The sequence below is a fragment of the Emydura macquarii genome, unplaced genomic scaffold (genome assembly GCF_026122565.2).
Source record: "Emydura macquarii macquarii isolate MOO-44397 ecotype Brisbane River unplaced genomic scaffold, CSIRO-AGI_Emac_v2 contig_2107, whole genome shotgun sequence".
Lineage (NCBI taxonomy): Eukaryota > Metazoa > Chordata > Testudines > Chelidae > Emydura > Emydura macquarii.
In genome coordinates, this window is record NW_027132244.1 from 193033 (window position 1) to 245426 (window position 52394).

Below are 52394 nucleotides of genomic sequence, written 5' to 3' on the forward strand. Positions count from 1 at the left end.
CTGGGTGAGCAGCCAGCAGCTAACAACAGAGTCTCAGCTCTTGCCCCGGCTTGGCGCGATTGAGGTGGGAGCTGCAGCGTGACCAAGACTTTCCTTCCCGTGAGAAACTGACCCATTGATCTTTCTCAACTGCCTCCTTTCCCGCAGTGTGGGTGTGAGCTGGGGAGGGGAGGGACAGGGGTCCGGGAAACCAGATATCCCCATCTGGGACAGCACTGCTTCCCACCCTGGATTGGTGATGAGGGGCAGAAATAGTTAATCTGATTCTCAATCCCCCGGAGCCAGCCAGTCTTATACAGAAGCCAGCACCACCTAGAGGGGAAAGGCTCCGTATCCTGTTCCCCATCCCCTGAGCCAGCCAATCTTGTATAGGAGCCGGCACAGCCTAGAGGGGAAAGGCTCCGTATCCCATTCCCCATCTCCTGAGTCAGCCAGTCTTGTATGGGAGTTGGCACCGCCTAGAGGGGAAAGGCTCCATATCCCATTCCCCATCCACCTCACGTGGAGGGCAGCTGGTAGTGAGAGGCTGAATCCCTGCAAAGCTGTTCCCATTGCACTGGGCAGGGGGCTGCATGGACTCTGTCATGTCCTTGTTCCTTGCCATACGTACTGGGGGGACCACTGCATGTTCGGCAATTGTGAGCATCTGGCCACATCCCCCCCGCTGGGAGATGCAGGGTGCTGAGTTTCCATGGGATTGTGCCCTGGCAGTGTACAGGATGAGCTGGGAATTTTAAAGGGGGTCAGGGTGTTAAGGGCCCAGCTCACACTGAAAGTTGGGATTTTGACATCTCCCTCCTGCAGGTGGCTTTGAACATCCCAGCCCAGGTGTCTGCAATAGCGGTAGCTGCAAAGGCTCCGGGGGCAATGAAACCCCCACGATGGCTGAATGTCGCTAAACTCTGTTGACACCGGCAGACAGAGGACAGAGGGTGACAGTAACAAGCCGACACGGCGGAGGTGAATGCGCCAATGGACCTGACATCCTGAAGCTGGGTAATGCTGTCGGGACATGGCTGGTTAGAGGCGATGTGGGGAGGGAGGGATAGATCGAAAGATGGAGGATTCTTAAGTAGCGAGGGAGGATGTGGGTGAGGGAGGCATAGAAATGGGATGTAATTTAGTAGTGCAGAGTGCAAACTGTGCATTTAGGGACTAACAAGAAAGAATTGTTGCTGTAAGCTGAGGACGCATCAGCTGGAAGTGACAGAGGAGGAGAAGGACCTGGGCGTATTGGCTGATCGCAGGACGACTATTTGCTGCCAACGTGATGTGGCCATGAAAAAAGCTAACGCTGTCCTAGGATGCATCAGAGGAGGTGTTTCCAGTAGAGATAAGGAGGTGTTAGTACTGTTATACAAGGGGCTGGTGAGAGCTCAGCTGGAATATTCTGTGCCGTTCTGGTCTCCCATGTTTAAGAAAGATGAATTCAAACAGGGTCAGAGAAGGGCTCTTAGGATGATCCAAGGAATGGAAAACCTGCCTTATGAGAGGAGACTCAAAGAGCTTGGCTTGTTTAACCTAACCACAGGAAGGCCAGTTGCAAATATCTCCAGGCTTGGTGCTGGGGACACGAGATGGGGAAGCCTCCGGATTACAACAGAGAATTCTTTCCCTTGTGTCTGGCTGCTGGGTCTTGCCCACATGCTCAGGGTCTAACTGATGGCCAGATTTGGGGTCGGGAAGGAATTTTCCTCCTAGATTGGGGGAAAATTGGCAGAAACCCTGGCAGGATTTTGCCTTCCTCTTAGCATGGGGCAGGGGTCACTTGCAGGGTTAAACTAGGGTCAGTGGAGGATTCTGTGTAACTTGCCATCTTTACTCCATGCTTTGAAGACACCAGTAACTCGGCCAGAGGGCAGGGGACTGTTGCAGGAGTGGGCGGCTGAGGTTTTGTAGCCTGCAAGGTGCAGGAGATCAGAGACAATGACTGAAATATCCCCGTCTGACCTTAGAGGCTATGAGTCTATGAGCAGGTCCCGGGGGAAGAGTCAAGACACACCCAGGTGTGTCCTATATAACCCAGAGGCTGTCAGAGCATCTCACTTCTTGAAGATCCTTGCTAGAAAGGACAGCTCCATCCACCCCAGGGGAAGAGACTCGGATGGGACAGCAACATCAAACTCCGTTCCTAACAGTGAGTGCCTGGGGGAGCAGCAGAAACATCCCAGCTGGGCTAGCAGGGGGCTGCGGGTCGGGAGTGAGATGCACCGGCAGAGCTGTGGGAGCTGGGAGGGGGAGCCCAGGGCTGGGATACAGGGGCTGTGGGTCAGGATGGACGGAATTTGTGCGTCTGTTGCTGTGTAATTGTGTGCAGCTTTGGTTGGCTTGTGAGTCGTATTCACAGAGCCCGCCCTCACCCCAACTTTCTTCTCTATCCCCATTTCTTTATCTCTATGCAGGACGGCACCTCCTGCTCATTGACAGGCAAAGGAGACATGGCCGGGACAGAGCACAGCAGAGCGGTAAGTGGGGCCCGTGGGAGGTAGAATCATCCCAGGGCAGGACCCTTGACTTTTTGTCCCCTCCCTCCTTCAGGACAATCCCAGCCCTGGAGTTACGGCTGCAGGCCCAGGGAACATCCAGGAGACATCACAGCGCCCACCTCCTGGGACTGGGGGTCCCAAAGCACCAGCAATTCATACATGATCAGCTCAGCTAGTGCGAATGGGCCATAGCTCCACTAGAAACAGAGAAGAGGAGCCACTCTGGATTTATTCCTGATGTCACTGCAGAGTTCATCCTCTGATAAAAACAGGATGATCCCCATCTGGGGCCCTTCGTAGTCCCCATGGGGATATGAGCATCTCCAAGTGCCTGGATCCCTTAGCCAGCTCCTCCCCTCCCTTCTCCCCTTTTGTGGCCTCCCCCAGGACTGGACACCTGCTGATGGATCCCTGGTCCCTCACACGGGTGCTCCAGGCACCGACGTCTTCCAAAATGAGCAGGGATTCTTCATCGTCCGCTCCGACCTGGGCTGCTACCTGCGCACAAAGAATATAAACAGTGGGAGTGGCATAGAGATCCGGAGACTGAACCCCACATGCCAGGGCAGGGATTATTACCTGGGGGCCTTAGCAACCTTCAGCTAAGTCATCAGGGGCAACTCTTACCGGCTGGTAAAGGACTTGAGCACAGACGCCAAGGCCAGGGCCGTGAGCTGCATCCCCACTGCCGCGGCGGGGACCACTACATGCTCAGTGTGTTTGGGTTCTGCATCATCTTCCTAGGGCAGGCTGTCATGCACCAGCTTTATGACATGAGCATGGATAAAAAGGGAAAGGACGTTTCACTGCATCCTGAACACTGCAAGGGTCTCTACCACTTCGGCTACTTTCTCTTCCCAGCCCTGATTGAGGTGGACGAGAAATGGGGAGTTCAGTGCTCCTTGTATCACAGCATCAGTCTCAACCACTGCAGCATCTTCTCCATCCACCCCAACGTGCTGAACTTCTTCCATGGCGGGCTGACCCTCACCAAGGGCACCTCCACCGGCGGCTGGGAGTGTGTCAAGACCCTGCACAATGACTATGACTCCCCTGTCGCCTGGTCTGACAAGGTCACCTGCAAGGTTGGTTATGCCAAGCAGCTAATGTCCAGTGTGGAGCACAACTGGAGCATCTCCGCTGAGATGTCCCTCGGGGCCGGAGAACTCACCAAACTCATCACCCAGTCCCAGTTCTCCCTCAAGGTGCAGTATGGCTGGACAAGCGTCTGCACGGAGCAGGAGGACTGGAATGAATTCCGAGGAGCCATGGGAAGCAGACCTATCCTTGCTTACAGACAGCCCCCCAACCTGAAGCAAATACTCACCAGCAACTGTACACCATACAACAAGAACACTAACCAAGGAACCTATCTCTGCAATAAACCCTGTTGCCAGCTCTGCCCACACATCGACTCTAGTGACACCATTACTGGTCCTAACCACATCAGCCACACCATCAAGAGCTCATTCACCTGCACATCTACTAATGTCATATATGCCATCATGTGCCAGCAACGCCCCTCTGCCATGTACATTGTCCAAACCGGACTGTCACTACGCAAAGGAATAAATGGACACAAATCAGACATAAAAAATGGTAACATCCATAAACCAGTCGGAGAGCACTTCAATCTCCCAGGACACTCTGTCGCTGAGTTGAAATTTACCGTACTTCAACAAAAAAACTTAAAAAACAGACTTCAAAGAGAAACTGCAGAGCTGGAACTCATCTGCAAACTTGATACAATCAGACTGGGTCTGAATAGAGACTTGGAATGGTTATCTCATTACGAGAAGTAATTGTCACTGTTCACACATTCTCAGCTTCTAATCAATGGTTGTGAATAGGCCTCATCTATTCTAACAGAATGGACTTTGCTTATAGCTACCTGCCCCATTGCTGTTCCTTACCCTTGGATGTATATCTATACCTCCTATTGGATTTCTATTCCTTACATCTGACAAAGTGGATTACAGGCCACGAAAGCTTATGCCTGCAGAAATTAAATTTGTTAGTTTTTGAAGTGCTACAGGACTCTCGGTTTTTTTGTTTTAATTTTTGCTGTTGTTCTCTGCCTATAGGACAGCACGGTGCTAGGGTCACAGGTTAGACCCCATGATGGGCCATGGGAGCTAAGCGGGAAGATGGGAAACAGACGGTCTGGGGGGTCAAAAGCCCAGGGCATTGTGGCATAGCATTGGTGGACTAGCCAAACATAAGCCTGGCAAGAAAGCTTCAGTCACGTCCTCTCTGCAAAGATGTCAGGCTGGGTCCTGCCCTCTAGTAGGATGTGGGCTCTGATAAACCAGTGTGGTGAGGCAACCAGCTGGTGTGTGGGGTGGAGAGGGGTTGGAGTATGTCAGGGGGCTTTGTGGGTGGACGGTTTGGGCTCAAACATGCGTCAGGTCCTGGGCGCACACTGCAGGGTAGACACACCCTGTATGAGCTTGCACAAGCCACCTCCCATCTCTGAGCTTCAGTCGCATCCTCTTCTAAGCGGGGTTAAGAGAATACTGCCCTTGTCGCTGTAGGGCCTGATCTGCAGCCAGGGGAAAGAGGCCAGTTGGTTTCAGAGGGGTCGTGAAGGGGTCCTGGGCTTGCCAAGGCAGGTAGTGCGGGCTACAGCAAAGGGAAGTTGGCTGGGATCCCGCTTTCACTGAACCCACAGGGATATGATCTTTTGCAGAGAAACCCTCGGTGTCACCCGTTTGCTCTGCAGTGTTTGCATAAATGCTGCTTGACCTCACCACGCTCCGAACTTCTGTCTCTGGATTTGCCCAGGGATAAATTCCTACCCTGAGCCCCTTAGAAGAGGATGAGCCGAGCAGAGAAAGACATGCCCAGGAGGCCAGCAGAGCAAACCCAGGAGCCGTGTCCTGGCCCAGAGAATAAAACTCTCTCATCTCTGAACCTGAATCTCAGGATCCGAATTGAGGGGTACTGGCAGAAGGGTTTAAAAGTTTCCACCTTTGTGAGCAAATCTGTGCCGAGCAGAGTGGGACAATGATCTCCCGTGTCTTACATATGCCGCTCCTGTTAATACACCCCTGAATGTTATTAGTGTATTTTGCACTTACAGCACATTGTTGACTTATATTCAAGGTGAGATCCATGCTAACCCCCAGCTCCGTTTTAACAGTACGACCGCCTAGCCAGTTAGTCCTCACTTGCGTGTTGTGCATATGATTTTTCCTTCCTATGTGAAGTACTTTGCACTTGTCTCATTGAATGTTGCCTGGTTCATTGCAGACTAGTTCTCTAATTTGTCAAGGGTTCTTTTGAATTCGAATCCGGTCTTCCAAAGGGCTTACAGCCCCTCTCAGCTTGCTGTGATCTGCAAATTTTATACTCCACTCCACTTTCCAAGTCTTTCATGAAAACACTGAATGGTAGCAGACCCAGGACTGACCCCTGCGGGATCCCATTAGGTACGCCCTCCTGGTTTGACAGTGAACCATTGAGAACTACTCTTTGAGTACAGTCCTTAGACCAGTTCTTCACTCCCCTTAATTTCATCCAGACTTCTTTTGCCTACTTTGTTTATGCCATGAATGGCTGGTTCAAAAGCCTTCCTGAAATCAAGATACATCACGTCTTTTCTCTAGTCTTTTGATCTGTTCTTATTCATCTGTTCTTTCCTTTCCTACTAGATTTTCCCACAAAATCACTGTCTTTAAGAACAGGAAAAGGGCAGGGATGTGTTGAACAGCCCGTTGCCTCATTAGTTTTTCCACCAATTAGGCCAAATTCCAGACACACCAATTGCAGCTCATCTGTTTTTAACAAATATGATTTCAGCACAGGCTCTTAGATGGTTTCAGTGATGATAGATCAAAAAGGCTGAATATACTGCAGCTGTCTGTTCACCAATGCGCCAGCGCGTGCGGAGGTGTGAGAGAGAGAGTTTGAGTCAAATAAGACTGAGGCGACATGCAAGGCATATGAAATAATGGAAAATCAGGGCGACTGATCCTACTACACCCCGGAAAAAAAAACAAGCTCACATCAGGAACTGCACATTCGGTGATAACTGGCTAAACCATACAGGTGACAAAGACCGGATGGCACAACATGCTGATAAAACGAACGCCCGTTAGCTGTCAGTGATGTTGTCAATCTTATCTGTGTGCGTTATCTCTCGAGATACTATCAGTGGCTGTTGAAGGGGGAGTCACGGAGTTGCCTTGCAGTTGGGGGTTGGGACAGCAGTACGTTTGCCTCGTGGAGGGTGACCAGTTTTGGGGGTTTCTTTGCATTTCAAAGGCCTAGGGCACAGCCTCTCCTTGCCGCTGGGCTCCCATGTGTGAATGTACCTGGAACCTGGAACCTTGATGGACCATCTTTGGCAAAGGCGCAGTGCTTGGGGGTCTCGACTAGGACCAAAATCCCTAAGGTGACAGCGCGGGGTGTACCTCTACTGAACCTCCATCCTGTACTCCTCCCCAGCCCCCATCACCCCTGCACTCATAGCTTCTTGCCAGTAACTTCCTGTTGCTAAGTGTTGAAGTGTCTTTGCTTCAGTAGCTCTGTTCCGGCTGCCCAGTGCATCTGTCCTCAGAGCTCCGGTGCTATCAGCACTAACAGCAGATGAGGCAGCTGCTCACTCAGCTGACTTCAGTGGTGGAGGTTTTGTTTGCTTCTTTGTTTGTTTACATGGGTCTAAGGATTTCATTCTCATCACAGTGACATCACCCAAGTTCCCGTGTATGAGCCCTTCTCTTCCACCTGGAGACTATGAACGTGAATGGAGGCTCTCCGCTTACCCTCCAAACCAATAAAAGTCACCAGCCAACTACTATATCCGCATGGCAGAGTAAGACTATCCTCCGTTCGTGCTGTAATATGAGGTTCCACTCTTTGACATATGGTATCTAAGGCGCGGGTGCCAGGGTTGTTTGTAATGGGGGAGTCAGCGTTAGGAATTAAAGTAAGGGCCATGTCTTCATTACGATTCATGACATCAACAAAATTCCAACGTCCGCCGTCTCCCAGAACTGTAGAATTACAGAATCGTAGAAGACGAGGGTTGGAAGGGATCTCAGGAGGTCATTTAGTCCAACCTCCTGCTCAAAGCAGGACTAACCTCAGCTAAATCATCCCAGCCAGAACTTTGTCAAATCGGGCTTAAAAATCTCTAAGGATGGAGATTCTACCACATCCCTAAATAACCCTTTCCAGTGCTTCACCACCCTCCTTGTGAAAAAGATTTTACTAATATCCAACTAGACCTCCCCCACTGCGACTTGAGACCATTGCTCCTTGTTCTGTCACCTACTAGCACTGAGAACAACCTAGCTCCATCCCCCCTCATTCTTCTCTTCTGCAAACTAAACAAGCCTAGTTTCCTCACCCTTTCCTCCTAAGTCATGTGCTCTAGTCTCTAGTTGTTTTTGTTGCACTTCTCTGGACTCTCTCCAATTTATTCACATCCATCCTGTAGTGGGGGGCCCAAAACTGGACACAATACTCCAAATGAGGCCTCACCAGTGCCGAATAGAGGGAAATAATAATTTTCCTTGATCTGCTGGCAGTGCTCCTACTAATGCAGCCCAATATGCTGTTAGCCTTTTTGGCAATTATGGCACACCATTGACTCACATCCAGCTTCTTCTCCACAGTTACCCACAAGTCCTTTTCTGCTGAATTGCTGCCTAGCCAGTCAGTCCCCAGTCTATACCAGCACATGGGATTCTTCTGGCCTAAGTGTGAGACTCTGCCCTTGTCTGTGAGGTTATTTGAGATTTCTACCCAAAACCATGGGACCACCAGATTTATTGGTTGACTATCAGCCGGTCCCTCTGCACATTGGATCGCTGCTCCACACTCAGCAGTCCTTGCATGCAAACTAGCTTCATAAACTTCTTGCTCTTTTTTTAGCCAACATAAATATATGTATCTTTTAAACCTTCTTTCATTCATCTACATCGGAAATGGCATCATTGATTAGACTCTCCAGCTGCCCATAACCCATAACTGCTTTTGCTTCTCTGAATGACACCCACATTGACAAGATCTATGGAAACATCGTATGCACACCTGGCTGGCCAGCAAATTTGAACTAAACTAAACACTGATCCTCTAAAAACGCAATGGGAGGAGGAACTAGGACAATTATTTTCTGCCAACTAAGTGGAACTAGGTGCTAACGAAGATTTGGGCGGAACTGAAGTGAAGAGGTCATTATTTCCCTATCAAATAAAATTAAACAGGTAATTTTCAAGCAAAAGGGTGTTAATTGGAAGTGGAATAGAACTGAAAGACTTTGGCTAAGCAGAGCACTAATAATGGTGAAAGGACTAGTAGTACAAAAACAGAAATGCAAAAAGCGACCAAAGAATCAAAGAAGATTAGAGCATGAACCTCCTAAGATTGGGAAGAAATGGGGACCACTACAGAGACACCCCAAAAAGCTGTCAAAGATATGGGATACTTTTCTGGAAGTATCTGAATGGTCTGATCAAATGCATGGGCCCCCTTCACCTCCCCCTCCTCTCTACCTACTTCATTCCTCTCCCGTCTTTATCTCCCGCCTCTGAATTTTGCTTCTAGTCTTTATCTGACTTCAATAATTTTTCTTTTGTTGGATTTTTATAAACAAATTTGGTTACTAAATTATGTAATATAATAAGGGATTGATATTCTAACAATTCATAGCAAATACTTAATATCTTAAGGGAAGTTTATATAGTAATAAAAGTTTATGTATACTTTGTTCTGTTTGTTTTCTCACTCTCTCCAGATATCTTTTTTAAAAAAATAATAAACCGTGAACAGGAAAACAAATTCCTTTTGGGGTTTTCAGGGAAAAGTCAAAATTTCCTGTGGAAAAACTTTTCAGAGCAACTCAGAAAGAGTCTCAACCCAGGTGGATGAAACTAAAACTCAACATTTGGTGTAAAGACAGCAGGGTGGAGGGGAGACAAGGGCAATGGAAGAACTAGTGATGCTGAAGGAAGGGCTGGCACACAACCGAATGGGGATAAACTGGGCATGGATGGATGGAGGTGGAAATGAGAAGGTCTCTGTCCATCAGAAGGATGTAGAACTTAGGAAATGTCAGGCTGCACGTTCGGCTTTAACCCCACACAATCCCCATCTGCAGGCACTCATAGGAGTTGAACATGGGGTCTGTGGGGCTAGCTGGCCCCTGGGAACCTTTTGACACTATAGGCGCGGTTGAAATCAATATCAGGGCAGCCACATTCAGAGCTGAACCAGTCGAATGACAGATGTGGTTTAAAATCAGTTTTGTTAAACCTGTGTAAGTCAATGAATTGCTCAGACCTGAACGTTTGCAAAGACGACTCATGGATGTTGGTGTGACTTCCAAATCAATGAGGGAGGGTGGAAAATCTGATGCCATTATTTGTATATGGTCCCCTGTTGTGCCAGACATAGCACAGACCCCAACCAAGATCAGGACTCCCCTTTGGGCTGGTTGCAGCACCAGCCCTTCCCTAAAGAGCTTCAGTTTAAAACAACAGCACAGACAAAGAAGGAAGAAGCTAGAACCCAGGAGTCTGGACTCCCAGCCCCTCCATCGCTCTAACCATTAGACCACACTCCCCTCCCAGAGCCAGGCACAGAATCCAGGCATCTTTGCTCCCAGCCCCCCTGCTCTAAGCACTATACCGCACTCCCCTCCCAGAGCTGGGGATAAAACTCAGGAGTCCTGACTCCAGGTCCCAACTTAACATCCCCTCTGTCTCTCTCCTGTTCTTAGTCTCTCTCTCTGTCTCGCAGGGGCTTTATTTCAGTACCAGCTCCGCCTGTACTCCCTCACGGGAACAGGGCCATGTGTTTTCGATAGCCAACCCGTCACCATGAAGCATGGCTAGTTGAATTAAACAGCCCCTGACAAATGCAAATCAAAATGATTGTGTGAAAAATATTAAAATTTTGTATATTTTCTTTCGAGCATTTTGATCTGGGCCCAACTGTTTTTTGTTTTCAGGGTTTTCTTTTCTTTTTTCCTCTTCCCACCCCACAAGTATTTAATTATTTTTTTTTTATGTTGTTGATACTGACTGGAGATTGGAAAAATCCCAATCACGGGAATCTGGAAAGCGTCACTGAGCTACAGTGGGACAAAACGAAGGATGTGTATTTCCCAATATTTATAAAATATCGAAATCAGACACTTGTTTGAAAAACAAATGTCTCTCAAGGGGAATAAAAAATATGTGTTGTTTGAACAATTCGCTCTGCCTTTTCTATCACTGTGTTAATTCCCCGCAGCCACCTCCCAGCTTCCCGTTCCCAGGGCCCAGCCTAGCACATTACGAACCAGCCCAGCCTTTCTCTGTGGAGCCGATTCCCCCTGCGCCCAGCGGATGCAGCGGCTGCACTGGATTCACAGCTCGGGTCGGTCGCTCATTCCCGGAATCTCTTTTTTTTTTTTTTAACTTCATTTTTATTCAGTGCTGGCTCCAAAGCAGCGAGTGAGATGAACCAGGCCACACAGCAGCGCGGGGAAAAGGAGGCAGGACAGAGGAGATCAGCACCATTGACTGATCTGCCCTCAGTGCAGCCTTGGCGGAGTTCCCTTCCCACGAGCGAACGCCCGCTGGCCTGGCCGTTGCTGGGACAGGGCGTTTGTAGCGGGAGGGGCCACCCTCGGGTGTCTAACCTGTGGGACAGGCCTGGTGAGGATGGGGTTTTCACACGAGTTAGCAGGGCAGGGATGGATGAGGATCTCCCATGAACAGCCCCTCGACCGGCTGACAGAGAGGAGAGCTACAAACCCCCGCATCTTCCCCACTGCTGGGCTCGTGTCCATCATCCTGGGGAAAATAAAATAGCTGTTTTCCTAGCGAGGAGACAGGCAGAGGGTTGGGATTTCCAGGGGAGCTGATGGGAGCCAGCCTTGAACCAGACTCCTGACTTCCCTGGGCTCCCTGCCTTGAGGCTCACGGGTTGGGCACTGCCTCAGCCAAGCGATAGCTGGGGGGACTCAGCCTGGGGGGCTCAGCCCCTTTGCAAAGAAGGCTCCAGGGTTGGGACTTGCTAAAGGCCAGAGGCAGTGCAGCTACGGGCCCTGCAGCGATTCCCGGCGGGGCTCAGGGATGCAGCTTCTTCATCTCCTCCCAGATCCAGGGGATGAAGGTGGAGATTCTTGTGTACACCCTGGGAGGGCAGCAGGGCTCAAAGGATACGATGCCCTGTGGTTTTCCCTTGCATACCAGGGGACCCCCAGAGTCGCCCTGCAAAATGGAACAAGCTCAGTGAGAAGCCCAGTTGCAGCTGGTCTCAGTGTCATTCCCCCAATGTCCCCCCAACTCAGCTTGAGACCCCCCACAGGGCAGCTGATCTCTGTGCCCCAGTCCCCATCCACCCCCAGAGATGGTGTCTGCCTTCCCCTGGGAAGAGAACAGTTATTTTCCCATTCATTTGTACAGCACCTAACGCAGTGGGACTGAGCCCCCAATCGCCACTCGTAGGCACGACTGCAACACCCGGAACCTCACTGATAATCATGATTTATCGAGGGCCCTTTAAACCAGGGGGAGATTCACCTGTGCAGAGTCTTTGGATCCCCAGCACACAGCATCGTGGAGGGATTATAGTGAGCATATGGTCCGTCGGGATCCTTATGACACGCCCCACCATCCAGCACCTCCACGTCCACCTCCTGCAGCGTGTCCATGGTCGATGTGCACCCTGTCTGGTCCCAGCCGGCGATGCTGCACTTGGCCCCTGGCTTTACTGTCTTGTGGGCGCGGGGCAGGCGGATGGTGTTCACCCATTTATTCAGCTTCACTTTCCTGTCCAGCTGCAACACGGGCACGATGAACAAAATGAGAGTCATGTTCAAGGACCAAACACAAACAGAGAAAAGCAGAGCCATGATATCACTGGGGGCGGAGGGATGGGTTGGGACAGTGCCTGCAACAGTGTGAGGTCACTGGGGGTGGGGTGAGGGGACGGGGGCAGGGCCTGCAGCAGTGTGAGATCACTGGGGGTGGGGAGATGGGATGGGGTGGTACCTGCAGCAGCATGATGTCGTTGTTAAGAGTTTCTTCGTCATATTGTGGGTGGGGGATCTTGGCGCGCGCTGGGATCACCTGTTGGCTCTCTTCCCGTTTGCTAATGTTGTGGGCTCCCAGATGCACCGTGATCTCGCTGTGAGAGCCAAGAGCAACGTGTGGGGCATTAGGGGCAGTGTGGGGAGCTGGGGGGGGCACAGGGACAGTGATATGGGGGAATGAGCGCTGCCTGGGAATCTCAGGCCAAGATCTTTGACTCAACTCCCGGTCTGAAAACCCTCACCCCACTGCATGCGTGCTGGCTGCCATCCAGCCCTGGGACAGGGCACTGACTGGCTGGGGAGTGGGAACGGGGCACAAGGGGCCTTTCTCCTCTATGGGACACTGGCTGCAGCACAGAGCCCCTACCTCGTGGGGTTGGGGTCCCAGTCAGTGTCTCCCCATCCCCCTGTGCTGTTCCCCTGAGCGCCTTCCCTGCCCGGTGTCCTCCAGGCCCCTGGGTCTCAGCTCTCTGCACCCCGGGGACCCCCCGGCTAGATCCAGACGAAGTCTGTGCCTGGCTGCCCAAGCCCAGAGCCCTGCCCAGCTGTCCTGGTGCTGGGGAGTCCCCCGGATCCTGATCTTCTCCTTCCCCATGACCTACAATGGGGCCAGAGCCCCTGGCCCCCCATCGCCCACTAACGCCTGACCTGCCCCCCATGCAGAGATGCTTACTCTCCATTACAGTGAGCAGCTGTCAGCACAATGTTCTCCGACAGAAAGAACCCTCCGCACTCATATTCATCCTCTCCATTTTTTATACCCAGGTAGGCCATGTAGGGCCTGGAGTGGGGCTGGGCTTCCTGTCCCCCGATGATCTCACCTGGGGGAGAACCAGGTTCCCATAAATGGCCTCATCATGTCCACGAGACAGACTGGGACCGAGTTGCCCATCCCATAACCTCAGACAACACCCGCCCGCGATGATGCTCTCCCTAGGGCATCCCTGTGCCTGGATCCCTGCCCAGCTCCCCCCCAGAGAAGATGCCCCGTGGGGCCAGACAGTGAATCTAAAGTTCTAACATCTCTGGGTGGAGACTCGGTGCCAAATGCACCGGGAGTGTGTCGGTGATCGCACGGCCTTGAGTTACCGGCGTTGTGTGCCAGGGTCACCTAGAACGCCACTGACATCTTCCCTGCTGACATTCCACCTTCTCCGTCAACCCACAGTTACAGGTCAGGCCTCCTCCAAGGCTGACCCTCCACTCTCTTTTCCAACCATTAATCGGGTTATCTAGAAAATGACCATTTTCCCAGAATGTGTCACATTGTTCCAAACACTGCAGTGTTTTTCTTGGATCGCTGATTGTATCCCCTGGTTTTCTCCACTTTTCAGCTGCAAATTTGTTGGGTTTTGGTCACCTTTTTTTTCTTTAAGCTTTTGGTCACGCTAGAAACTGAGAAGGAGTGGCAAGATATGCAACGGAAACCTGCTCTTTTCCATCCATTTAGCCCTGACACTTCGCTACCCATAACCCACTACTGCTTTTGCTTCTCCGAATGCAACCCACATTGCCAAGGTCTCTGGCAGCATTATACACACACCTCTCTGGCCAGCAAATTTGAAGTAAACACTGATCCCCTGAAAACCCAATGGGAGGAGGAACTAGGCCAATTATTTTCTGCCAACTAAGTGGAAACAAATTTTAGCCAGCGCTCCAGACTGCTCCTTGGATCTACATTTAAGATTAATTCAGCAGCAAATCACATGGAGGATGTGTTGGACTCATGTTCAAAACAGGCGCTAATAAGTCAGACAAATATTGGTGCTGAACTCAGTAGGTGGTTACTTAACCCATATGCTCTGGGAAATCTCCTAGACCCGTGGGCTTTGGGCAGAACTGAAGTGGTAGGTCATTTTTTCCTATAAAATTAAACATGTAATTTTCAACTGAATGGGTGTTAATTGGAAGTGGAATACATTTGAAAGACTTTGGCTAAGAAGAGCACTAAAAATGGTGAAAGGACTAGTACTGCAAAATCGGAAATGCAAAAAGCAACCAACAAAGAAGATTGGAGCATGGACCTCCTAAGCTTGGGAAGAAATGACGACCATTACAGAGATAGTCCAGAAACGTTGTCAGAAATATGGGATACTTTCCTGGAAGTATCTGAATGATCCGATCAAATGCATGGGCCCCCTTCATCTCCCCCTCCTCTCTACCCACTTCCTTCCTCTCCCCGTCTCTATCTCCTGCATCTGAATTTTGCTTCTAGTCTTTATCTGACTTCAATAATTTTTCTTTTTTGGATTTTTATATGCAAGTTTGGTTTGTAAATTGTGGAATACAATAAGGGATTGATATTCTAGCCATCCATATTAGAGATAACAAAATGTTTCACGCATAGTTAAGGTGAGGAAGCAAATACTTAATATTTACGGGAAGTTTATATAATATGAAAGCCACATGTATATTGTGCTATGTTTCTTTTCTCTCTCTCTCCAGATGTCTTTTAAAAAAATTAATAAAATGTGAACAGGAAAACAAATTCCTTTTAGGGTTTTCGAGGAAAAGGTGAAATTTCCCATGGAAATACTTTTCAGACCAGCTCTGAACGAGTCTCAACCCAGCTGGATGAAATGAAAACTAGACATTCGGTGTAAAGACAGTGGGGTGGAGGGGAGAGAAGGGCAACTTTTAGGTAACTTTTAGGGTAAATTTCAGGTGAAATGCGTTCAGGTTTCGGTTCCTATAATAGGAAATATTTCGGAGGGTTTTCTCAAGGAATAATTTAAAAAAAGCTTTTTGTGATCAGCTGTGAACAAGTCTTTACGCAGGTGAGAGGGTGGGTATGTTAGAAAACCAACGTTTAACACATGGTTGGTCTTTCCGTTAGGGTAGATCCTAGATCAAGATCAGGGCTTGAAATGTGCCAGGAGCTGCACAGACCCCGACCAAGATCAGGGTCCCTTCCCCTCATTGTGCCAGGTCTTACTCTTCCCCACAATCCCTTCCACAAAGGGTATCTGGTTAAAACAAACACAGGCAGGGTCATTCTTCCCATTGCACCGATGGGGAAACAGAGGCCCCGGGAGATTTTTCCTAAACCTGCCTAAGAAGACTGGGGGCCCACCAGTGATCTATGCAAATCCCTGTCCACAGAGATCCTGCACAGAGGTGAGAACTGCTCCCAGATTTCTTGGGTCCCAGACTGGCGCCTTAGCCCCACGGCCGGCGTCCCTGTGTGGGGCACGGATTGGCAGAGGGGTTCCCAAGGAGCCTGTGGGAGCTGGGACACCCAGCCCTTTGGGCTGCTGTGAGCGCCCCAGCCGCTCTCAGGAGAGGCTGAGGGGTTGCCTAGTGTCCTCTTGGCCCAGCAGGACCAGAGGGAGACCCACACTGCTGTCCACAGATCCCCTTGCGGGGCAAGGTCCCCTCTCCCCATGGGCCCCGATCCTCCCCACTCACCAGCCCGAGCCGCTGGGGGCAGGAGAAAGGCTGCGGGGAGCAGGATCAGGATCAGGAGCTGCATTGTCAGAGCCATCCAGAGACGGGCACGGAGCCTCTTCCTCAGCCCTGGGAGTTATATGGACTGGGAGGGAGGGCAGGGCCTGGCGACCACAGAGGTACGGACCCTGCTGCCATGGATCCCCCGCCCCAGAAGAGCCGGGTGCAGACGCCCATTGGGAAGCCTCAGGTCACAGCCACACCCACATGGGGCAGGGATTTCCTCTCTGCTCGGGTGCACAAACCACCTAGCTGAGAATGTGGCTAACCCCCTCCCTCTGCAGCTAACCAATGTCAGAAATGCCCCTGGGTTGATCTGCACCTTGATTCCCAGACCCAGAGATTGCAAGGTCAGGAGGCGCCACTGGGACTTTCCAGCCTGACCCCTCCCCCGGGGCACCCCAGAGCCCAGAACCCACCCAGCGACTCTGTCCTCCAGCCCCACACCGTTTTGAGCTGGGCCCAACTTTTATTTGTTGTCAGGATTTTCTTTTCTTTTTCTCTCTCCCGTCCCCACAAGTATTTAACTCTTTATCATTTACTATGTTGTTCCTGAGTACAATATGTGTTGCTTGAAGAATCCGCCCTGCCTTTTCCCTCCCTGGCCTGTAGATTGGACGATGCGTGCGTGAATGATGCAGGGGTGTGTGATGCTAATGGGCGGCAGGAGGAAAGAAATCTGGGTTGAGCCACAAAGAAAATTAGGCTAAATAAAAACCAATAGGCCCAGATATGTTAAAAGACCTCCCTGATTTCAAACCCAATGACCCAGACCTCGTATTCTGGAGAAAGATCACCCAGATGGCAGCTGCTGATACTCTGCACCCTAGCGAGCTGAACATTCTTACGCAAGCAAAACGCCCCAGCTTGTCTTGGGCTAAGCTGACTGCAGATGGGTGCTTAATGTCCACCCAGGCTCTGATGATGAGTCGATCTGTATCTGGGCTTCTGAGTGTGAAGAAAGACAGGCTAAAGAAAAGAAAGGTAAAGATAATGTCGCAGTAACAGCGGGAAATAAAACGACCTGCCACAACTGCGGTGCCTCCGGTCACGTGCGGAGGGACTGACCAATCAGAGGGCAGGGTTGGGGTCGAGGGCAGGGCCATGGCCATGCTGGGTCTGGTAATAACACCCCTCTGTCCCGCCCCAGCCCTGCGACCCACACCCACTCTTTCAATCATCTGTATGTATCTGCTTTGCTTTATCCCCTTTAAGATTTCTCTCCTAGTTTGTTTCTTTATTTTTACAATAAACCTTTAGTTGTAGTTACTAAAGGATTGGCTGGCAGCGTGGTATTTCACGTAAGATCCAGACTTATATTGATCTGGTGCTGTGGCTGACCCTTTGGGGTCAGAGGGAACCTTTTTAGTAACGAGCATAGAGTTTAAATAACTGGTCTCTTTAGTGGACCTAGTGGCTGATTTGGGAGTCAGGAACTGGAATGCAGTAAAGGGGGCTGTGGGCATTCGTGGACTGGCTTCTTCATAACCAGTGTGGGGAAATCAGAAGCAGTTTGTGGCTGGTTGGGGAGCCTGACTTCAGTGTCACCCACCAGTGCTGGGAGAATCTGCTCTCCTTTTGCAGCCTGCCCTTACCTTTGCATTCTCAGGGGGCTGCCCTGGGCACAGATGGATCACACTGGGCCTGGACGCCCTCTCTGCTCTTTCTGCTACTTTAAACCTCACTAAAAGTACTGTGATGTTCACATATGAGCCCTTGGCACACGCATACAACACCCTTGCGCAACAAAAGGTCACTCTCCTCGGTTGCTGCTGCTCAACCTGAACCCCTCCCACTTGGGATGTTTTGAACCCTTTTCACGAGCTTTGTTCCAAGTTTCTGTCTGTCTGGGCCGAGGACAAACTGTCCTGCATTTTGGTACCTGAGCAGCTCTGCCATCCCAGCCAGGTTACTGGTCTGCTTCCTCCGCCTACCAAACAATATCTCCTCAAGACTGAGGCCCGGGATACGGGGAAGAAGCTACGAGTTCAGGGATGACTGGGAGTGGGGAGGAGCACAGGATGGAGGTTCAGTAGAGGTACACCCCGTGCTGTGACCTTAGGGATTTTGGTCCTCGCCGAGACCCCCCAGCACCGCCCCTTTGCCAGAGATGGTCCATCAAGGTGCTATGTTTCAGGTACACTGACACATGGGTGCCCAGTGGCTAGGAGAGGCTGTGTCATAGTCCTTTGAAACGCAAAAACCCCCCCAAAACTGGCCGCCCCCCATGATGCAAACCCACCGCTGCTCCAACCCCCAACCAGAAGGCAACTCCCTTCAACAGCCACTGATAGTATCTCGGGAGATAACGCACATGGATAAGATTCACAACATCACTGACAGCTAATGGGCGTTGGTTTTATCAGAACGTTGTGCCATCCGGTCTTTGTCGCCTGTGTGGTTTAGCCATTGTCACCGAATGTGCAGTTCCTGATGTGATCTTGTTTTTTTCCAGGGGTGTAGTAGGATCAGTCTCCCCGATCTTCCATTATGTAATATGCCTTGCATGTCACCTCAGTCTTAGCTGACTCAAACTCTCTCTCACACACCCTTGCACGCGCTGGTGCGTTGGTGAACAGACAGCTGCAGTATTTTCAGCCATTTGATCTGCTATCACTGAAACCATCTAAGAGACTGGGCTGAGATCATGCTTCTTAAAAACACAAGAAGTGGAGCTGTAAGCTAATGAACCACTGGCTGCCTTGGCAAGCCTAAGACCCCTTCCCAGCCCCTGTGAAACCAACTGGCCTCTTTCCCCTGGCTGCAGATCAGGCCCTACAGCGACAAGGGCAGAGTTATCTTACCCTGCTTAGAAGAGGTTGCGACTGAAGCTCAGAGATGGGAGGTGGCCTGTCCAAGCTCACACGGGGTGTGTCTACACTGCAGTGTGCGCCTAGGACCTGACACATGTTTGAGCCCCCTGACATACGCCAACCCCTCTCCACCCCAGGTACCAGCTGCCTGCCTCACCACACTGGTTTATCAGAGCCTGTGTCCTCCTAGAGGGTGGGACCCAGCCTGACCTCTTTGCAGAGAGGACGTGGCTGAAGCTTTCTTTTCAGGCTCATGTTTGGCTTGTCCACCAATGCTATCCCACAATGCCCTGGGCCTCTGTCCCCCTGGACTGTCTGTCTCCCATCTTCCTGATCACCTCCCATGAGGCAGAAGTGGCCTTGTGGTTCACATACAGAAAACTCAGCAAGGAGGCTGGATCCACCAGGCAGCGCACTGGGCTGGGAGGAGATCAAGGACCGCAAGGGGGAGGATGCAGATACCTGCCCCTAGCATGAGCAATTGCACTAAGTACCGGGAACTGCATCCATCCCAGAGTCCTGCATGACCATCTCCTGAGCCAGGACAGCTCATAGCGCTAGCGACAGAGGTCACCCACAGAGCAGATCCTGCACTCGCCAGCGTAGACCCCTCGGCACTGAACCCCACATTTCTCATCCACCTCGATCACAGCCATGAGTAGAACGTAGCTGAAGTAGGAGAGCCCCTGTCAGACCCTAGTTTTCCTGCCAGCCATAGACCAGCCTACGTAGGTGGAGCACCCTGTGGGCATCCTGGAGCCATTCCCAGAGGGCCCACCCAGGGAGGTACAAGGGGCACACCACAGAAGAAGAGGCAGACCAAGAAGACCTGGAGCCTGGTAGGTTGCGACCGCCATTTTTTAATGTTATTGCTATTAAAACTGGGAGGGATTTTGGGTCTGCCCAAAGCACGATTGTCAGAGATGAAATGACAGGCAGAGGGGTTTATTTTGCGCTCTGTGATGACCCAGGCTGGGCGCAGATCAAGCTTCCCCAGCCCAGGAGCCCTGGTCCAGTTCCCATAAATGGCCCTGCGGAGTCTGTCTGTCTGTCATCTCTCATCTTCTCAGAGGGCTTTTATTCGAATTCAGAGCCTCCAAGGGCAGAAGAGACCCGTGTGATCATCCCGTCCCACCTCTGACCAGGGAACTGCCCCTCAGTCATTGCTAGGGCAGATCTTCTGGAGAAACATCTCGGACTGCGCCGCGCTGCTTGGAACATTGTTCCCTTCTCACCACCTAGCGCCCTTCTCGGCTGCCGTCTCCACTAACCCATCGTGGTTACATAGCAACTTCAATTCAACAGCAGTGTTTGCACTGGAGATGGGGAAGTGGTGGCACCATTATGCCAGGCGCTGGTGAGAACGGAGCTGGAATGCTCTGTGCAGATCTGGTCTCCCATATCTAAGAAAGATGAATTTTAACTGGAAAAGGTGCAGATGATCCAAGGAATGGAAAACCTGCCTGGTTAAAGCAGACTCAAAGAGCTTGGCTTGCTTAGCCTAACCCAGAGAATGGGGTTGGAGGGAGGGAGAGATGATTTCTCTCTATAAATACATCAGAGGAGGGAGAGGAGATACTGAAGTTCAGGGCCAATGTGGACAGAAGAAGAAATGGCTCTAAACTGGCCATCAGGAGGATTGGGCTTGAAATTAGACACAGGTTAATAGCCATCAGATGAGTGAAGTTCTGGAACAGCCTCCCCAGGAGAGCAGAGGGGGCAAAACAACTGACAGGCTTCCCGACTGAGCTGGATAAGCCTATGGAAAAGAGGGGATGGTGGGAGATGCGTACAATGGCCCGTGGCCCATCAGCAATTGCCAGTTGCAAATATCTCCAAAGCCGGTGCTGGGACACCAGATGCGGAGGGCTCTGGGTTACGACAGAGAATTCTTTCACCGGCGTCTGGCTGGTGTGTTTTGCCCACATGCTCAGGGTCTAACGGATAACCAGATTTGGGGTCGGGAAGGAAATTCCCCCTACATTAGATTGTCAGAGAAGCTGGTGGGTTTTCATCTTCCTCTGCAGCAAGGGTCAGGAGTCACTTGTAGGGTTAAACTAGTGTCAGTAACTTGATGTCTTTATGCCATCATCTGAGGACATCAGTAAGTCAGCCAGAGGCCAGGGGACTGTTGCAGGAGTGGGCTCTGGAGATAGGGCTGCCGGCCCAGGGCACATCCAGGAGACATCACAGCGCCCACCTCCCGGGGCTGGAGGTCCCAAAGCACCAACAATTCATACATGATCAGCTCAGCTGGTGCGAATGGGCCATAGCTCAACTAGAATCAGAAAAGAGGAGCCACTCTGGATTCACTCCTGGTGTCACTGCAGAGTTCATTTACTGCTAGAAATAGGGTGATCCCCATCTGGGGCCCTTCCTAGACCCCATGGGGATATGAGTGTCTCCAGGTTCCTGGATCCCTTAGCAACCTTCATCTCTGTCATCAGGGCCAACTCTTACCAGCTGGTAAAGGACTTGAGCACAGATGCTGAGGCCAGAGTCCGTGAGCTGCATCCTCACTCAGTGATTATGGGTACCAGTTCATCTTCCTAGAATGGGGTGTCATGCGCCAGGTCCTGAACCTCAGCATGGATGAAAAGCTGGAGGACATTCCCCTGCTGCCTGAATACTGCCAGGGGCTCTACAACTTCAACTACCTTCTACTCACGGCCGTGATCGAGGTGGACGAGAAATGAGGGTCTCAGTGCTACATGAACCAAGGCATCAATACCACCCCCTCAGTCTCCATCTCCATCCACCCCGACATGCGGAACTTCTTCCCCAGCAGGCTGACCCTCACCAAGGGCGTCACCAAGCTGATCACCCCGTCCCAGTTCTCCCTCAAGGCCCAGTATGGCAGGAGAAGGGTCTGCATGGAGCAGGAGGACTGGAACCAAGCCCGAGAAGAAGAGGAGTCAATCCAGGTGGACCTGGAGCCCCAAAAGAACCTGTACATCAGGCAGTACCACCTTGGCATAGGCCAGGAGCGCATTTTGTTCTGCTGGGATGTCAAACTCACCAAAGAAAATAACACACCTGACCACATCCTGCTGCCTCCGGTCCCCTGTTCATCCGTGAGAATGGAGAACGCTAGCACCATGATGCTATTGTTGACGTGTGTGTGTGAGGTTCTCTGCTCCAGTTTTGCCACTTCAGATCTTTCCCTTTGCTGCCCAAAATTTCTCCACGCTCTCCCAGCTCTGTCTCCTGCTGTTTTTCTTCCTGTTTGAAATCTCCTTTGCTATGTAGATGATTTAATTAACTGGCCTGTCTTTCCTATTCATATTTTTACAGCTGGTCAGAAAATGGTGTTTGATTTCCCCACAGAAAATTTAGATTTTCTATTGAAAAATCAGAAAAAAAATTGGCTCGATGTTGACAAAACCTCCCATAGTTGTAAACCAAAAAGTGTGGGTGGGAAATGTGTCAAAAACTGAAAAATATCAGCTGACAGCCACCCAAAACAAACAAAAATATATCTGCTGAGCAGTGAATAATGGATTATTTTTAGCTAAATGTTTCCATGTTTTTGGACAAAACAGTGACAGTGTTTGAGGGAAACCGATACTTTCTGTGAACATTTTCCTTTTGCCAAAACAATCCTATTTTACCTCAAAATCGTCCCTCCAAATGCACTTTCACTATTTCTCAAATAACCCTGGGATAGACATGAACAGGCCTCATAGCTTATCCCAGCCTCTGGTCGCACGTCTACGTTCTTCATCTTGATTGGTGGCTTTGGTTTTCGGTGAGGCTCCCCATGCTGGCCACAGTGAACACACTGCTTTGGGAGTCATTAGAGGACAACAAACCTCTCATTTTCTATTGGCCCCTTGCCACCAGCTCTGAGATTTCCCACCTGTTACTTTCTCTGCTGCTTCCATCACTACCCAGTAGATGGCATTCGTGCATCAACATTTTCTTTCCTTCTTTGCTTATAGGAGGCTCTGTGTATTAGTCATTCAAACACTGAATTACTGGATTAACCCAGCCTATGAACTGGGTCCCCCTTTTTTTCAAGCAACTGCTTTTAAAGTTTCAAAGTCACACGCACGTTGGGTGCTTCTACCTTTAAATAATTCATTTCTCTTTTTGGGCCAGACAATTCCTCTGACTTCTAGGGGCCAAAAATCACTTTGAAAGAAAACAAACACAATCGCATATAGTTCTTCTAAATGGAGTGGACACAGGGCCTCTTTTTGATGGTATTGAGGTGGCTGAAGGTGCAGAGTGATGCCCAATGGGAATTTTAAGGGTGTGTGTAGGAGTGAGAGATTCTCGGGTTGTCTTGTGTTGGCCTCGTGGAAATCAATGGGAAAGGGGCCTGTCCTGGCCTAAACAAATGTAGGGTCACCCTAGGCTGTAGTAGGAGATGCCCAGGGAGGCTGGGCTGCTGTGGGGAGCCCGAGACCCAGACATGCCCCGGGCACCCCCAGATCCCAGAACCCCTCTGAGCAACTCTGGTCTCAGCCCCACACTGTGGTGATACTAGGATGGGTGTCTAGAGAGAGATGGCCTATCTCCAGGGAAAGTCTCCCCATGATGGAGGCTCCACCCCCAACCTGGGTCAGCTGTTCCCCGGCTCCATGTTCAACATTTGCACATCAAACCCATCCCTACCTTTACCAGCTTCATCTTCTGGCCATTGGGTCCCGTCCTGCCATGGTTAGAGAGGACAAAGGGCCCCCTGAACGCCAGAACAACTCCCCATGGAGGCTCAGAAAGGGGCCACTGTGTCTCATCACAGTCGACAGAGACCATCCTGTTCCTGGCACGCTGGGTGGGGCAAAGCAATGCGCAGTCTTTAGCCCAGAGCCTCCTGACTAGGGCAGAGGGCAACCAACAGTCTGGGGACAGACTTTTGGGCCTCAGGTGAGTGGGTCGCCAGTCCCTGCTGTGGGGTTGGCAGAGAAGGGGGGGGGTCACCCTACTCCACCGGGTGCAAATCATGGGCCCTGTTAGTGGTGGTGGTCCCACCACTGGATTGGCAGAGAAACCAAAATCTGCCGTCTTGCTTCCCAGCAGCACTACCTGACCAAAGTCCAGGTCCCCTGAGCTACCTCCTATCGCCATCCATGGAGGCTATTGAGTAGGAGCAGGGAGATGGGGACACCTCTGGATACAGCCTTGGTTGGACCACGACCGGAGACTGTGCCCAGCTCCGGTTTCCACATCTCCAGAACGACATTGGCAAACTGGAAAGAGCTACAAGAATGATCTGAGATCTGGAGATAAAGAAAAGAAGGAAACAGAATGAACACCTCTGAAATATACAGTGTTAAGTGGGGCTTTCATTACAACACGATCTCGTGTTCCCTTTCTCTTCAGCTAGAGAACGTTTTCAGAAGGAAAAACTCCTTTGTCTGACGGACTCTTGGACAGTATCAAAGATGGTACTAACCCCCCTTCTGGGGAAAAAGGAATTTAGCTGAGATATGCTGGAACTGTTGTAGTTGCTACAGTCAGATCCCATTTTATCCCAGGTTATGTTTGGGATTCAGCTGGAGCTAGGTGAGGTGGCGATGTTACCTGCCTCCCGCTCTCTGGCCTGGTCTGATTTCAGGGCATCTCTCAGGACTGGGATGGTGAAGGCCCAGGGACCCAGGAGATGGTGGGGGTGGGAGCCATGGCGGTGATGTTTCCTCCAGTAGCCTCCGTCTGTTTTTCTTTCTCTTCTTTAGCTTTTTCTCTCAAAATCTCTTTCTTCAAGGACCCCAAAAGGGCAGTGACGGGTGGAACAGACCAGCCCCTTTTTTTGTTGTTTGCCAGTTATGCCTAAATTCTGACGCACCAATTTTGGCTCATTACATTCCAGCCCCACGTCATCTGGTTTTAACAAACCTGACTTCAGCAGAGTCCTTGGATTATATCAAAGTGGCCTTTTGGTTTAGACCAATCCAGTATCTGTGTCTGGTTTCCTTGCACCTTTCCCACCAACATTGGTTATTCTAGGTTATCAGGACGTTTCACTCACTTCTTACAATTAAACTCACAATTAGGTAAATTTGTCGGCCTTGTTAGCACAACACAATCCCTCTCTGTTATGAACCAGTTCCACCTAGGATCAGACATTTGTTCATAAAATCACAATTGTAGAAACCGAAAACTTATTTCAGTTTAAGCATTTGGACGTGGGGGGTAGGGGGTGGTGTTAAGTACTTGGTTCTATTTTAAGTATGGCATATTTCTCATAACTCACTTCCTTTGTAGCTAAAACGAAACTGAAAACCGCTGCTGTGAGATGTTGTCAGCTGTTTGAGAAGAAGGCAGATCTTATCGCTGCCTCGGCTGTGTGCCCAGAACTGACAAAGATTGAAAACATCCCCTTCCCCCTCTTTACCATTTACACAGTTAAAGCTGGACACTTATACAGAGCACCTCCCCGGCTCATTTCCCTGAGCAGCACCGAAGGGCCAGGGAGTGGGAAGAGGCACCTGTGAGAACTGGCCCCTGCTGCTGGAATACGGGATAAAGGTGCCCTGAACTGACTGAGTACCGGACAGGCAATTTTCTATTTCAATAAGGGCCGTCCCTGGTAACACGGGGGTTGGCAGGCCCAGCTGGTGCTGATAACACCAGAGCTTCCGGGCCAGAAGCACTGAGCAGCTGGAACGGCTCCAGAAGCATTACTAAGGCGGCGACAATCCAGCCTCCTCGACTGAAGGACACAAGCCACTAATTCCCGTATCTCTGGAAAGTCCCTGCCAACTGCAAGGATGCCTGGGGGGTCAGATCGGCTCAGGATTGCTCTGCACTCAGAGGAAAACCTCCACGTAAAGGAAATGCACATTATAACAGAGACAGCTTGGAGCCAGCAGCAGGAGTGGTTTGATTTTTGTTGCACTTCTGGGGAACAAGGCTCCCTGTGATGCAGTGAACCGCGCAGGCAAAGGATGGCTGATTTGTCTGAATTGGATTTTGCTCTGCTTGTGGGTCTGGGTTTCCTGTCTCGTGTTTCGTGTCAGAGCAGCAGACAGCTCAGCGCAGGGAAGGGCAACCATGCTCCCTCTAGCTCTTTGTGGCTTGGCCCCAGACCCTGCCCTGTAGAACGACCATCCTGTCCCCACCAGGGCGATGGCTCCTCGAGCCAAACCTGTCTCTGTCTCCTTGTGGCTCCTGTCTCCCTGCTCCCTCGCCTTGGCAGGTAAGTGATCCCTGGTCTACCGGATGACTGGGTCCCATTCCCCATCCCAATATCTTTCCCCAAGCGCTGGGCGCTGCAGGGCCCCCTTGGGTTGCTGTCCCGGATACCTGGGTCCCGTTCTCATCTAGTCTCTCTCTTTCCTGCAGGAGTTCACTGTCTCTTCCGTTTCTAGCTCATTTCCCCGCAGGCGGCCCCTGGTCTGCCCAAGCGGCTGAATGTGATGAGCATGAACGACCTGCTGTTCTCAGCCTATGACAGCGGTCCCAGCAAGCTGGCTGCCCGCAACGGCTACACCCCGGACAACCACCAGTTCTGGAGAATGAGCACAGCTAACTGCATAAACTGGGTGGAGAACGAGTACCAGACCCTTGTGTGGGAGGTGAACACCAGCTCCCCAAAAGTGGGTGCGTCCCTGTCCCCCAGCACTCAGCTCAGCTTGGGGAGGGGACACCAGTGGGGAGTGATTTCCCTGATAACTAGTAGTTAGCGCAGGGGGACTGGGAGCCAGTACTGCAGGGTTTTATCCTAGATTTGGGAGAGGAATGGGGGTCTGACTGATTGTGAGGGAGTCTGGGGACCATGTCTGGGTGTTAGAATTCCTGGGTTTCATGCACAGGAGACCCTCATCCCCCCATCTCCCTCTGGTAGCAGCTCAGTGGCTCACACAGACTTTCTGCCCCCAGAGCCCTACTACCTGCAGATCCTGCAGAGCTGTGAGCTGGACGATGGAACCGGAGCCCCCCGAGCCACCACCCGATATTCCCTCAACGGGGAGGATGTACTGCAGTACCAGACTGACCAGAACCACTGGTTCTCGGTGCACCCGGCCGCCTAGCGCATGGCTGAGTGCTGGAACCACCAAGGGGAGGCTATCTCTGTGAGGACAGTCATCACGCCCCAGCAATGCAGGTTTTTGATCGCATTGAGGGCACCATTCACCGCATAGAAGACAGGTGACAGCCCCTCACTCCCGACCCGCAGCCCCTGCTGTCCCATTCCCTGTGACTCATGACCCTTTCTCACCCTCCCTGCAGACCAGTCCGCACCACGCGTGGCCCTCATCCCAGGGACCCAGGACCAGCCGCCCTGCCTCATCTGCCACATGATGGGGTTCTACCCCCACGACATCGAGGTGACCTGGGAGCAGGAGGGCCCGGGGGAGCAGGTGACCATTGGGATCTGGCCCAACGCAGACCCCACCTTCCAGATCCGGGTGTCCATTGAGCTGAGGCAGGAGGGGGTCGTCCCCATGGAGCACGTGTGTGGGGTGAGATACAGCAGGCTGGGGGACACCCCCCTGAGAGTGACATGGGGTGAGTATTGGGGGCAGGGTGGTGGGAGCAGTGGGGCACCCCCTAATGATGGGGGGGAAATGGGGGAGATGGACATAAGAGGTGGGGGGAAGAGAGTAGTGGGAAATGCAGAGAGGGAGTTTGGGGGGCATAAAGGGTTGGGTAGACAGAGAGGCACTGGGGGAGGGGGAAATGGAGAGAGGCTTTGGGGGGACTCAGGGAAGGGGAGGCAGAGAAGGGGGTGCAGCTTAAGGGCAGACACATGGGTGGCAGGGAGAGCAGCCCAACTGCGGAAGGGGGTTGCTAGCCCAGGTCTATTGGGGCAGAGGGCAGGACCCATGGGAGAGGAGGGGCACAGGGGTTTTGGGGGGCCCATATCTCAGTTTGTCTCAGGGCATTTCCAGTTTCCCTGGCCACAGACCCGGTGGGTTTCCTAGTGATCATTACTGGCACACTCCTCGGCTCAGGATTTGTCCTGGGAGCCTGGGCCCTGGGCTGTTACTTGAGGAGGAGGAAAAATGAGTGATGCTCCCAACACAGTGCCCCCCGGAGCCCCTTCCGCTCCCCACACCTGCCCCCTGCACAGAACCCCCTACTCAGCCCCCAACACCGACAGCACATCTCCCCATCCTGAGCTCTGTGACCCAATCTGAGCCCCCCTACCCTGCCCCCTGCAGCAGAGCAGCCCCTAGTGTCCCCCACTGAGCCTTCCCAACATCGCGTGAGATCCCAGGGTCTCTATGCCGCAGCTGGATATAGGAGTCGTGGCAGAGGTTCCTGATGTTGCCCCCACAGATCCTGGCTGCAGGGGGGCAGCAGCAAGCCCCTGGCAGGTGGTCTCCAGTTGAATCAATCCCTGTTTGGGCTTCCCCTGCAGGGGGCCAGAAGGGGCCGTATTGCCTGGCTCAGACACAGCCGGGGACCCTCGACTCTGCTTCAGACACGTCTGAGCCAGCAGAAGGCGCCGTGTCCATGGCACCTTTTTGCCTGGATGCCGCTGAGTGACCAGATGTGGAACTGGCTGTGCCAGGACTAGCGACCTGGACTGGAGTCACAATGACCATCTCTGTAAATGGGAAGGTGTTGCAGGGTGGCAAATAAGGTCAGAATCCCTGAGGTCACAGGGTGGGGTGTACCTCCCTATCATGTGCTCTTTCACACCCTCCACTCACGCTGTGCCCTATAGCTTCCCACCTCCCAAAAAAACTTCCCTTAGTTTCCATTCTCTGTCCCCACCCAGGCAGCAGCACCACAATCAGTCTCCATGGGGGAATTTGTGGTGCATTTTTGATGCATGACGCAACAGTACAATTTTCACTTTAACAAAGTTCTTTTGTTGGAGCCACGTCATTGCCTTGGTTTTCTTGGATGCTACCCATGGCTTCCTCTGTGCAGCTCTTGAGTCTGCGGAAGCAGGTGGAGATTGCCTCGTATTTGCTTTTCACCTATCATGGTAGGAAATTAATTTTGGCTGGTACATTTAAAATGTATATGCTACATTGTATGTATATAGACTGGTTATGTACATTGTATGGGAATGAGAAGGAGGCGAACATCCCGCAGTGCTGAAGGAACAGGTCCAAGACTATTTAGAAGGATTGGACATACACAAGTCCATGGGGCCGGATGCAATGCACCCAAGGGTGCTGAGGGAATTGGCTGAGGTGATTTCAGAGTCATTGGCTATTATCTTTGAAAGCTCATGGCAACAGGGGGAGGTCCCTGAGGACTGGAAAAAAGCAAATCTAGTGCCCATCTTCAAAAAAGGGAGGAAAGAGGATCCAGGGAATTACAGACCGGTCATCCTCACTTCAATCCCTGGAAAAATCATGGAGCAGGTCCTTAAGAAATCCATTTTAAGGCACTTGGAAGAGAGGAAGGTGATCAGGAACAGTCAACACGGATTCACCAAAGGAAAGTCATGCCTGACCAACCTGACTGCTTTCTATGATGAGGTGACTGGCTCTGTGGATGTAGGGAAGGCGGTGGATGTGATATACCTTGACTTTAGCAAAGCTTTTGATACTGTCTCTCACAGTATTCTTATCAGCAAGTTAAAGAAGTATGGGTTGGATGAATGGACTATAAAATGGATAGAGAACTGGCTAGAGCATAGGGCTCAATGAGTAGTGATCAATGGCTCCATGTCTAGCTGGCAACCGGTCACAAGTGGAGTTCCCCAGGGGTCGGTCCTGGGGCCAGTTTTGTTCAACATCTTCATTAACGATCTGGAGGATGGGGTAGATTGCACCCTCAGCAAGTTTGTGGATGACACTAAGCTGGGGGGAGTGGTACATACCCTGCAAGGTAAGGATGGGATACAGAAGGACCTAAACAAACTGGAGGATTGAGCCAAAAGTAATCTAATGAGGTTCAACAAAGAAAAGTGCAGAGTCCTTCACTTAGGAAGGAAGAATCCCATGCACAGCTATAGACTGGGGACCGATGACCTAGGCAGCAGTTCTGCAGAAAAGGACCTGGGGGTAACGGTGGATAAAAAGCTGGGTATGAGTCAGCAGTGTGCCCTGGTTGTCAAGAAGGCTAATAGCATATTGGGCTGCATTAGGAGGGGCATTGCCAGCAGGACATGGGAAGTGATTATTCCCCTCTATTCGGCATTGGTGAGGCCACATTTAGAGTATTGTGTCCAGTTTTGGGCCCCCCACTACAAAAAGGCTTGACAAAGCTCTGGCTGGGATGATATAGCTGAGGTTAGTCCTGCTTTGAGCAGGGGGTTGGACTAGATGACCTCCTGAGGTCCCTTCCAACTCTAATATTCTATGATTCTAAGATTCTATGATTGTATATATTGTATGTATATAAAATGGTTAAAAACTCTTTATTAACACCCGTTGTTTTGTTGCTTCTCAGAATATGATGCTTTCGATGCTCATTCTGGCCTTGCTCATGTAACAGATCGAGTAATTCTCCTGCTGCCTTCTGTTGAAATGCTTGGTCATGTTCCCACAGCGTCTCTCTCTCCGTTTGCTTTCAGAGCGATGCACTAGTCCCAAACATCTCGGCTCCCCTCCTGATTCCACCAAACTGCCTTTGTTTTCTTTGCTGCCGCACCTTGGCATGCTCCTGAATTAGAAAAGTTTCCTTTTTCATCCATAAAGTCTTTTTGCTATTTTGCGCACATTTTGGACCAAACCCTAGTGACTGGAGAGCGGAGAAATTTTACACTTCACAAAATAATAAACTAAATATCATTAATCAACCGTATACAAGAGTGAAATTCTCTAGATTGCAAAATAATGCAACAAATGGCTTAGTGTTACACCTATTGAAAATACTGTTTAATATTATTATATTTCATAATATGCAAAGTGTTAAATTTCACGAGTCCTGCAGTCACTGGGTTCCCCATGTTACCTGTCAGCTCTGTGTTCCTGGGGAACCCTGGTGCAGTACCCAGCCTGTGTCTGACTCACGAAGAACTCCCCCTGCCTCTGCCTGAATCAGAACTGATCAGAAGAAAGACTTACAAAGAGCAATGAAAAGGCAGTGGGAGATGCACCTAAACCCCTCTGGACAAGGGTGACAGGATTTAGGCAACTCCCCTAGCCTCATTTGCATCGAAGATGGGAGAGGGAGGCATCTCCATTAGCATTCAGAGCGGAGAATAGAGGTTCCAAGGCAGGGACCACACTGAATTCTGTGACCAGAAAAGCAGTGAAGCACGGAATGATGGGGGAATCTCTGCTCCCAATGTTAATGCACACCCCCAACTCAGCATTTATCAGACCAATAGTAGGAATTAATCCTTTATGGGTATCTCAAATACTGAATCTGCCTGATTGCACTGTGACCTCCCTCAAAGGAATACCGCCTATAGCCAGGAATGACCAGTTCCTATTGTCCAGCCTAAACAAAACAACTCTGGGATACACCTTTGAGTCATCGTTTACCCATCCTCTCCCATGTGGTTCAGCCCGGCTACTGCAGCGGCTGCTCCAGGTTTTGTGGCTCGGCAAGGTCATTCAGGGCCTGGGAAGGTGACCTGTTAATTGTGTAACTTTTATTTGGGGTCAGACAAAGCAGGGCGAGGAATGACCCAGCAAACATGGCGGGGAAGGCAGGTGGTGGAACAAGGTTGGTTCTGACTGGAGGGAGATCTCAGCTTGATTGGTTGTTTTTTCATTTTTCTGGAACATCAGTAGCTCTCTGTCCATCTTTCCTTCTGCAATATCCAGGTCTCTGTCTTCTTATCTGCCACGTCCATCCATCCATCCATCCATCCTTCTGCAATGTCCATCCATCCATCCATCCTCCATCCACTGTTCTGCAATGCCCGTCTCTCCAGTCACGCTAGAGGAGATGGAATCTCCCCTCTAAGGTTTCAGCTTGCAAAGAGTTTTCTTGATCCAGGAGACGTATTTGGAGATCCTGGTGAACACGCTGGGCACTGACCTGTCAGCTCTGCCATAGGAGACGATACCCAGGCCTTAACGTTACAGACTGCGGCCCCCCAGAGTCACCCTGAGAAGCAAATACCAAGGGCAGGGTTACAGCTGTCCAAGCAAAGATTGAGGGGGGGCTGCGTTCTCTATTCACATTCCAGGGACAGCAAGAAACATCACAGACCAGGTTTGATTGAAAACATGGGATTAGTGTTAGAGTTATGAGTTAGTTTTATGGTAAGAGGTTAGAGTTATTGGATATGGTTATGGGTTAGGTTTATGGGTTAATGTTAGTGTTAGGGGGTACATTTGGGGGTTTCTTTAGGGGTTAGAGTTTTGGTTAGTGTACGGGATTAGGGTTAGGGTTATGGTTAGACTTAGAAGTTAGGAGTTAGAGTTAGGGGTTATGGTTAAGGGTTAGTTTTAGAGGGTAGGGGTTAGGGTTAGCTTTAGGGGATGGGGTTATGGTTAGGGGTTAGGGTTAGCAGTTAGGGTCAGGGTTTGGCATTGGTGTTATGGTTAGGGATAGGGATAGAGTTAGTGGTTAGGTTTATGGGGTAGGAGTTAGGGTTAGCATTATGGTTAAGGGTTGGGGTTACGGTTAGCTGTTAGGGTTACGGTTAGGTGTTAGGCTTAGGGTTAGGATTTAGGGTTAGGTGTTAGTATTAGGGGTTACATTTAGGGTTATCAGTTATGGTTAGGGTCAGTATTTATGGTTGGGGTTAGTGTTAGGGGTCAGGGTTAGGGTGAGGGGTTAGTGTTATGTTTCTGGGTTATGATTAGGTATTAGGGTTAGGTTTGGGGGAAGGTTATGGTTATGGTTTATGGTTCGGGATTAAGTGTCAGTGTTTCGGTTAGGGATCAGGGTTAAGGGTTAATATTAGGGTTAATAGTTAGGGTTAGTGGTTATGGTTATGGTTAAGGGATATGGGCTATGGGAAGTGGTTAGGGTTAATGGTTAGGGGTTATTGTTAGGAGTTTGGTTTTATGTTTAAGGGTTAGTGTTAGTGCTTAGGGTTAAGGTTAGGCTTAAATTATATGGTTATAGATTAGGTTTAAGGTTAAGAATTATGGTTAGGGTTATGGTTCTTGGTTATGATTATGGGTTAGGTCTTAGTGTTAGACCTTGGGGTTAGTGCTGGGGTCAGGGGTCATGGTTAGGGGTAATATTTAGGGGTTATCATTAACTTTAAGGTTAAGTTTAGGGTGATGGGTTGTAGTTTTGGATTAGGGTTAGGGTTTATTGTTAGAGGTCAGTGTTAGGGGTTAGGGTTCAGTTTTGACATAGGTGCTATTGTTAGGGACAGGGCTCTGGTTAGTGGTTAGGTTTATGGGTAGGGTTTAAGGTTAGCATTATGCATTAGGGGTTTATAGTTAGGGTTAGGTTTAGGGTTGGAGTTAGGGTTGTGGTTTGGGATTGGGGTTAGGAGTTAGGGTAAGGGTTAGGGTTTAGATTAGGGGTAGAGCTAGAGGTTAGGGTTATGGTTGTGAGTTAGGTATATGGGTTATGGATGGTCTTAGTGTTAGCATTATGGTAAGTCTTAGGGTTAATTGATAGGGGTTATAGTTTAGGGTTAGGGTTAGGTGTCATGGTTAGGGGTTAGGTGTTAGAGTTTGCATTTCTGGGAAGCTGTTAGTATTAGGGGTTTAGTTAGGGTTATGGGTTATTGTTAAAGGTTAAGGTTAGGATTTATGGTTAGGGGTTAGCATTAGAGGTTAGGGATAGGTGTTATGGATAGGGATTTGGGTTAGGGTGTGGAGGTAGTTATGGGGTTAGGGTTATGTTTCTGGGTTATGGTAGGGGTTAGGAGTAGGTTTAGGGGTTATGTGTCTGGATTTGGGTTAGGTTACAGGATTAGTGGTTAGTACTGGGCTTAAGGGTTAGGGTTAGAGGTTATGGTTAGTGGGTTGGGTTGTGGTTAAGGTCAGGTACATGGGTTTTGGTTAGCAGTTAGGGTGAGGTTTCATGGTTAGGGTTAGGCATAGGTGTTATGGTTATGGCTTAGGGTTAGGGGTTTCTGTTCAATTTTAGGGCATAAGGGGTATGGTTAGCACTAGGGGTTATGGTTAGGAGTTACGGTTACTATTAGGTCTAGGGGTTATGGTTAGGGTTAATGGTTATTGTTGGAGTAGCTTTAGGGCTCGGGATTAGGAGTTAGGGTGAGGGGTTAATATTAGGGTTTAATGTGAAAAATTGGGGTTATGGTTAGGGTTGGTATTACTGTTAGCATTAGGGTTAAGGGTTAAAGGTTGGGTATTATGGTTTGAGGTTAGGGTTAGTGGTTAGGATTAGGGGTTATGGTTAGAGGTTATGGTTAGGGGTTAAGGTTAGCATTAAGGGTTATGGTAATGGATTAGGGATTAAGTGTTAGAGTTAGGGGTTATTACTAGGGATTAGGGTTTATGGTTAGATGTTAGTGTTAGCGACTAGGGTAAGGTCAAGGGTTAGGCATAGGCATTTTGGTTTGGAATTAGGGTTAGGTTTCGGGTTAGTTGTTAGGGTCAGATTATAGGTTATGGTTATGGGTTAGGGCAAGGGTTAGGCATAGGTGTTATGGTTAGCTGTTAGGGTCAGGGTTAGCGGTTAGGTTTATGTTTTGGGGATTAATTTTAGGCATTATGTTCAGGGGTTAGGGTTAGGTTAAGGGTTAAGATTTGTGTTATGGGTTATTGATAGGGGTTAGATTTAGGGTTTATGGTTAGAGGTTAGTTTTAGGAGTTAAGGTTTACTTTTTGTGGTTAGAAGTTAGAGGTTAGAGGCTATGGTTAGGTGTTGGGGATAGGGTTTAGCGTTAGGTTTATGTCTCATGTTTAGGTGTTAGGATTAGAGTTTATTATTATGGGTTAGTGTTAGGGGTTATTGTTAGACATGGATGTTATGGTTAGGGATTAAGTTTTGCGGTTAGGGGTTAGCTTTAGGTGTTAGGGTTATTGTTCTGGGTTATGACTGGGGTTTAAGGTTTGGGTTAGGGTTAGCATTAAGGATTATGGTTAGCAGTTCAGGTTATGGTTATGAATTAGGGATTAGTGTTAGGGTTATGATTCAGAGTTATTGTTAGGGGTTATTATTAGGGGTTAGGGTTAGGGTTTATTGTTAGATCTTCATGTTAGCGATTAGGGTAAGGGTTAGGCATCAGTGTTTTGGTTAGGAATTAATGTTAGTTTTAGGGGTTAAATTTAGGGTTAGTTGTGAACGTTAGCATTAGGGGTTATGGTTAGGGTTTAGGGTAACGGGTAGGCATAGGTGTTATGATTAGCTCTTAGGGTTAGTGTTAGGGGTTAGGTTTATGTGTTGGGATTAATTTAGGGGTTATGGTTAGGGGTTAGAGTTAGGTTAGGCATTCAGATTTGTGTTATGGGTTATGGTTAGGGGTTAGGTTTAGAGTTTATGGTTAGCGGCTAGTATTCGGGGTTAGGGGTTAAGGTTATAGGTTACGGTTTAGGGTTAGAGGTTAGGGGTTAAAGGGTATGGTTAGGTATAAGGATTAGGGGTTAGGGTTGTGTTTATGTCTCATGGTTAGGTGTTAGGGTTAAGGTTTATTATTAGGGGTTAGTGTTAGGGGTATTGTTAGACATAGGTGTTATGGTTAGGGTTTAGACTTTGGGGTTAGCATTAGGTGTTAGCGTTATTGTTATGAGTTACGGTTAGGGGTTGAGATTAGGGTTATGAATAGGGGTTAGGGTTAGGGGTTAAAAGTTAGGAATAGGGTTGAGGTTAGTGATTTGGGTTAGGATTTAGAGGTTAGGTTTAGGGTTAGGGTGAGAGGTTATGGTTAGGTATTAAGGTTATGTTTAGGGGTAGGGTTATCATTAGGTTTGGGGGTTAAGGTTGGCATGGTGTTTGGGGTAGGGTTAGGGTTAGTGGTTAGTGGTTAGGGTTAGCAGTTAAGGTTAGGGTTAGCAGTGAGCACAACCTGGTAATTCAGCAGACCTCGATGTTACTCATAGAGACCAACATTTGGCACAGTTCAGTGACAAATGCATTCGACCAGGTGTATTGCGATCAAGCCCTAGCTCTGTGGTTTCAGGTACAGTAATAAATGAGTTCCGGAATCTGTTGCTTCTTAGGAGGAATACTAGCAGTGAGCTTGCCAAGTTCATGCATCGGACAGTGAATGTGTAAACATCGACTTTAATACATGGCTTGACTTTGATTCCCAGCCTATGTTTTGGATCTCTAGTCTTGAACCATGCTGTATTCCAAAGTCTCTGTCTCTACTATGGGTGAGTCAGTGGTATGTCTCTTTGATGGTGCAGATCTAATGTAATAGGAATCATGGGATGAGCAAAGATGATAGGTCACACAAGAGTGAAATAAAGAATCCAGAGCACCCACTTCATAGATGATGGGGAAAAAGGCAGCTTCACACAAGAACTCTCCACGCCCAAGCCCAGTTTTGCCAGGCTGGGAGACGGCAGCTCAGATAGGATGCTAGACAATGAGAAGGGAAGAATTTCCCAAGGAGTGCTGATGTTTATTAGTGTTTTTTGATGTTTAAAACATGAGGCTGAGAGTTAGCAGCAAATCACCAGGTGGGCTACGCCAGGTAGCAGATGTCCCACATCGAGGACAACTGGAGCATCTCCACTAAGATGTCCCTCAGGACCGGAGCCCTCACCAAGCTCATCACCCCAGCCCAGCTCGTCTTGAGGTCCGAGTATGGTGGGAGAAGTATCGTCAGAGATCGGGAGGACTGGAACAAAGCCTGAGAAGAAGGGCGTCAATCCAGGTGACCCTGGAGCACCAAAAGAACCTGTACATCTGGCAGTACCACCTCGACATAGGCCACAAACCCCTCTTATTCTGCAGGGACATCCAGTTCACCAAAGAAAACAACCCGACAGACCGCATCCCACTGCCTCCGGTGCCCTGAGCATCCGTGGGGATGGAGAATGCCAGCACCATGAGGGTGTTCTGGAAGTGGGCATTTGAGCTTCTTTGCACTTTTCTTCCATTTTCAGATCTCTCCCTCATCTGCCCCAAATTTCTTCCACCTCATCCCAGCTGTTTCTTCTCCTGGTTTTCCTCCTGTTCCCAGATTTACCCAAATATTGTTTGCAGTGAAGATGGCTTAATTCAACATCCTTCTCTTCCTATTATTATTATTACTGCTGTCTGGAGAATTATGTTTGATTTTCCCGTGGAAAATTTGGACTTTCTATTGAGAAATTAAAAACAAAAAATATGACTGAAAACTGCTGAAACCCCAGAAAATTGGGAAGAAAAGTACTGAAAACTGAGAAAAATTGCCAAAAGCTGAAAAATTACTGGCAAAATGTCACAACCCCCCCAAAAAATATGTCTTCTGAAAACTGACAAATGTTTTATGGTTTTCTGACCAAAAAAATGACACTCTTTTTGAGAGAAGTGTTGCCTTCTTCCCAGCTTGGAAACCCGGCTCCTCCACTCCCTGTTCCCCAGTTTCTTTCTAAACCTAGTTACAGTGCAGATGATTTCATTAATGGGATGATTTAGTTGGCATTGGTCTTGTTTTGACCAGGGGATTGGACTAGATGACGTCCTGAGGTCTCTTCCAACCCCCATTTTCTATGATTGCATGGTCCCTCTGTCTTCTTTCATTAAAACTGGAGCCTGAATTCTGCTTTGGGAACACTGAGGGGGGCTGAATCTGTTGCCGAAAGGCAAAAAAAATGTCATTCCAAAATATATAATTGATTTTTCAGCATTCATGAAGTTTTTGGTTTTAATTTCCTTGTTTTTTTCTTGGTTGTAGGATTACAGAAGGGGGAAAATGGAGGCAAAAGAAGCAAAGCAGGAGGGAGCCAGGGAGAGCCTGGGAGTCAGGGTCTCTGTGGAGATGATGGTTGGAAATCTAGAAGAACAATGAAAACTGACTGAGAGGTGGGGGGAAATTGATACCGTGACGAAATGAGTTTGGGGAGAGGAACAAAGGAAAGAGTCTGTGCAGTCCGCAGGCTCTACATGGGCCTTTGGGGTCCAGGGGACCCCACGGTCTTCCAGTGTCAGGATCCTCCAAGGCCTTCTGAGCCCCACAGGCCACTGACACCACATCTCAGTGCCCTGAGGGATGTCCCAACACATGATGCACCACAACAGAAGAGACCTCATCAGGGCAGGGCTCAGCGGCCTCCTTTCTCCTCCCAGAGGGGTTTGTGTGTTTCAATAATGCACTAAACAAAACCGAGCGAAATTCTGCAGGAAAAAGAGCCAGCGTGTGGGGTTTGTTTCCCTTTGGGGACAATGTTTTCTCTAGAAATGTTTAGCCAGCTCCAGAGATTTAGCTCCCGGGCTGATGCAGGAACCCCTGGAGCAAGGGGGATTCTCCAGCTGTGTCTGTGAACCCCTCTCGTCATCACACAGACCCAAGCCCTCTGCTTTATGTTCTCTGGATACTTTCCCACTCCCAGCTCCCTCTGCTCGGTGTTATTCTTTCAGGGACTGTGGTTCTCATTGTCTCGCCCAGACAGTCCTAGTGGCTCAATGTCTCGGATACCTGGCCTGATCTCCCATGTGCCAGGGAGAAAATCAATGCCACCCCCAAGGGGCAGTGAATTAAGGGGACTGGGACAGGGTCACACAGAGACACAGATTGTCCTGCTTTGACTCCCGGTCCTAGTTGAAAGCTCCTGTCCTGCAGGACTGGCTGGGCTTGGCTCCGGGCGTTGCTGGGTCACACTGGGTCACAGCGCCGCTCACTCAGATTTGGCACGCCTGCCTCCACCTCCGTCAGTTATGCAGCAGCTACTCTGGATGTTGTGGCTCAGAGAGTTTGCTCATTTCCCAGGAAGGGAACCATGGGCGGTGGGTGAAACCCATGTTAGGGGAGGCTGCCCCATAGACCCTCCCTTTCCGCATGACGCCACACCCTTTCCGCTTCCTCCCTCCCTGTCGCCGCTCCCCAGAGCTGCACCCCACCACCATAGCTGGAGGAACCTCGCTCCAGCCGGCCCAGCTGGCACACCCAGAGTCCCGGACAGGCAGCCCCGGGTAGCCCCAGTCACCACAAGTCCCAGCTGTGTGGCCCCAGCACCTAGCAGCTGCGCATAGCCCCAGCCGCCCTAGAGCACCAGGCGGGCAGCCTCAGTGACCGGCGCTCTCAGCTACCGCATGTCCTGGTGAGGCGGCCCTGCTGCTGGGCGGCTCCAGCCGCCCTGAGTCCCAGCTGGGTGGCACCAGCCACCCCAGAGCAGCAGCCAGGCGGTCCAAGCGCCGGGTGGCCTGAAGTCCTGGACCAATGGCTGGCTGCCTCGCCTTCCTCCGGCCCCAACTGGTTCGGGGGAGGCTGAGCAAGGGGGAGAAGAGCTGCTGCCGTGCCTGCCTGGGCTGGGAACAGCAAGAGGATGGGGCAGAGCCTCAGGGTGACATGTGGGTGGGGCCATGCCTGGCTGTTTGGGAAGGCTAAGCCTTCCACCACCTATAATACCCGGCGCCCAGGAAGGCAACCCTTGGATTTTCTTAGCTCCATTTTTATTCGTTGCAGGGATACAAAGTAGAAGAGCAAAAAAGAACCAGCAGGCATGGAGGTCACGGGGACAGGAGAAACGAATGAGGGCCTGGACAGTGAGTGCTTGATTTTCAGGAGGATTCAAGGACAAGCACACTTCCCAGCTCTCTATAGCCTGATCCACACACAACACTGCATCAGTTAGACTACATTTAAATCAATGCTAGTTAAACCAAGCTCTTTGGGGCAGGGAGAGTCGTTCTTGTTTGTATGTACAGCACCTGGCGCATCAGGGTGCTGGGACATGACTGTGGCTTCCACAACAGAAATAACCAACACCAGGGATAATAACACAGCCCCACGTCAGTTTAAATGTGGTGCCATCAGCTCACCCAGCACTTCAGTGGCCCTCTCTACCTGGGAAAGTGGCACCAACTTGACTTTAATCAGAGAGTCCACATGGGGAGCTGAACCGATTTAACTAAACCAACTTAAATTCACACCTTAGGTTTCACCAATGCAACTTGCCCATGTGGCCAACACAAGGAAAATGGAGACAAACTGTCTGTCCGCATGGGGCTTCGCATGGGTTCAACTCATCGGCAGAGGAAGCTGATTTAAGAAGATGTGGCCAATCCCAAGGATCCAGAAATTGTGACATTACCTTCAAAATCTGAGATGTTAGTTTCAAAAGGTTGAGTCATATCAATTTGCCTCCTGGTGGATAAGCTTTTGGAATTCAAAGTTTTCTCCGGAACCACAAGGTGCAGAAATGTACTTCAATTTCTCTTATCAAAAAACCCGAGATTCTCGTGTGATTCCAGCAGCTGGAGATTAATGGGATTCAAAAAAGAACTAGACAAGTCATGGGATTAGGTCCATCAATGGCTATTAGCCAGGATGGGTGGGGATTTCTGATTGCCAGAAGCTGGGAATGGGTGATGCTATGGGAACCTGTTCTGTTCATTTCCTGTGAAGTACCGGGCACTGGCCAATGTGGGAAGACATGACACTGGGCTAGATGGACCATTGGTCTGACCCAGTATGGCCGTTCTTATGTTCTTATCATGAAAAGAAACCAAGACAGTGAGAAGTGTAATAAAATGGAGGGAGCTGGCAGTGCTGTGTTCTAAACCAGTGCAGCTTTGTGAGTAGACAATCCCTAAAGATTGGGCTCCCTGGGTCCGATTCTTCCTTGCCTCGCATCCCGTGCACCAGTGCGAAGAGGATATCGATGGGCAACTAAATCAGAACAGAAAAGATCTAGAGCATCTCTGTCCTGAAGCCCACCACAGCATGAGGGGAAAAGCACTGGGGAAATGGAGCCCAGAAGATGGACAGTACAGCCCTTAGAGAGGAGCTGGGAACCAATCCTTTAAGGTGGAAGCCTTTTAATCACTTTCTTTATCCAGGGGACAAAGTGGGAGACTCTTGTGTAGATTTCAGCAGAGGAATTCACAATTTCCCAGGAGCAGATCCCTTGGGCCACCTCATCACACACCAGGGGGCCGCCAGAATCACCCTGCAAAAGAAAAAAAAGGAGAAGACTATTGATCCAAAAGCTTTCCCCTTGTGCTTATAGCGAGACACAAGAGGGAGTTGACTCCCCTGAGCCGAGCTGAGAGGAGATGCGTCTAGCTGGCCTCCATCATGTACTTCTCCAGCAAATGCCACCCCATCCCCAGGCGTAGCTCTGAGGGAATTAGAACCAGCCAAGGCAGAAGGATATTTACCTGTAAGGTTCCCTGATGGGCTTCCGGGCTCCCAGCACAGAGCATCGTCTCAGATTTATAACCCTTGCCATAGAGATTCGTGCAGAATTTGTCCACTTTCACTCCCAGCTCCACCTCCATCAGGACGTTTGACGTCTTCGCAGGGTCTGAGCCAGTCAGTCCCCATCCAGCCACACTGCATCGCGTGCCTGGCTCGACTCTCCGCGTCACCTTCGGCAGCGCGATGGGTCTCACCCACTCATTCAACTGGGCAAGGCACTCCAGCTGCCACGGAGGAAGAGGGGAAAATGGATGAGGAAGGACACAAAGGTCCAAGTAACATCATGGATGGGTGGGGTCAAACAGAAAGAGGAAGGATGAGGAGTACAGCTCTGTGACAGCAGCAGTACTCAGAAAACTGGGAGGTCATTAGAGCTGGGGTGATGGGATGTGGGCGGGGCCTGCAGCAGTGTGAGATCACTGGGGGCAGGGTGATGGGATGGGGGCGGTACCTGAAGCTGTGTGACATTATTGGGGGTGGGGTGATGGGATGGGGGAGAGGCCTGCAGCAGTGTGAGGTCACTGAGGGTCGGGGCATGGGATGGGGGTGGGGCCTGCAGCAGTGTGAGGTCACTGGGGGGCGGGGTGATGGGATGAGGGCGATACCTGCAGCAATGTGGTGATCTCACCCTCATCCCATCACCCCGCCCCCCAGTGACCTCACACTGCTGGACACTCACTGGACTCACTGGACTCACACTGCTGGACCTCACACTGGGGAGAACGGATGGGGGCGGTGCTGCAGCAATGTGAGGTCACAGGGAGCGGGGTGAGGGGATGGGTCGGGGCCTGCAGCAGTGTGAGGTCACTGGGGTGGGGGGATGGGGTGGAAGCGGTACCTCCAGCAGCATGATGTCATTTTCAAACGTCTCGTCATTGTAGTCTGGGTGGGGGATTCGGCGACGTACTCGGATCTCCTGCCTCCCGGGTTCTTCTATTGCAATGTTGTGGGCGCCCAGCAGCACGGTGATGTTACTGTGAAATAAAAAGGGTGCAGTTCCTGCAGACGGGCCAGTCCTGGGTCATTAAGCTAGTTAAGGTGGGTGGGTCTAACAGCCGCCTTGCTCTCAGGGTCAACACACAGAGGCCTGTGTGCCAGGGTCTCTCCCCTCTAGGCGGGCATGGCTTTGACCTCCACCAGAGCAGAGGAAAGGCAGGTAGGGGGAGGGGATCTTGCATGTCTTACCCCAGGTTGCAGTTGCAATGAGCTGCCGTAACAACCACGTCCTCCCGGATCAGGAAACCTCCACACCTGCCTCCTCCTCCTCCTTCGTCTATGTTCACAAAGGCCATATAGGGTCTGGAGTGAGGCCGGGCTTCCTGTCCCCCGATGATCTCCCCTGGCAGAGCCCCCAAAAGAACGCATTAGCGCAGCCCCCCGATCCAGCAAGCTGGTGTACCCCTCCTCTGACCGAGATCAGGCCCCGTTGTGCCAGGCACTGCTCAAACCCCAACTGAGATCAGGGCCCGTTGTGCCAGGCTCTGCCCAGATGCAGCATGAGAATCCCTGCTCCAGAGAGGTTACGTAGGCAAAGGACGGAGACTTCTCCCCATTTCATGCCCTGGGGAATCCAGGCACAACGAGAAAATGTGACTCACTCCACATCACTGGCCCTGAGTGCAATAGAATTGGAAAAGGAACCCAGGAGTCCTGGCTCCCAGCCCCTGTGCCCCCCACCTACTCTAATCACTAGACCCTACTCCCCTCCCAGAGCCGGAGACAGAACTCAGGAGTCCTGGCTCCCAGACTCCCCGCCGCCCCCCTGGTTCTAACCCACAGGCTGCCCAGACCTGCATTTCCTGTCTAGGCAACAACTGTTCACATCAGCCCTTACAGAGCTTCTCTGTGCCGGCCACCCGCAGAGGAGTTATTACAGTGCCACAAGCCCTTCCTCCCCCCTTTAGCTCTCTGCCCACCTGCCCCCCCACCTCACGGCTCCCCAGCTGGGTCCCGGGCACACACAGATGTCCCCTAGGTTCCACGGCCCAGGGGCTGCCTAGCTGGGTGCTGGGCACACACCGATGGCTCCAGTGGATGCATTTGAATCTGGGAAGGGGCTGGGGCTTGCAGACAGCTCCGATGGCACCAGGCACCACTCCCTATGGGGTTGGGAGGCCTAGCCCCTGTGTACTCACCAGCCAGAGCACCGGGGGGCTGGGGAAAGGCCATGGGGAGCAGGAGCAGCAGCAGCATCGTCAGAGAAAGTCCGGAGATATGGGCTATATGTCTTTCTCTGGGGTCATTTATAGACCCAGCCGGGGTGGGGCAGGAAATGGAGAGACTGGGCCCCCCCATGTGCACTCGGCTCAGGGAAAACCACAGCCCCTGAATCCTGCCGGGGAGGAGTTCACACATTGGGGAGTCACTCACCAGCCATCCTGCAGCGCTAGCAGAAAGCAACTTCTGGGGCCATGCGCATCTGGAATCCTGCATCCTTGGTGGCCGTGCATATCTGGGACCCTGCACTGCTTGGGGACTGTGCACATCTGGGGGGCCCTCCACTGCTTGGGGATTTTCACATCTGGCTTCCTGCACCCTTTCAGGTCGGGCACATCTGGGGCCCTATAGGCCAGGGGATGGGCGCATCTTGGGGCCCTGATGGCCCCCAACTCACCAGCCTGAGCCTCAGGGAGTGGGAACACCATTGTCATGACCCAGCTGGGGGGGTGTGTGTGTGATCTGCCTGGAAGGTGGGTTACAGGCCTGGCTGAGCAGTGGGGATGCAAAGCAGGAAACCTCCGGGACCTGCACGCTGGAGCATGGGTGGGGACCTGCCGTCTTAGTGCTTGGACCTGTCATCACACCAGCGGGGGAAGAGGGAGGGCAGAAAAGGAGAGTCATTATCTGGGACCCCTCAGCCCCTGAGTCCATTCTGGTGGGGCACAGGCATTGCAGGGCTGCGCTCAGCCAGGGCAGTGCTGTGCAGCCACACAGAGGGGTGGGGTTGGGGAGTGGCCCAGCTGCTAAGAGGAGGGCGCAGTGCCTCAGCCTGGCCTCATCTCAGCATCTCTCTGCACCGGGCGGGCTCCCGTGTGCGGCTGTGGCTCTCACAAGGTGCGGGCTGGCTGACTCGCTTGTCTGCTGTATTGCAAAGCAATGCCCCACGCCCGCCCCCCGGCCAGGATCAGCTGCAGCCAGGGGCGCTCCATGCCAGGCACATCTGGAGCTGTGCACATCTGGGGCAGATCTGAGCCCTGGTGCAGCTTGCACGGCCCCTACACCCACGCTCCATGCACACGGCTGGTGGGGCATGCAGCTAGCACTTTGCTCACCACTTCCTGCAGATATGTGTGTGTCAGAGCAGTGATGGGGGGACACCGCAGTGTGACGTTTCCGCCTGCCGGGTGGGGTCTCGGCTGTCTCAGTTCCTGGGTAGCCCACCACACGGGCTGCGCGGGGAGATCAGGCCCTGCTGGGGGCTGCCTGTCCTAGGGCCAGACACAGCTGGGGCTGCACCTCGCTGGGACCCCTCGTGCCTCCAGCATCTGTGCACTGCTGGGTACCGGGCACGTCTGGAGTGGAGCTGGGGGAGCTGCCAGCAGCTAACAACAGAGTCTCAGCTCTCGCCCCAGCTTGGCGCTGTTGAGGTGGGAGCTGTGGTGTGACATGCTTTGCTTCCGGTGAGAACCCGGCACATTGATCTTTCTCAACTGGCCCCTCTCCCGCAGGGTGGGTGTGAGCTGGCGGGAGGGACATGGGTCCGAGATATCAGATACCCCCATCTCTGAGAGCACCACTCCCCACAGACACCTATATTGGGGGGCAGAAATAGTGACTCTAATTTGCAGCCCCACTGAGCCAGCCAGTTTTGTATGGGAGCTGGCACTGCCTAGAGGGGAAAGGCTCCATATCCCATCCCCTGAGCCAGCCAGTCTTGTATGTGAGCCGGCACCACCTAGAGGGGAAAGGCTCCGTTCCCCATCCCCTGAGCCAGCCAGTCTTGTATGGGAGCCGGCACTGCCTACAGGGGAAAGGCCCCGGCTCCATTTCCCACCCACCCTCACATGGAAGGCAGCTGTGTAGTGAGAGGTTGGGTTCTCTGTGAAGCTGTTCCCATTGTGCTCAGCAGGGGGTGGAATGGACTCCAGCGTGTACCTGCTCCTGGCCATATGTACTGGGTTCAAAGGACACTAAATGGGGCATTCACTACAAAATGGAGCCTGCTTATCTCAAGCAGCAAAGCATCCGCAATTCATTTCACAAATGACTAAATTTACCAGTTAGAATCTTTATTAGCAATGTCTGTTTCAGGTGAGCTAACGGCTTAGGCGAAGCGTTTCTACTAAAGATGCAGATCCTCCAGGGTCTCCTCTATCCAGGGCAAGAAGCTGGAAATTTTGGTGAATTCCCCAGGAGGCCGTGGCGTGCGTTTTCCATGGGAGACAATGCCCTGGGTCTTTCCCTTGCAAACCAGGGGGCCTCCAGAATCTCCCTGCACATCAGAGTTGGAGAGGAAGAAGAGGCTGTTGTTTTCCAGGCACATCCCTCCTGGCACAGGAAGGAGTGCAGAAGTGCAGGGACCCAGCACCAGGTCACCACACCACGTGCCCCGATTTGGCCTACCCACCCTTCTCTCCGGATCGTGGGATGGCCGAGTGTGTGATATTGTGGCCCGATGAGTGGCTGGAGTTGAAAGCTGGTGCACGGGGTGGCGACGTCATTCAGGTTTGTCCTGGCTGTTCCTCTGTCGTGCGAGCAGGGATGGGACTCCAGCGATACAACATGCAGGATCAGTCAGGGAGTAAGAGGTGACCTCGTTGTGCACCTGCCACGTTCAAGGTCTCAAAAGTGTGTGTCTCTGGGACCTCTGCATCCATTCATCCATATAAATACCTCTCCATCAATCCATCCCCATACACACACCCCATCCATCCCCCAACCCTCCTTTCTTATACATCCTCCTTCATCTATCTATCTATCTATCTATCTATCTATCTATGTATCTATCTATCTATCTATCTATCCTCATATGCATCGCTCCATCCATCCATCTCCATACACACCCGTCCATCTATCTATCCTTTGAATACAACTATTCATCAGTCCATCTACCCATCACCCTACACATCCATCCATTCATCCATCCCACCAAATACATATCCATCCGTCCATCTCTCTCCATTCAGATCCCTTTAACTAAGTGGGTGCACATGGGAGTGAGTTATAAATAGATGTCATGCTTTGCCCAACCCCCTAAATTTATTGTCTGTGAAAAGCTGCTACAAACTGAGAACGGCACCACAATTAATGCAGAGGTAGCCTCCTGTGTGTGTCTGTCCCACCATCAGACCATCCCCAGTGACTGGAATGGCTCTGGGACCATCTCAGGGTTGAACCCACTGTCCTAACCAGCAGGGCCAAGAGGCTGGACCATTTCCCTTGGAGTCACGTCCCCTGATAAACGTCAGAGGGCAGCCATCACCATGAAGTGATCTTCACGGCTATGAATAGCTGAAAATAGCTAACCACAAAGGTAATAGGAAATTTAGCTTCAATGCTGTTTTCATCTTCTGGCGGCTGCCCACACACAGCATCGTCGAGGGTTTATAAGAAGGGCCGTATTTCTTCCTGCACACACGGTCCTCCGTCACCATCAGGTTCACCTCGTGGAGGGTGCTGGTGCGTCTTTCCAAGCTGATCAGACCCCACCGAGCCACACTAAACTGGACTGTTGGCCTCCCTCTGTCCCCACGCGTTGGCAGGGAGATAGCTGTCACACACTCATCCCGCCGTGATTTCTGGGCCAGCTGTCGCGGCCAGGAGACAATAAAAAGTTCCAGTGAGATAACTGTCTTGGGAGTGTGAGGTCACAGGTGGTGGGGCACAGGGATGGGGGCGGTACCTGCAGCAGTGTGAGGTCACTGGGGGGCGGGGTGATGCAAAGGGATTGGAACCTGCAGCAGCATGATGTCATTTGCAAACGTCTCGTCATTGTAGTCTGGGTGGGGTATTCATTAACGTATCCGGATCTCCTGCCTCCCGGTTTCATCTATTGCAACGTTGTGGGCGCCCGGCAGCACGGTGATGCTGCTATGAGATAGAAGGGGAGCAGGTGCTGCACATGGGCCAATACTGTGGATGCAGATGACACATTTCTTACTCCTGGCTGCGGTTACAATGAGCTGCTGTCATCACCACGTCCTCCCGTATGAGGAACCCTCCACATTTCCCTCCTTTCCCTATCTTCAAAAAGAGCATGTAGGGTCTGGAGTGAGGCACAACTTCCCACCCCTCCCCCCCGATGATCTCCCCTGGCAGAGAGACGGGGAGGATTGCTGTTTTAAGGAAGGAGCCCCACACGCTTCCCCCGAGCCACATCAGGCTCTGTAACCCTGGGGGGGGGGGGCAGGAGAATGCCCACAGGCATCAGTAGAAGCATCGTCTGCACCAGATCAAGGAAGGAGAAGGTGCTTCTCACACAGTCCCAGGTGATGGGGTTTATAGACACGGCTGGGTGGTGGAGGGGGGAGACAGGAAACCTCAGGGTCAAACTCTCTGCTGTATGATTTTCCGGAGACCTCCCCACGGTGCTGGGGGAAGGGTCTGGCTCTGCACAGCTGGGCTTTCTCCTCTACCTGGATCCCGGCACAGCTGGGCTTGATCCATGCCCTCCTGTGCACAACTGGACCCGGGGCCCTGCAACTTCTGTCTCCATGCACAGATGGAGCAGAGTGGAGGTGGGGTGGAACATGCAGCCGACACAAGATACTCAGCTCTCTCTCCGCCTGTTGCAGCGGGGCCTGTGGTCAACCCCAGTTCATCCTCTCTGCGGGTGGGAACCCGGCCCTTTGATCCTTCCCAGGCGTCTCCTGCCACCATGGGGGAGACAACGAAAGGGGCTGAGGTCAGAAAGGCCAAACGGTGCACTTCAAGGTGTGGGGGACAGTCCTGCAGCTGGGAAAATGTTGTATCTGACACTCAATGACCCTCTGCAGAAACTGAGTTAAAGGAGACCCCCTCCTTTAACGGGCCAGCTTGCCCATACTGGGCTCCGTGCCTGCGTGGAACCCCTTAGGATCTTTAGAGCCGAGTATTTTTTTCTGCTGTTAGAGAAATGTTCAGTCCAGAAATGGTTCTTGTAGCTAGAAATGCCCCAGCGATGTTTGAAATTTTCTTCTCTTCTGTTGTCACCCCAGCGGCCGATCAATGTTCAAGGCCCTCTTGGTGTTCTGGATGGGAGCACAAATTGACGATAGAGTCTGGTATTTCCTTTGATGGGATCTGGTTTATTTACCAGGAATCTGCAAAGTCAGAATCAAACAGCAGCAGAGAGCTCCTCTGTTCGCAGTCCCCAGCCTGCCTTTCCAGCCAAGACTCTGTGCCCAAAGAGTCTCTTCTCTTAGCTGTCTCTTGGGGCCACGTTCCTGTGCTTCCATGCTGTGTCTGCCTGGATATTCACTCTGCATCTGCCTTGTTTCTGTCCCCAGGTCTCTCTGTTTGGGTTTTTTCTGTCCGATCCACATGCCCCATCACCCCCATGGCCTTTTTAGCCCAAGCCAGGGGACCCACGGAGAACAATTCGTGCTCAAAGCCTGGGCCCAATTCACAGCCCCCCAGGAAAGTGGCCCAGTGCTGATCTCTTTGTCCTTATGCCCAAAGGGCTCAGATCCTCAAAGGTAATTTGACTCCCATTGATATCATGGGAAGGGAATTCAGGGAAGGCTACACTGAACTGATAGGACATCTATTGACAGTACTGATTGTGTTCTTCCCACCTCCCCTTCCCCTACATTGCTGAGCAGCCTGGTGCATTACACTCATGGCTTTGTAGCCAGCAATGAAGAAAAATGAAGTTACAAAAAAAAAAAGGGATTCTGGGAATGAGCAACCAAGCCGAGCCGTGAAATCCAGCGCAGCCACTGCATCTTCCAGACCCAGGAGGAAATTAACTCCTAGAGCGGGAAGGCTGGGCTTATGGTTAAAGCACTAAGCTGGGACCTAGGACAGATCACATGGATTTTTTCATACACGTTACAGATTAGTGCCTGAGACGACAGGCATCCTCTTCTCAAGTGTAATGTGATGATCTATTGTAGATACCAACTAATATCCCCTCATGTGCTTTATCTGCTAGGACATTGATCCATAAGAATTCAGGAGACTTTTCTTCCGAGTTATCAGTGACTCAGAAACAGCCAATACCGTTTTTGACACTGAGTGCGCTTCCCCTCCCCTTTTGTCCACTCGCTCCTCTCTGAATAGATGGGACTCGTTGATTTTACCCGTCCAGTCATGGGATTCATCCCACCAGGTTCCGCTCCTACCTCCTATTCCAAACTGATCCTCAGAGAGGATCACGTCCAATTGGTCATGTGTGTAGCCCAGCGTTGGCATAGCAGGAAGTCATGAATTTCTTCTCTTTGATTCACTGGGCTTCCTGGATTAATTTTCTTCCTCGGTTTTGTGCTGAGAACTCGTTTCTTTCCTCTTTTTATCCTCCCCTTTGGCTGTTAGTTTAAGCCCCTCCCCACTCCTCCAGCCAGCCTGTCCCCATGGAAATTGGGCCCCTTTCTCCTGAGGTGGGAAGGAAACACGCCCAGGGACAGGGTCTCATCAAACTCTGGATTGATTCCAGAGAACAGAATGAACTGCACAAGTCTGCACATGACACTAAGCTGGAGGATGGGTAGATATGCTGGAGGGCAGGGATAGGACACAGAGTGACCTAGACAAATTGGAGGATGGGGCTAAAAGAAATCTGATGAGGTTCCACAAGCAAAAGTGCAGAGTCCTGCATTTAGGATGGAAGAATCCCATGACCTGCTACAGACTGGGGCAACAGGGGGAGGTCCCTGAGGACTGGAAAAAAGCAAATATAGTGCCCATCTTCAAAAAGGGAGGAAAGAGGGAACTACAGACCGGTCAGCCTCACCTCAATCCCTGGAAAGATCATGGAGCAGGTCCTTAAGGAATCCATTTTAAGGCACTTGGAAGAGAGGAAGGTGATCAGGAACAGTCAACACGGATTCAGAAAGTCATGCCTGACCAACCTGATTACTATGAGACTGGCTCTGTGGATGTGGGGACAAGCGGTGGATGTGATATACCTTGACTTTAGCAAAGCTTTTGATACGGTTTCTCACAGTATTCTTATCAGCAAGTTAAAGAAGTATGGGTTGGATGAATGGACTATAAAATGGATAGTGAACTGGCTAGAGCATAGGGCTCAACGAGTAGTGATCAATGGCTCCATGTCTAGCTGGCAACCGGTCACAAGCGGAGTTCCCCAGGAGTCGGTCCTGGGGCCGGTTTTGTTCAACATCTTTATTAATGATCTGGAGGATGGGGTAGATTGCACCCTCAGCAAGTTTGCGGACGACACTAAGCTGGGGGGAGTGGTAGATACCCTGCAAGGTAGGGATAGGATACAGAGTGACCTAAACAAACTGGAGGATTGGGCCAAAAGAAATCTAATGAGGTTCAACAAGGACAAGTGCAGAGTCCTCCACTTAGGAAGGAAGAATCCCATGCACAGCTATAGACTGGGGACCAAACAGAGCTGGGCAGCAGCTCTGCAGAAAAGGACCTGGGGGTAACGGTGGATAAAAAGCTGGATATGAGTCAGCAGTGTGCCCTGGTTGTCAAGAAGGCTAATGGAATATTGGGCTGCATTAGGAGGGGCATTGCCAGCAGGTCACGGGAAGTGATTATTCCCCTCTATTCGGCATTGGTGAGGCCGCATTTAGAATACTGTGTCCAGTTTTGGGCCCCCCACTACAAAAAAGATGTGGACAATTTGGAGAGAGTGCAGCGGAGGGCAATGATTAGGGGGCTGGAGCACAGGACTTATGAGGAGAGGCTGAGGGAACTGGGCTTGTTTAGTCTGCAAAAGAGAAGAGTGAGGGGGGATTTGATAGCGGCTTTTAACTACCTGAAAGGGGGTTCTAGGGAGGATGGGGCTAGGCTGTTCTCGGTGGTGGCAGATGACAGAACAAGGAGCAACGGTCTCAAGTTGCAGGGGGAGGTCTAGGTTGGACATTAGGAAAAAGTTTTTTACTAGGAGGGTGGTGAAGCATTGGAATGGGTTACCTAGGGAGGTGGTGGAATCTCCATCCTTACAGGTTTTTAAGCTGAGGCTTGACAAAGCCCTGGTTGGGATGATATAGCTGAGGTTAGTCCCTTTGAGCAGGGGGTTGGACTAGATGACCTCCTGAGGTCCCTTCCAACTCTAAGATTCTATGATTCTATGATTCTATGAACAGGCTAGGGAGCAGTTCTGCAGAAAAGGACCTTGGGGTGACAGTGGACAAGAAGCTGGAGCTGAGTCAGCAATGTGCCCTTATTGCCAAGAAGGCTAATAGCATATTGGGCTGCGTTAGTAGGAGCATTGCAGCAGATCGAGAGAAGTGATTATTCCCCTCTATTAAGCCGTGGTGAGACCACATTTGGAGTATTGTGTCCGGTTTTGGGCCCCCCACTACAGGAAGGATGTAGACAAATTGGGGAGAGTCCAGCGGAAGGCAACAAAAATGATAAGGGGGCTGGAGCGCAAGACTTATGAGGAGAGTCTGAGGGAACTAAGCTTATTTAGTCTTCAAAAGGGAAGAATGAAGAGGGATTTGATAGCAGCCTTCAACTGCCTGAAGGGGGGTTCCAGGGAGGATGGAGCTAGGCTGTTCTCAGTGGTGGCATATGACAGAACTAGGAGCAATGTTCTCAAGTTGCAGTGGGGGAGGACTAGGTTGAATATTAGGGAAAGATTTTTCCTGAAGGAGGCTGTTGAAGCACTCGGATGGGTTACTGTATTCCGCAGAGGCAGAGAAATCGTGGTTTGAGATCTCGGCAGTGAGAAAAGAGCAGGCAGACGAGCACTTAACCACCCTGTCAGTTTATTTAAGCTGCTAACGGCTGCTACACTAATTCAAGCTGTTAAAGTTATAAATGAGGCGCTTACCACAATGAGAAAGGGGAAGCCCATCTTCCTTTTTATAAGCAAGTTGCAACCAGGGGGTGAATCTGCCACGCTGCGCCTGATTGATCCTTTACACACTAGTAGATAGTTTCAGGGTAGGGTGGCACCCGGGGGGTTTCGATATACTCCCCACCCTTCTAGCAATAAGCTCATTGGTTATATTTCAATCCGCCTGGGGATTGGGTCCTAACATTTGTTATTTTCTTTGCTATTGGCACTTAGCTAACAACCAATCCACTACAAGCTGCGGTTACTTGTTTACAACTTTTGCTGACCTTGAAGTGGTTCTGCGGTTAACCTAGCTTCCTACAATTGACCTAGTTTTTTACAATTAGCCTACCTCTGCATATCGACTCGAGGTTATGCCCAAATTAGGAAATACCCAGCTTTTACTCAAGTGGCTTAGAATTACCCATAGGGCCTAGCTATTATTACTTCTACTAACTCGGGCCTAGCTGATACTGCCTCAGGCCTAGCCATTGCCCCTTACGCTGCTCCCCACATCACAAAATTCTTCCACTCCTTACAGTTACTTAGGGAGATAGAGGAATCTCCATATTTCAAGGTTTTTATGGCCCGGCTTGACAAAACCCTGGCTGGGATGATTTAGTTGGCGTTGGTCCTGCTTTGAGCCGGGGGTTGAACTTGATGCCTCCTGAGGTCCCTT

At 50.9% G+C, this 52394-nt stretch overlaps 1 protein-coding gene and 2 pseudogenes across 1 annotated transcript; 1 reads left to right on the forward strand and 2 right to left on the reverse strand.

Annotated features, from left to right (window-relative positions):
- Positions 1 to 11548: 11548 nt before the first annotated feature.
- Positions 11549 to 16000, reverse strand: LOC137160024 (mast cell protease 1A-like; annotated as a pseudogene).
- A 9838-nt stretch (positions 16001 to 25838) lies between these two features.
- Positions 25839 to 28217, forward strand: LOC137160033 (H-2 class II histocompatibility antigen, E-S beta chain-like; annotated as a pseudogene).
- Positions 28218 to 31546: 3329 nt separating this feature from the next.
- LOC137160034 (mast cell protease 1A-like) lies at positions 31547 to 43008 on the reverse strand. Its single transcript, XM_067558488.1, has 6 exons — positions 42951 to 43008; positions 42001 to 42154; positions 41654 to 41789; positions 40776 to 41039; positions 40429 to 40564; positions 31547 to 31659 (listed from the first exon to the last, which is right to left on the reverse strand). Exons 1-6 carry the CDS (start codon positions 43006 to 43008, stop codon positions 31547 to 31549), a joined length of 861 nt encoding a protein of 286 aa, XP_067414589.1.
- Between the last annotated feature and the right edge of the window lie 9386 nt (positions 43009 to 52394).

What these genes read in the sequence shown, in the direction of transcription:
- LOC137160034 (XM_067558488.1), bottom strand. Translation starts at nt 43,008, where the DNA reads ATGCTGCTGCTGCTCCTGCTCCCCATGGCCTTTCCCCAGCCCCCCGGT. An exon ending in GCCCCCCGGTGCTCTGGCTG is followed by an intron (nt 42,155 to 42,950) that starts GTGAGTACACAG and finishes GGGCTCTGCCAG; the next exon opens with GGGAGATCATCGGGGGACAG. An exon ending in ATGACATCATGCTGCTGGAG is followed by an intron (nt 41,040 to 41,653) that starts GTACCGCTTCCA and finishes CCTCCGTGGCAG; the next exon opens with CTGGAGTGCCTTGCCCAGTT.